General features: G+C 33.1%; 1 protein-coding gene across 1 annotated transcript; it reads right to left on the minus strand.

Moving 5' to 3' along the window:
• Positions 1–9,420: 9,420 nt before the first annotated feature.
• On the minus strand, positions 9,421–46,465 carry LOC128990852 (SAM pointed domain-containing Ets transcription factor-like). The gene is made up of 5 exons (XM_054413469.1): positions 46,367–46,465; positions 20,559–21,321; positions 15,493–15,647; positions 12,823–12,952; positions 9,421–11,031 (listed from the first exon to the last, which is right to left on the minus strand). Exons 1-5 carry the CDS (start codon positions 46,385–46,387, stop codon positions 10,688–10,690), a joined length of 1,413 nt encoding a protein of 470 aa, XP_054269444.1. The 5' UTR covers positions 46,388–46,465; the 3' UTR covers positions 9,421–10,687.
• Positions 46,466–72,089: the final 25,624 nt, after the last annotated feature.

Consider the following 72,089-nt stretch of genomic DNA (forward strand, 5'->3'; position numbering starts at 1 on the left):
GCTTTTCAAGATTATGTTTGCTTAGAATACTTATTATTAAAATAGATCTACGGTTTAAAGAATGATTACACTATATAAACCAGGTTTTGTAGAAAAGTAGCCAATTTAAAATGTATTTTCATAAGCGGTTTAGTCTCTTATTTTAGAATCTGGCTGTGGTTAAACATACCACTGAAAATGTTGAATTACAATTAACATTTAAATCGTTATAAAGAAAGTTGCTCAACATAACTTTATCTTTCAAAATGGACTCTAGAAGTAAATTAAACGAGAGCGAAGCTCTGAAGTAAATACCCTTTTAATTACCATTCGCAGTGCGCTAGATCACGAGCTTTATTTGACACATCAATAGTAAATACCCCCGCCGCAGCAAACCTGACGCCTAAGGGAATTTCCATTTGGCTGAATTGATTTTCAATTGATCTATTTAAATAACATTAGGTTTAACGAGTACCTAGGTTTGCTGCTACAAGGAAACTAATAAAGTGTGTGTTTTAAGTAAAATAATTATTGCTTAGTATAAAATGAATATATTTGCCAAGTTTGATCAAAAGATATCCATAAACAAGCAAACTACAACATTTTACAATATTCTCCATAAGAATAACATGGGAATTTTAAATTTACAATTTTTTTAGTTTTCTCCGTAACCAATAACCGTACAAAAACACTTTGATATACTGAATTGTTTGTTTTTTTAAGCTCTTTAAGAAGGTTTAGAGAAGAATTGGGAAATTTTGTGTTTTGAGGGTCAAAAGTGAGAAAAACCAATTTGTACCCCATAAAACCCCCCATAAAACCCTGAACTCATTCAAATTTATCCCGCCTTACACCTTAAAACCAAATTTCATCAAAATCGGATAAAAATTACTCAAGTTATTGTGTTCACGGACACATATATATATATATATATATATATATATATATATATATGAAAAATAGAAAAATAGGGCTACTATATATAAATAAAGATTAAACATTAATAAACTTAGTACCCAAGTAAAATTTTAATAAATAATTTTACTTGGGTACTAAGTTTATTAATATTTAATCTTTATATATATATATGTATATATATATATATATATATATATATATATATATATATATATATATATATATATATATATATTGTAAGGGTTAATTTTCCCTTACAGTTTATTAATTTTCTGTAAAGAAGTTGTTATTATTTTGTACAGAAGTTGTTATTATTTTAAAGAAGTATTATTATTTTGTGAAAAAATACAGATTTTATTTTGTTTCTTGTCTTAAATTATTCCTACAACCCAATTGTTTAGTTAGAAATAGAGTTATTAAAGTTATTCTGGTACGTAACTATAAACAATGGAAGTGTAGTTAAATATTCTGAATGACAATAGTGTCAGCGTTAGAGAGAGAGAGATATATATATATGTATAGTTGGAAGTAAAACATTGAGGTAGCGGCCGAGCTTATCAGCTGTTAGGACAAAGGTCAAGCAGCAACACAACTGGACTGCCGAGCTTACCTCCCCTACCTCACCCCTACACCCCCTGCCACTGGAAGGTCCTATATAAGCAGGTGCATTTGGGGCAGTGGCAGTTGATGTTGGACGTCGGACAGCTCACAAGGTAAGTTCCGTCGTGGTAGAATATACCGCGACTATAGCCATAAGCGTGACTTAATAGGTCGTGCTTGTAGTAAGCCAGTCTTAGGCCCAAGGTGGATAGTGTCGGTAAGTATAAGCTCGGGGTTGTTAGGCATACTAAGCAACCCCATATTAGTATAGTTAGTTCTACCCAAGCGTTATAACTTGGGCAGAACACTCGACGGGTCGGCTTAGAAGGTAGGTATTGTACCGTGAGGGAATACCTCGCGGCGAAGCTCGGCTGCTTGGAGGGGACATACCCTCCCCAGCAACGAGCAGGTAGGTATTGTACCGTGAGGGAATACCTCGCGGCGGAGTTAGCTGATTGGAGGGGTTATACCCTGCCACAGTGAATTGTGTTCGAGCGGATTTGGACTACGGGACGAGGTAAGTGCCAGCTCGTGACCGAATAAGTCGCGACACACAAGGTAGGGTAACGGATAGTTACCTTAACCTACAATTAGGTCGGTAGAGTGACGGTTGACATTAGTTACCGCGGAATTCGATAGGAAAGACCATTTGGTTAAAGTCCAAATTCGATATCTCGAGGTGGGCGATGATGAGTCCATTGTAGGCGTACTTTGTTGCCGCGGACTGAGCTTAAACCTCGAGATATATAAGGAAATCAAGATTTAGGCTAACTTTAGACCCCTGGATAGTTAGACACCCGTACCCTGAACTATCTGTGGAATTTGGCGAAATCAAAATTTATCGGTAAGGGTAAAAATCCCTCACAATATATATATATATATACATATATAAAAATTTGAACGAGTGGTGTTTTTGGCCTCTGGGGACATCAAAATGAAAAAGTAAATCGGTCCCGGGCCTAAGTCTTACCATGAGATCTACGGTAATAGCTACTTCCCTATAGGGAAATTCGCTAAAATCGGTTGAGTTGGACGGCTGGAAAAGAGATGTCACACAGAAAACCCCAGTTGTATTAAAGTATATTGATGATTATGTATTTTTGAATACATAGAAAAATATTATTAAATATTGAGAGATGAAAGAAAATGTTGTTAAACCAGTTATGTACAAAAGTAAAAGACTTGGGCTATAAACTAAACAGACGGTCATAAGCAGGCCCATAGTTGAATTTTGGTGTATGTACGTATGAAAAAACTAAAGGGACAAACAAACAATCCTTTGTTAAGGAATAGACTATATCAAATCACTTTGTCCACATAAAAAAATACAAAAGTCTTAGAAAACTAAAAAAAAACCTCTTGTAGTTTTTGTAGAGATGATGAGCTTTAAAAATTTATGAATAATTACACTACTGTTTTTACTAATATTTTGCGAAAACTAAGTATTTCCATGAAATCTTAGAATGAGAATACAAGTAAAATACCTTTTGGAAGACTGCTCGGTATAAAATGCAATATTTAGAATTATATAAAATCTTCATACGTGAACACATGAGGATGTGTGTTTGATGAAGTCATAGTTTGTACAGTTCCTAGTGAGATCATGGACTGTAATGCATGTCTGATTGAGAGGGAAACAGCTGTTTATTACAAGTTTAACTGCCATGGTTACATGTCAGACATTAAAGTTAGTGACGGAATCACGTTTCATAAAGTTTTACTTCTGTAGCAAGATCCATTGATAAATACTCCCACAGCAAATGAAATTTACGAAAAAACCTAAAATACCCCCGCCGCAGCAATCCTGCAGACTAAGCGAATTTCCATTTGCCTGATTGGATTTACACTAAAACGCCACCTTGAAATATCACATTTATTCCTTATTTAATTAGAATTAGTTTAACGAGTACTTAGATATGCTGCAACAGGGAGCTTAAAAAATTGTTTTTGTTGTAAAATGTTAAAAGTGTAGTAAGAAATGAATGTATTTTCCAAATTCGATCAAAATATGTTCATAAACAAGCAAACTACAAAAGTTGACTTATTCTCCATAAGAATAACATGGGAATTTTAAATAAAATATTTTGAAAAGTCGTTTAAAAAATATATAACATATGGCTTGAAGAATGGTAAAATAAAAAGGAATAGAGAACGTATTTTTAATTTTTAATTAGCCTAACTTAAGATTTGAAAGTTGCCTTTGTTTTATATTATTTATATTGACGTGAGTTGTTTTGAATAACATATGTTGTAATATGAAAAACGCTCAAGGATAAAGACGATTTTCATTTGATTTCAATGTTCAAGAAAATAATTAGTCTTTGTAGTGTAGCGAAATGTAACGTCCAGAACACGAGTGAAAGTGAGTCTGTACAAATTGTCGACCATTTAAAGTGCTCGATGAATCTCGCAGATGAAACATGGTCTCAAATATGTAATGACCCAGTTTCTAGTCTTGTTATGGAATATCTATATATTAATTGGCAAGCATGTTTCTTTAAAACCTTTCTTCTCAGCTTGTGTGCATCGTAGGGAAAATCTACGCATACTTTTGGAAAGATATTTGCCTGAAGATGTGCAGTATTCCTTTATATATTAAAATAGGCTCAAAAATAAGCACAAAAAACGAATTTGAAATTTTATAAAAATTAACATGGGTCTTATGGGTTGCCATGCTGGTAACGAAATAACGACGAAATATAAACAGAAAATCAAAACAAATGGAAGAAATTCTAATCACATATTTAATTTACAGCGTGGGGTGAAAATAGAGAACTTTGTGTATTACATATTTTTGGTCGAGTTTTCGACCACTGGAAGACCTCTAGTACTATTAAATTTACAGCTGTAATATTCATCCACTGATTGTAAACAAGACAAGAAAAAGTTTATGCAAATAAATTATAAACTGTCTACTTTTATTTATGTTTGCACCCTTGTTGAGGAAGGTAAATTACTCGATCTACAATCAACAAATTTAATTTTCCTACAGTTACCTACCAATGTACATGATCTCTCACTGATTTGAGAAAGCAAAGTTGCCAATTCGCTCATCAGTGAGACAATGTTAACATTGTCTCACTCTAATTACTTTGTCTCACTCCAGATTTGCAACGTGAAGGCACGAAATAGTGAGCGTGTAACATGCAGGCAACGTCGTATGCGCGCGAAGTACGTTGGCAGCACTGGCTGTAAATCAGCTGGTCAGCTGTTGTACTGTTGTATTTGTCACTTCACATTTAATGTTATATTAAAAGTTCACTTCTGTGTAAAAATGGGTTATGTTTCTTTACCAATTTATTTGTTTTATGGTAACTGTAGGAACACGAGTTCAAAGTACAATTGCCTCACTCGAGAAACCATTCCTCACTCGCCTATGGCTCGTGAGTATAGATTTCTCTCGAGTGAGTCAAATGCTCACTTTTCTCACTAGTTGCACAAATAACTATTATTGTAAATTAGTAGTTTTATTCACCGGAAAACTGTGTAAAATAAAAATAATCTTTGAAAAGTAAAATGGTATTGTGTTTCTTGCTTTGTCTTGCAAACAAGCTTGGAACCCTTTTATAATATTAAATTCGCTCACGAGTCCCCACGTTATTGTTTATTTTAGTAAACGTTCACTCTTTAAGGTACATCAAAAAGGTAAAATAAATTATTGTAAAATCAGAACAAGGTACAGTATTCGTACTTTTATATAAATTTTATCAATTCACATGCCCCAGATAGTAACAGTTAGTGTTAGTTATGTTCAATAACTAATGGTTTGATGGATAAGTTAGGAAAACAACACGATATTATAAGCCCTATCGAGCGTTAAGTCTCGACTACTACAGTCAATTCTTTCAAACAAACCATTTTACACGCGTTGTTGTATCTATATACGACTCCATATTAAAAATAAAATATTTATAACCCAGCACACAGGAAAATAAAAAAGTTACATTTTCAAATTTTAACTCCCTAAAAATATTTTAGAAAATACTGATTTTTGTGAAAACGTTTTTTTTTCTTAAAAAATGGTAAGAGTTAGCAAAGATTTTAAGGATTTTTCACAGTCAGAAATTAAATTTTATACAAAACACTCATAGGCGTTTCCAAAAATGTTCACCCTCACCCCAAATACGCCACATATTTCTGACTTTTTTCAAATTGCTTGTACTTGGGAGGTGTTTTTGATCAATTATATTTTTTTTGGACATATAAGTTATCTGTACTTTTAATGACCCAACTCTAAAGAAAAACTCACGAAAGCGTCATTTTAAAATTTTCACCCCCTCAAAATATTAGAAATAGTGTATTTACAAAATATTTCAAATGGCTACTACTTGTGCAATGGTCTACCATCAATCATTAACATCATTGCTATGTACTTTACATCTGACAGGATGGCATACTAAATACCCTAAATATCTAAGAAATTTGCATTATCAAATAATAACCCCCCTTCAACAAATAATTCAACCCCCCCCAAACAGTTCTTGAACCACTTTCGTTGTGCTAAGGACTTTAAACATTTTTTCAGTTATTATTCTTCGGTTATAACGAAGGAATACTTATGAAAGGTATACTAAATTCAACCCCCCCAATTTTTCTGTATAAACTTTCAAAACTCTAAAATCTTTAAATCTTAACTAATAATATCCTTAAATGTTAAGTCCCCCTCACAGATTTATAAAAATCCACCATTATTGTGTTAACTGCTTCAAATTTAACAGAGACTTGAGAAATGCCGAGAGTGTTATCTAGACCACTTCTATGTGTGCTACGGCCTTGAAATTTCCCAGGCTTCTTGGTGATGGTCTTTCATCCCCCTCTTAAATTTCTAAATGACGACTTACAGCTAGGGGAACAGGGGGCTTCGTCCCCCAGCGAGGCAAAGGCGAGTTAGTAAATATACTCTTTGCAAACTCTACATTACGATACTTAAGTAACAATTGCGTCTTTTAAAATACCAATCTAAAATCTGAGTTAAAAACTATAATCTAGATTTTTTGCTCACTTAAGGAGATTTCCCACTTAGTTCCAGCTTAAATCAAATACATAAAAGATAAGAAACTACAAAAACTGATTATTGCTCAAGTATTGTAAAATTAATACAAAGCATAGTTTATTTAATAACAAATTCAATGTAAAAACGGGATCACCTTGTTATCATCTCAATTAGAGGTCAAATTGTTAATATCAAATAGTAAATTAAATAACATTGCACTAACAGATCTTGATAACTTCTTATTGTAGCTTAAACACTATTCATTTTCTTGACGTTTGTTTTTTAAGGTAAATTTGTAGTTTACCTCATTGATACTTTCCCTCATTCAAATGAATAATCTATCAATCAAACATATTAACTGAGGAATGAGGAGTTGCTTTTCTAGTGTTAAAAACAGTTATTTATATACAAGTTTAAATTTAGAATCCTAATTTAAGTTTTTAACAAAAATATTTTAGAAGTAAACCAATATTAAAAACTCATCAATTTTAAATAATTTTCCATTATTACTGGGACGTTTTCCACGTGTCACACGACGGGTTTGACACACACAAAGGCAGTAAATATAGCAAAATTTACTAATTTAATCCTTCATTCAATCTTCGAGTACAATTTTAATTTAACTACATTCAATCCATATAAACTCCGTCACCGAACGTAGCAGCTTGGTGGTAAATCCCTTTCGACGAAAGTAGAATATGTTTAAGGGGCGAATTGAATATGAAAATGCTGCATATGATAACGACAACACGGTTTTATCGGAAGACGTAAACACCCCATATTTGACGCAGCTGCTGTAAGCCCATAACTTTCCCCGCATTCTGGCCTATCATAAAGCTGTATTTTGGCTTATCTTGGCCGTTGGCCAGGTGTCAAAAGTGTAATTCCATATATTCCCGATGTTTAAGAATATTTACAAATTTCTTAAAATTATTACATTTATTTTGTTTTGATCCTCCCATAATATAAATTATTGGTACATTTATTACCTGAAGGGTTTTAAAGGGTAAATTTTAAGCGTAATTGCCCTATTTTAAAACGTTTTTATTAGCTCGCTTTCTTGTCCAGTACAAATTTTGCAATCAATTTTATACTAACTTCCCAATGAGCTAGAGACTTAAAACTTGAAACATATCTCACAGATGGAAGACAATGAAATATTATATAATTTAACTTTCATATTTCCCTTGGGCTACGCGGCTCATGGGCTTGTTTTTATTAACTCGCTTTCTTGCAAATTTTGATACTTCCCAAAGAGCTAGAGACTTCAAACTTGAAACATATCTCACAGATGGAAGACAATGCAATATTATATCATTTAATTTTCATATTTCCCTTGGGCTACGCGGCCCATGGGCTTGTTTTTATTAACTCGCTTTCTTGCAAATTTTGATACTTCCCAAAGAGCTAGAGACTTCAAACTTGAAACATAGCTCACAGATGGAAGACAATGCAATATTATATCATTTAATTTTCATATTTCCCTTGGGCTACGCGGCCCATGGGCTTGTTTTATTAACTCGTTTTCTTGCAAATTTTGATACTTCCCGATGAGCTAGAGACTTTAAACTTGAAACATAACTCACAAATGGATGACAATGCAATATTATATCAGTTATACTCGTGCTTTGCGTTTGCAATGGGAGATCAGACATTTTAAGAAAATTTGGCTTATTATAATTGATGGTATACTTTAGTATGGCACATCTACTATAGCCATAATGTTCTACAGTACCACTGCACCTAAACAATGGAGAAGAGTTGTCTCATTGTATATCACAGCTTTTTGTTGCTGCTTGGATCAAATTAGCTGTTGTCATAAATGAAAAAAATGAATAGGGCTGCACCCTGTTGGTAAACCTTATGACCTTTTAATGCTATTGAATTTCATATAACCAACTTGTGTAGTTGATACAGCTGGAAAAATTATTTAATTCCTTAAATTTAATTCCTTTTACTAGGTTAACATTGGACACTCTAGAGCCACTGGAGTGGAGCACGAAATGATTTTTAAGATAAGAATATGTCTATATGTTAATCAGGAATGAGAGCTATTATCATACCAAATTTCAACCCAATCTGACCAGTAGGTAAAGCGTGATTGAACTTCAAACAAACAAACAAACAAACAAACAAACAAACAAACACGCAAACTTTCACATTTTAAATATGATTACAAATTGTGATGGGGTCCTCGTTAAAGATGAGTATAGAAAGAAGTGTGATGATCTGTGTAGCTTTGTTACTGACTAGGACCAGCTGTTATATTAGCGAATGATTCATTTAAAGTAACTGTCTACAGTTTTGAACCGTGAAAATGCAACTAAATTTTTTGATCACAACAATTTTGATTACAATTCAGTTTTTTATCGTTCTTTAAACTCTCTAAACATAATGGAACCACTTCTATTACGTTGCTGTGAAAATTACAGAGGTTTCCCCATAAAATATATCATAGTTACTCCCACCACCTACCCATGATAAGGGCTGTTGACAAACTTAAAAGAGGAATCATGTGTCAGATTGTTGATATAATTTTCAATGTTGATGCGCTTGCTGTTTATTTTCTTTTTTACAAATTCCTTAGTTTCTATGCCACATACTCCATGTTGCAATTACATAATGGTTTCTACAATCAAAAGCTAACTTCATTTACTAACAGTTACATAAAGTCCAATCAACTTAATTGGTAAGTTATAATAATAATAAATTAAATAAATAATAAATAATAATAATAAATAAATAATAAATAATAATAAATAAATAACAATAATAAATTATAATCCATATAAAACGTAGTTTATTTTGAAGTTGCCATTAGTGAAAAATGTAGATAAAAAAATACTGGTGTTGCATTTTCATGTTTTAACTAGTTAAAGGGCGTGAGATATGAAATAGAATGAGAATAAAGGAGGAAGAAAAACACAGGGATATTCTGAGTATTTTATTTTTGAGAATTCATTGTAACGTAAAACACTTGAGCACAATAAATATTACGAAAAATATCAAATTTTATATACATTGTTAGGAAACTATAAAGCTAACGTTGCATAGACATTTCATCGTTGAATTCAGTGTGTCACTGGTAGGATATCTCTTTTGATACAATTTAAAAATCAGTAAATCAAATAAATGCCATTGAAAATCTAATTCAGAAGCGAGCTCTTTCTTCTGAAGTACAGTTTCAACTAACACTATTTATTTTGGAAATTGTCTGTCTCTTGGTTCTGTTTCCTAATCTAAATATTGTCTCACAGTTTAGTAAATGATTATAAAGAGTTAATAAAAACAGAAATAAATGTTTATTCATAGTAACAACCTTATCACCACTCATGGAGTAAATGTATTTGCTGATATGGCAATATAATCTACCAATTAATAATATTAAGCAATATCGATACAATCTACAACTAAAATTATTATTGTGGTAACAAAATAATCAATACAATAGCTAAAGGTGTGCTGAAAATTCAACACTTGCACAAGACAAACAAAATATTTACAAACACGTTAAAAAGTATATTAAAACACAACAGTTACACATAGAGTATTATATAATTTGTTCATAGAACTTACAATAGGTATATATCATAGATATATGGGACCAAAATCACTGACTTTTCCATCTCATGGTTGTGGCATTGTTGGTGAATAGTTAATGTATGGTTAATTTAAGTTTTAATGCGAAATAAATATTTTAACGTGGTATTAGCTGATTGATAGAGCTGTAATTCAAAATATAAACATTATTTTCGGTGAAAGTAATTGATTTTAATTATTCAACCATACCAAACCTCCGATGTACTAGGTCAGCAAACATAATACAACACAAACAACAAAATACACTGACAATCCGGAAATTACCTTCCGCATTGTTAACAAAAAACAAAAAAATTGCCAAAATGGCATACAATGATTCCCACCCAGGTCGAGATGGTTACGGCGACGCTTAGGTATAAGCGGCCAAAACATCCGAAGTTGGGTGGAAAATACCTAAACTACTATGTACACCCTCTCTGCCCTCATTGCTTACTGCAAATAAGTGAGAGAGGCGAAGAAAACAGAAAAACTTTTATCGATTTCCTAGCTAACTAGTATTCACTAGGGAATCCATGAAATTTTTTCTTAACGAGATTTTAATTCATTGCCAATTAAGTAACTTCGTAAAATTTTGAATTTGGAAGAGTGTTTCTCAGTTTACAAACTGTAAGGGTGGCAGAACTGGTAGACCAGTCTTTGTGATCTTTCTGTTTTCTTCATGATTCCCTTCTTGTAGTACTGCCTGATAGACCTGGACAGTTTGTCGTAGTTCATGGCAGGTCTGTTCTTCCTCTTGCCCCAGAGGCGAGCAACCCTGACGGAGTCTTCTATCTTGAACACTCCGTTGGATCGGTCGAGCCACCTGATGCACGCCCCGTTGGCCTGAGGGTTGGCGAGGAGCTCCTTCAGGAACTGCCAAAGATGTATATGAGATCCTCCGCGACCCTTGGGGGACGAGCTTGAAGGCTGGGGAGAATCAGCGATGTCGTCATCCTCCTCATCTACAAACAAAATCAGGCTATAGTTTTATAGTTACAATTCTTGTTGTGGCATTGAACGTTTAGGTTTTTCCAATATTTCTTCACCACAAAATAGTTGTTTGGGTAAATAAAGATGGGTGGCGTTTGGATTGCCAAATAAATACCACAAACCACTAAGAACAACCATGAACCCGTAAAGAAAGGAACATAAATATTGGGCATCTTAAAAACTCTATTAAAATATTAAATACTTTCCCAGAACTGTGATAACCTATGAGAGCAAAAAACTAAAATGGCACATTCATTCGTAGTACATTCACTGTATAAACAACGAATGAATTCGTCATACGTGTAATGAATTTGACAACAATGGACATATACATCGTCGAATGTACTGAAGGTAGACGAATTAGATGATTTGAGATAACTGCCTTCATTCGGAATACCGTTTGTTATTGGAAAATAACAACCTAACACAAGTGAAGACATACTGTCAAACAGAGTAATTCAACAGATTAGTATGGAATGTATATAGTAATGATGAAAGCCATGACATCTCATTGCTAAGCAGTCGGAAAAGGACTATTAGGATTCCAAGAGACGACGGAGACAGATGGACTTGGACACTCCCCTGGACTGGTTTAGTATTCAATCCTGGACCCAAGTCAAGTCAGGTTCAGACCTGATCCATCGCGCAAATCTGAGAGTAAAATCAACACGGCGAAGGAGGGGGAACTCAAGGTGGTTAGGTCCACCCACTGGCCTTGGTGTAGAAGGGGGCAATGCGGAATCACCTATACTGACAATCCCTACTGCTCTGGCCTTGGGCTAAGAATAGCGCCCATAAATATAATATTGTTAGTTTAGAGTGAACTGGGTGTGGTTAGATAGACCTTGGAGTAACTGGATGTAAATGTACAGTATGTTCCATAACTGTGCTTATTACCAGGCAGGGGACAAAGAAGCAAAGTACTGAATAATGCTTTTCAATAAAAAAAAAAATTGATCGTTGGATTTAAAAGACTTAAAGGTATGTGCAAAACCTTTGAATATTGATACTACTGTAGACATTCCATCCGCTTGTTTAAGTTGACGCCAGTTTTTTTTTACCAAAATTGTCGCAGTTCATGTAAGCCACCGACAGATAGTGCTGATCTAAATTATTAATTTCTGTCGAATCCACAAACCTTTTTGCCAAGTCAAACTGATGAAAGGACTTAGTGTGAGCGATAGCAACTGTTATGACCCCTCAACTATGTCAACCAAAAATAAGGTTTACAATTGGAATTTAGGCACTAGCTAATTCTGTGACTGGCTCACACAACTATCTTCTTTATAAATAAAAATTTCGTCAAGGTACCTGAACGCAAACATTAGACTGCCTTTGGCTCACTGCCTAGAGTTCACAGTGTATTTATCTACCATTTGAGCTGCTGGCGCACTTAATATGTACGATAGTTGCATCGGTTTTGAGGTAACCAAATTGTGTTAACAGGTTTAAAACGAATAACATTGCAAAATAAATTAACAAGTTAGTTTTAAATCTCTGACTTTAAGGAGTAATCCAAAACTAAGCGCATAAAATAGTTGTCAAAAACCATTATTGTGTGGACTGAAACGGTATTAACTAATATTATTTCATTACAGCCAGATTCATCGGTTAAATAAATTACTGTGCATATTGTAGTCCCCCCTAATAAGATTTCCTTCGTTTGCCTGACTTGTTTAGATTCAATTGAAATATTTTATTTTCCAATTACAACCATTTTACCATAGTCATTTTAGCGTTACAAAAGTTCTGTGTTTTTTTACCTTCAGAGGCGTCACCACAAGAACTGCTTGACTGGGTTGAAGTTTCCAATAGTCCCTGAACGTCCACACTGGGTCCCTGGATACAGGCAGCTTTCCATATCTCCAACTGAGCGTGTAAGAGGCTTCCACCCTATAAAAATATTGTGGATTAGTTTAATCAGTAAATTCTTCAACTATAGATACTACAGAGTTGTGGCTTGTCCTAAAATTAAAAATTATGTTAAATTCAGTCAAATATAGAGCTGGACTGATTATTATTGAACACTTTTTGACAAAGCCAAACTGAAAGAAGTCCTTTGTATCCCAAAACCTACCAAGGTAGCAAAACCCAAGCGATAGTGTGGTTTATTTTATTTATAAAAAACAATTGGTCACAACTGGACCAAATTGATGGAATGTCTGCTTTGTCAAGGTAAAACATTTAAACAAAGAGTTTTCCTTATGTGTTTTTATAATATTCATTTGCTAGTCATGCTGTGATTTATAAATGTAATTAGGGAATTTTAACTAAACAAAAAAGTTGTGTATTTCAGTATTTATATGTGGTCTATGCAATAAGAGTGAAAGTCAAATGCGAGTTTAATCCTACCATTAATAAATTGCATTCAATCAAAAGGAAATTTGTAAAACCTTTTCAAAGTTTGAAGTTAATTGATTCTAGTTTATTGTATTTTCCTTGGACATCCCTACAAACAGATTGATAAATTCAAACTAAACTTTTCCAAAAATACAAAACACTGTTTTTAATCGACAAAGTTTGATTTTCAAAATTTGTATTGCTCTTTTTTGCTCCAAAATAACGAGAACTGTATTAAGTTATGTCAAATAAAAGTAAGTGTAAGTGTTTGGAACTTTGAAGACCTTGAAGAGAAAGTTTAGAAAGTGGCGCAGATCTTTGGTGGGGAGAGGACTGGTGTCCCCTTTGGGAGTCTTTGACCTGGTCGCCGCCGCTCTTTCTACCCACCGACCTGCCAAGGAAAACTACCGCGCTGCCACCGGAATATGAACACATTCTCACGAAATGATTCACAACGAGAACCGTAGATTCTTCGGATGACAATTAAATTGTGTAACTAGTGTTCGAAATGGCACTTTGCGCTCGCGTTACACATTATATTATTCCTACAGTTACCATAAATCGTAAAGCATACAAAAAAGTATTCTTCAAACACTATACAACACGTTGTTAGGTTATGTTGAATACAAGCGTTGATCGAAATGGAAAACACTGCATCATTGCTTATATTCAATCATTGCTTATAATCATTGCTTAGTGGGGGCAGCTGATCGTATCTTTAAGTGTTGCCAACTTATTTTCAAGCGTACACGTAGTACGTGCGTAATAAAAGCACACTGTTTTGTGTTGTTTAGTTGAAATGCTGGAGTGTGGCAAAAAATGAGTGCGGCAAAAGTAAGTAAATGCAGCAATTGGCTACTTTGCATGCTGTAATCAATGCCAGGAAGTCAAATTTTTCAGGTGACTGTAGAAAAAATAATTTTTTGATGTAATCTTTTCCAAAATGATATAAAATTTTCTCTTATGTAAAAACAACATGGAACGAGTTCAATTCAAAGTTTAATATATAAGTATGGACATCGCATATTTATTTTTTCCACATACAGACAACAATTACAAACAATGAATATCTATTTAGCACCGACTCTTTACTCTATGATACTGAATCTCAAAAATATCCAATGAATAAATATTTTCTGAATTTTTAATATACCATAGATGATTTTTCAACAACTATAAAAAGCTTTATTTCAACAATCTAATAACGTTGAATGGTTTGTGCAGTTATTTGTCGACGAGCTCAATACAGTACAGAAGGAAAGACCGTATTTACGAGAAAAAACAAGCTTCCAATAATCCATTTAGGAATGCAGACAATTTCCTACTTCAAAGGCTCAGGATAATAATAGATTATCCGAAGGGACTTTTTCAATGCCTCCCTCTTTGTTAAGTCGTTTCTAAACTGATTTTACGACATTATATTTTTAATGAAATCTTATTCCACTAGTGCGTCTTGATCTGTTTTAGTTAACGAAATTTTATTAGTAGTCTACCCATAAAGGTTCTTGAAGAATTTTCATGTTGAACGTAGTGCTTTTAAAAGGCAACTTTCAACTGAAATTAAAATAATTCTTTTCTTCAGTAACCGAACAATAAAGAGTTCCTTGCACTTTTTTGTGGACGCAAAGTAGCTAATTGCTGCATTTATTTACATTTGCCGCCCTCATTTTACTTTGCCGCGCTCCAGTATTCCAACCAAACAACACAAATCAGTGTGCTTTTATGTGGCACGTAATACGTGTACGGTTGAAAAATAAGTTGATAACACTTAAAGATGCAGTACTACTACTACGATTAGCTGGTGCAGTGTTTCACAGCCTTTGAGTATTGGTACTACGACTTAACTGTATTCTCCTTCCTGTAATCCTATTGTTTTGGGTTGACATTCTATTTTTGTTCAAGTCTTGGATTTAACCTAACTTAAAAAGTGTTGTTTAGTGTTTGAAAAACTAATTATTTACATGCTTTATAGTATTTGCAGGGACAATATAATGTGTAACGCGAGCGCAAAGTGCCACTTCGCGCACTAAGTTACATAAATAACTATTAGCATACTTTGTAACTTTTAGTTTACATGGAATGCCTAAACCAACCTGTGGGGCTCTCTGTTGGAACTCCTCCTCTGTCAGCTGGGCCAGTGTGCTTCCAGTCATGTTGAAATAGTCCACCACTGTCATGGGGAGGTTGAACTGCTGAAGATTGTAGACCAACCATGCCTTAACATCCTCCACTGTCCATTGAGCAGGATCTGAAACAATAACACATTCACACTAAGATAAGATATATAGTTGGGATATAAGCACTAGGTAACTAAACTATAGGCGATTTTACTAAATTCTAATTTATTTTCCAACACTGTGATGACTACACAGCGTTAGAGAGGTCACGAGACTCCTTCTGGTTTTTAAGTAACTAACTATTAATTGAAATTCACCTAATTATTTTATTTGCAAGGGAATGCCAAGATATTTCCACGATCACAAGAGTTTATCATAACATAATAATGGTTGTTGTATATAGGAAATGTGAAAAATGTGTGCCATGATGGAGAAAAATTAATCTAATGTAGGTTTGGTAAAGTATATGATTAGGTAAATGTAGATTGATAGTAATTTGAAAACGGGACGAGTCTCTTTACATTGAAATGAAGTGTATTCTCAAAACACTTGGCGATGGAACAGTCCGACGTGACTAGTTATGATTTGCTTTTAATTAACTTTAACACATTATAGACTAATCTATTACACTATATATCCGGTTCGAAGGACCTTAAACTGCTTAAACACACTGAACTGTATGATTTCCGTCAAACTTGTAAAACATAAGCTAAAATAATCATTTTACTAATAAAAATACAATAAATTAAAAATATGATGTTTTGAGCGCGGAACAAACCCCCCCCTGAAGTCCTGTGTTCAAATCCATCAAATAACTATTACATTTTGTTTCTGATAATGTCGCAACCCCTAGGTCTAACCTGAAGTTGTATAAAAATAATTCCGGGATAGCGCCTAATGTAACCCAAACAGTCCCAGGATATAGACTAGCGTCTTAGAACTAAAATGAAGAACATTCGATCAAGTTCAATTTACCGTTCGGTTACTCCGGTACGATGAATCAGTTTTCTGGTTACTCAACCTCCGTAGTACAAACATATACCAGGACTTGGTTCACGGGTCCTCACTCCCCATGACTAATAAGTCTCAAGGACTAGTCTATTCAAAGCTTCTTGCGTCACTGACTAAAGACACACTGTGTCTTTTGATTCCGAAGTGTCGAGACATGACAATCGAAGTAGTTGAATAGCTCGTCTAAAGTCTTCCTGGTGAGGTCATCGCCCATGTTTCCACCCGACTATTGTCTGAAGTGGTTGTAGGTGTTGGCCGCCATTTTGATCATTTTGTCTGTCAACATTCCTTCATAAAAGCCGCAGAGTCATTTACCGCGATTTGATCTGAAAGCTCAGCAGCAAACACGTTGCTAAAATGAAAACAGTTGAAAACGGCATTGTTTCCGAGTGGTAGAGCTGCGATTTAATTTACCATGGAAATCAAAAGGGATTTTGTGGGATTAAAAATATACCTCAAATAGCACATACACGTCACCAATATTTTACAGTAAGATTAAAAGTGTACTTGTAATATTCATTGCGACTCAAGTTTTCGTTAGGACTTATATTTTTAGGGTTAATACTAGGTAAATTTTAAATATTTTTGTATTACATCCCGTTTTACGTTGTCCAGTCATTTCACTAAATAAACTAGAAAATAAATAGGAAGATATAAACTTTATTTTATGATAGTTGAATCTAAGTTCTCACTCTTTGATGGGTTTCATGAAGATAAACTCAAGTGGAGACGTAACTGTCTGATAAGTACGACTATTAACACTTAACACTTTGTCAGTTTAGTAACTCCGAAATTAATTTTCCAGAAGATTTGTCAAACCAGTTAACAATTCATCTAAGTTTCTCGTATTTCCAGATTTACTCTTCAACAATACAGCAGGAAGACGAATAATGAGGAAAGTTCTAAATCATTCTACTTTGCTCGCGTTCTGAGGTGCTTTACTTCCAAACATACGAATGTGAAGCAATCAGAAATATGAGTACCCACTTGAGATGTTTTGATTGATCACATACTGGAGAAATTATTGTTTTACTTAATACTTTCATCGAGAACCATCGATCCCAAGCTATTAATTTAGTTTTTGAATAATCTTTGCAAAGAAAAATCTATAAATCCTATCAAAAAAGTCCTTAAAACTACACATTTCTATACCCAAATCATCACTCCTACTCAGCTTATAGTTGAGTAACCTTCATCGCAATGTTAAGGCTTTATTTAGACATATTTTTTCATTTTTCCGTTAATAAAAAAATCTTGACGATCCTTTCCCGCCAAAAGTGAAGAAAAATAGCATTTGGTCAGAGAGAGAACAGTTGTAGAAGATTTCTGGAGGAGTATTTTTCTACAATCGCTATTTACTGGTCAGACCGCAGTGGACTGACTGGTTTATCTGTCCCACTTTCTTCTCAACTCGTTGACCGTTAGCCACTTCCAGCACAACGTACTAATTGTTTCTCCGTTTGATTGACTCCTCCCGAAGAATATCACGGATAGTAAACATTTGGAAGTGTAGGCTCACATAAAAACATAATAAATTCATGATACATGTAGCATCAATTTGGTAATGCTTTCGGTTATTTCAAAATGTTTACTTTTAGTTTGAAATCCTTACTCGTTGCCGGTTTTTTCAATTTCAAAACCTCATCAATTTTCCATCAAAATATGGTATTATTTAAAATGTGCCCAAGTCGAGGATTTATTACCGAAAGGATTTAAGCCCAAATCACAAAATAATGAGATTTACTGATACTAGCAATGAGATGTCTTTTTCCTACAGTTTTCTAAAAAAAGTGGGCTTCCTTGCACTGATTACAGCACGCCAAGTAAGTAATTGGTACGTTTACTTAATTTGCTGCACTAATTTTTTGCCGTACTCGTATTTGTGCCACACTCCAGTATTTCAACCGAACAACGCTTTAGAACGTAATACGTGTACGCTTAATTATAAGTTGGCAACACTTATGTCTATACTCAATGCTTATAGATACTACAAGATACTACAACTACGACCGTGCAGCGTTTCCCATTTTATTCAACGATTGGATTTAACCTAACCATAAAACGAGTTGTATAGTGTTTGTAAAGACTAATTATTTATATGCTTCATTGTAACTGTAGGAAAATATAATGTGTAACGCGAGTGCAAAGTGCCTTTACTGCACTCGAGAAACATTTCAAACTCACCTGCGACTCGTGCGTAAACGTTTCTCTCATGGATGACAAAGTGCCACTTTGCACACTACAGTAGTTACACGAATAAAAATTATCAACAAACTTGCAACAAGACGTATTTTGTCGATTACATCAATTGCAGAGATGTTTTTTGAATATGCAAACTGCTCTGCCCACCGGTGGAATTCCCATCGCAGGGCGTTTGTACCCGTGCCAACCATGCATCCGCCAACCAAGGTCAGCTATTGGACCAGGACCATGTTTGCAACGCGATTTTGGCCTTATCACCTAATTGGATCAATTTTGACTGGACCGGATTTTAGCGGGCGAAGTACTCTTGGCAGATTTTACGGGCCTGGCAGTCGAGGAGTTCTTTTTGCAGCATCGTAGTTTTGGAAGAAAGTGGAGATGTGATGGTTGTTTGAGTGAATGCATTTGATTTTGGTGTATAATCTTAATAAAAAAGGTAATATAAAAATCACATCTATTTCAAATGGTGTTTCAGAATGTTGTTGAAGCGTTTTATACAACACTTCAATGACGAAACCGTGCTGTATTTGAAAACCCTAATAAAAATTACTTGTTATATTGCATATAAATCTTGTAGAACTGTAGCAGATACTTCTGAATAGGGCAACGTACTTTGTCTAAATATTGTATTTTGGTGAAATAGTATCTGTATTTAAATGGCTGATCATATCCTATCCCGATTCTTTAGTTATTAAATTTATTTAACTTTCCACTATCTTACAAGCAAAACATCTTAAATACACACTTAAGGTTTATTACTTTGATCAAGTGTTAATGTGCATGTTTCATCCTATGTTGAGCATTTTGTATGGTAGACCCTCTGAAACTTAAACTGTCATTACATAATTTGAAACGTCCCAAAAACATAAAATTTCTAATAGGCTTATAATAGATTTTAAATACAAATTTTTAGCCTTCATCCACAATATCAGTTACTCCTTAAGTGTGTGCTATTTATTTTGATAATTTTGAACGCGGAAAATTAGTTCATAGTAAACAATTCCTTGACATATCTTTTTTTTTTGCTCAATTGAGCTTGAAGTATCAAAAAAATTGTTTGATAGGAAGTTTGAATTCAAACCAATCTAACCAATTTATCAATGCTCGAATTGCTTGATTCGCCAAAACAACAGATTCGCGCGGGTCTGGACAATCCAATAACGATCAAAAGATTAAACTGCCAAGGCCTATTGAACTGTGCGAGCATCCGTTATTAAACTGAGAATTAAAGGCAACACTGTATCGATTGTGTAGCTTTAAGACCGAAATTGAACTCTCGGTAATGTTTATTTGACGTTTAAACTATATAATTGTATCACGTAAACCTCCTCTTGATTGCATTGGACAAGAAAACAGACAAATAAAAAAACACAAGCTTTAACTATGACACTTTAAGAAAAAGCTAACTATATTGAGCGTTAAGAATGCGTGCCAAATAGACAGCCATTTTAATATTTTGGGTAGAGTTCCGTAGAACCTACGACATGTCGTCGGATGAAATATTAGTTCGATATAAATATCGATTAAAATATTTTATTCTACATAATTATTGAATGAAGATATTGATTATCGGTATGGCCCTTTTCAAATTAAAGGCCTGCTGGAACTCTTTTACAGCGCGCTGCGGCGTTTATGTTTTGTTAGGTTAATTTTGTTCAGATGACAATGTGCCTTAAAATATTCGTATTTAATAGATAATTTATATCTATATCGAATGAAAGGTGAATACACTATTTATATATCTACGCTATTTAAATATGTTATGTGATAACATATCATAGGTTCTCTGGAGAACTGTAGCTAGTCAATGCATATTTCTGGGTACTCACCCATAGCGATGCCCAGCACAGTGCAAGTCTTGTTGAGGTCCTCCTTGAGCTGCTCTATAGCCAGGGACAACATAGGTTCGATCCTGTCTTGAGCGATATCCACCCCGCACACCGCACCCTCCGGAGCCCCTGACCCCTGAGGCGCTTGCGACCCCTGCGCCTCCTCTCCGTTAGTCTCCATCTTCACGTCTGCCTTGAACGCGGTGCCGAGGCCCCCGATGTCAAAGGGCTTCAGATTGTATTTCCTCTGGAAGCTAGTGTCCTTGAGAACCTCCCGCAGAAGTCTATGATCAGACTCCTTCTTCTCCTGTTTGAAATCGTTGTTCTCAAGAATATTCCTTATGATCGAGTCTTTCTTCTTCTCGGGGAAACAAATCTCCTGGAGGTATTTGGACTCTTGCAGGATCTCCTCGAGGTTTATGGTGATCTCTTGTTTGACCTTGAACAGTGGTTCAGGCTGAGGGGAGGCCGAAGGGCAATACACTGGGGAAGAGTAGGTAGAATGGGTCGGAGAAGACTCCCAGCTCTGGTAGCCTACGTCTACGGACCCGGGGAATTCTTCTTTGATGGATTTCAAGAGGAAGTCGTCTTTTTCTCCTGTGGGGGAGGGGAACATAGGGGGTGGAGACAGGGTGTCGTAATAGAAGCTGAGGAACTGCTGCTGTTGGCTGGGGACTTCGCCGTCACACGGGAGAAGTGAGAGGTCGAAATCTGCAGCGAAGGAAGTGGAATAGTCGTACACTGACGGCACGGTCTGAGGCATCTGTAACAAACCGAAGGAAAATATTAGGAAATGTTTAAGTTATTGGCACCAACCTCTCATGTTTTATCTATAAAAGTTCAATGGAAACTAAATTCATAATTCATTTATACATCCAAATAATTAACTTAAACCCGGATCATGCATAACACCGACACTACAACCTAATCAAACAACACCTCCACCAACGTACAACTGAAGAACCTACAAAATAAAAGTTTTCACTCCACGTCCACAGTCTAAGAATGTAACATAAGCGTATACTCAAGCACCAAATGAAAGTGATAAACATTTTACACCTCTTTATAAAACGTTGCGTCAAGCATTGAATCTTGACTCTGACGGTTCGAAAACAGCTGTTTGGTTTTACTGACGTTCTGGAGTGACGTCACACCTACGTAGGAAACATATGTTCGGTTCTGTTCACATGTGTACAAGTCACGCCCACAACTGCTGAGACACAGTCGTGCGTGCTTTACAAAACAACTAGCGCAAAGTTGACGTTTGTGTTTCGGCTCTGGTAAGCCAGTTTACACCCGGGGTCGGAATTTAAATAATTCGAGAATAAATACTATTAATTTTAAATCAAACTAAATAAATACGGATGTTAGTTGGAAGAAAAATAGATAGTTAAATTATATACTTGCATTTTGACACGTATGGTTTATTTCTTTCATTATACACTATAAGTTTAAAGTAAAGACTTAAATTTATTTTTTAAACTGAAACAATGGCTTTCGTATACTTCATTTCACCCATCCAAAACGGGTTAGCGTAAAAGATATGTATAAACATTCATAAATCTTTGCAGAAACCACTAATGTACGGCTAAACCAAACGACTACTAATGACATTTTCTGTACAAGAGTGAAGAACACTTAAGATGATTCCAACAAGCGAAAAAAACTTGCCAAAAGTAACACTAGGCAACACACATTCAACTCTACTTACAAGCATATCTATCCTACATGAGAAGAAGTGAGTGGTGGTGAGTGGTGAGTGGATGTGAGTGGACCCGAGATGTGAGTGGCTGAATGGACAATCGGACTAATTTGTTTGTGATCGTTACTGTTTTGCTGTTGTGCGTGAGATACGTGCCGCTGGCGATCTTTAATTGCTAGCTTTCACTGACGTCAGCGATTTCTGTTGTTATGAATGACTTTATCATAAGCTACTGAAGACTGACTTACCAGTTATAAAATGCTCCCCCGCGTGATTTTTGCCGAACGTGTATATTTAATGACATATTGTTGGAACCTCGTGTATAATTGAAAAATTTTGAAATTTCCAAAGATGTGTGTGTGGAGTATATTCGAAGTGTTAAGTTTTACGGAATTGTGTATTGTTTGTAAATGTTTGTGAGTGTGAGAGTTATATTCCCTATCAGCAGGCCTCTAAATTGAAATACACTCGCCTTGTGAGGAACTCCCGGCACTGATCACTGTTCACAATAAAGATCTGGCGATTAAATTTTGAACCGACGCTGCCGAAGGTGAATATAAAACTAAGGTTCTTCTTTGTGCCGCAGTTTCGGTCCGCCATTGGCCATTGGATCCTCCAAGGTCAGCCGCCATTCACTCCACTCCATTCGTTGGGTTTTCCGTTCACGTAATCCTCCATTACAAGGATCATTGTTGACCGGGCTTCCCCGCCTCCATTCTCCATACATCACCATACATTGTTGTTCTTCATATGTCTTCGTTAACATTATCTGATCTGTCTCCATGGTCGTACGTTTACTGTCCAGGGCCTCGAGATGGACTTTCCGAACGTGATGTCTCCAAGGACATTGAAACTGTCAATACGTCTATTTGGTGATGTAAAATTCTGTATTTAAAATTTAAGATTGTGGTTTTGTAGTTAAGAACTCTAAACTGCGAATTTGCCCCCAACATCTGGTTGTGTTGGCCGAAAATTAAATCTCTTATTTTGCAAAAGAGATAATTATATAAAATGTAATACTTATCTCTAATTAACGCTTTATATTAAGCCTTCATAAGCAGTTTTTACACTAACACATGGTTTACTGTATTTGAACATTAACACAAGTGCTCGGTAACTAACAGTAATATAATTAATCATGTGTGTCAAAGAAACAGTATAGGGACTTACAAACTCACGTTTAAATTTTTGTATATCAAGTGATAGGTAGATTTATAAGTCGATTTAGATAGAACTAATTTAAAAGTTAAATTATTTACGGCCAAAAATATTGTAAAGATTCAACATTTTTATACTGATAACAACTCAACTTAGCCAAAATAATTTGACTACATGGTATATGAGCACAAATATATAAACAGTGTTTACAAATATAGATGGATGTGTATTCGGAGGGTTCAAACGTATTCCTAGAAATGTAGAAATCTACCAAATAAGAGGAAAGATTGAATATTCCCGGAGGCGTCTGGGGAAGATATTATCCGCCCTCAGAAATGCTTGATATCTCCCCGGGGTAGCCTTTCTTACCTTCATCCGAACCAAAGGCTTCGGACAATTTTTTATACCTCCAGGCATTTAAATGTTGTATATGGGATGTTTTTTTGGATATAAAAAGAAATTATTTGTAGCGACTACAAAGAAAAGCTGTCCTAAGGTAATTAAGAAATATATGTTCTGGTAAGTAAGAAAACCCTAAAATACACACACGTTTGTACTAATTAAGACAATTATTCACATCACATTTTAATTACCACAACGAAACAGTTTAAGAACGTCTACTCCGAATTCCGAATTATTTATATTTTTACCGATAAAGAAATTGTTGTACCACTCAAATTATAAATATTATTGAATTGGTATTTACGTTAACATCATAATTTATAATTTCTTATTAAAATACCACGTTTATAAATCTTTTTGTTCTTTGATCTGTTGGAACAAATTTTACAGGGTGTTTTTCAGTGACTCAAGGTAAATATTCTAAAACACTAAAGTACCACCAATTTTTGTTACTATATTTTAACAACTTAATTGGTTCATGGTCTCTAAAACAAAGCATTATCCAGTGAATTGAAACGGGTAGGATGGAGCTTAACCATCATAAAACAGCCTACAATAAATCAAGGAGGATGTATTGTTATTTTAACATAACAACTTTATAAAACCACGTGTTTATATAGGCAATATTATAATTAACCACAGTATCACACGAATTTATCTTACGAAGCTTTCCATAGACAATCGTTGGAAACCCCAAGACCGCAAAACGTCATAAAATACGTCATATTTGTAAGAACGTCATATTATCGTAAGATTTTGCACGTCACTATCAGGTTTGCTCCACGATTCTGGCTCTGTTGTCATTAGGGAATCCAGTGTAGAAGGGAGAACCAATAGTCATCAACTGCTATAACTTACGTCATTAGTTGACGTCGTCATCAATGACGACCTAAGGTGATTTCCTACGTACGTTGGAGTGTAACGTCACAATGAGTACGTCAACATGTCTGTACACAAGTATGTTTGATCAGCTGCAAGTGCTTGACAACGTCTCTAATTAAAAGTAATCATGTACCATCTGTTAGCAGAAATGAATGTGTCTTGAAATCTTAAAAAGTTCTCCTGAACACAGTTTTTATTTTTACTTTCTCTCCCTGTACATAGTATTTTTTAAGGATTTTTTGTAAAACATTTTCGAGTTTGAGTTCTGAAAAGTAGGATTCACAGCACAAAAGTTATCTAATTGACAAAAACAGCCTCCTGTCGAGGTAGGGGTAACATTAGGGGCTAAAATGTGGATTTTGATTGGAGTTTAGGGTGGAAGAACACAGAAAAGAGGTTTTCAAAGTGATGTTTGTGTATGTATGTGTGTGGATGTGTGCAAAGCTATAGACTACACCAGTTACCGCACCATTTTCATGAAATTTGTATGTGGGTATCCCCGTGGTATCTCCAGGTGGTCCATTCATTTTATTTTTTAAATTTAGATTTATTATGGTGATTTTTATAAACACAAATTTAATAACGGGAAAACTAGATTTTAAAGCGTCTCAAACTATTTTGATCGAATTTTAGCATGTTAAAGCCAATTTAAATATAAAAAAATAGTACAACCCCATTGGTGTAAAAATTACGGTTCAAAAGTTATTGCAATTTATATGATTTTGATTTACTATTAGTATGTAATACGTTATTGTGTAGTTTGTTAGAATATTTTGATACTTCATTCCATATCTTAGCTTATTTATCAACGAATTTGTCTAATATCTTTTATTTTGGAATAGATTTTCACTATAAAATACATACGTTGAATATATTAAGTGTAAAACTCCATAGCGGTCTTTTCCACCGGCTTTCCCTGGACATCATTAACACTAACTAATCTGTCTTTGTATATAATGATACCATCAGGGCATTAGGAGCTGATAACATCGGATAGACACAAATAAGCTGACTTGAATTGATGATTTTTTGGTTTATAAACATCGGTTGTTTGTCAAGGTTTGAATAGCTAACGAATGTCAAGAATAAATATGTATTTACATTTTTATTTTAAATTTAATTTTTGTTTGTATAACCAAAATTTTTAATTATTTTCTTATTTTAAAAAGTAAATGTAGCTTGAGGATTTAATTGCATCGCTCTATCCATGAGCTGATAAACTTAAATAACAATAGATTATTTTTATTGCAGCGGTTACCGTAAACACGAATGATAAATTGCAACAATAAATACATTGTAATGATATATTGTAAATGCAATTTCTTAAATATCTTCGATTATTTCACAATGCAATTGGTTTCGTGATAGGATTATTAAACACAGTTTTAGAAAATAGTATGTTCCTAATAGTGGCAAACCTAAATAATTTAAAATTGTAACTCGTTCAGTATGCAAATCAGTTTGTAAGTTTGTTGCAACAGTTTTAAAACAGTTTGTTTCGTTTGTTGGTGCAAATGAATCCGAAATTTTAATTTCAAAATATATCAAACTTAATTTTAAAAGACAGTGCCTATCATAAAGTAAAAAATATGGAGAAAATGTTGTGAGACTTGTAAATATTCATTTTAACATTGCAGATTTAATATGTGAACTTTATGAGATTTCATGACCAAAGGCATGTCACATATTTGCACCAGAACTATTTGTCGACATAGGCATGGTGAAAATTGCAATTTTACGTGACACTATTGCAAAGGTTGCTACTGTTCCAACAAACAAAGCGATAAATTGAAGTGTCATCATAATTTAATCTTTTTAATCTTTAATATTTTTATTGGAATAATCCTATAGTTTTAAAATTTTCACGACTTTTTGGTGTTGCTAAACTAGCAAACACATTATTATAGTGTTTAACGTGTACGAGATATTGAGTAACGTATTGTCGAGTTTTCTTGCTTGATTAACCGTTGTTTATAAGGTATATAACTATTTATAAATAGTTTATAATATAGTAATAAATAACTTGCAAGTGTATCTGGTATATCACTTTTATATTAGTGACAGTTGCTGAACGTTCATATTTTTCTTCCAAGGCCAATCTTAAAAGTTCAAGGTTTAAGCTATAGTGACCGTAAATATCTATCACTTGATTAAATTCCAACACGTTACTGAAATAAGAGTATTTTAATAACAATTTGAAGGGAATAATTGTATAAGATAACAAGAAAACATGACGAAGGTAGTTTTATGTAAACGTATTAAGTAAAGTCTACCAACTGCGGTGGGTTCTTCTTACCGCTTAGCATAGAAATTGCCACATTTTCTAGAGCATACATTTAAACTTGATGTGCTAGGAGACATTTTCTGCTTTTATCTGTTACAGTTGTACTTTCCTTGTACATTTATTCTGAATCGTATGCATATTATTGGTAATTGTGTTACATATTTGTAGGTTCATCAGATTAAATTAGCTTTCCTACATCCCTCGAAACTTTATTTTTTCTCCTCAGTCTAGAATCGACCGATAAACTAATATTCACTGACATTTTGTTATTACTTAATATACCACGTTTTTAAATAAAGATCAATGTTAATGAAAATAAACTGCAAGTATTGAAATAATCATAAATAACAAGAAGCCTAATTGGTGTCAATGTAAAATTTGTTATCTTAAACTTCTGTGAAATATATGTAGTGTGAACCTTGAAAAGAGAACATCAACGATGGTGTTCTGACACACAACAAATTGATGTACAGATTTCACTGAAAGAAATCTGTATTCACGTAAGTTAATTAATCTTTATAGCAAATCAAGTTACTTAGGTACTGTATTTCAAAAACTGTGTAAGCGAGAGTTAAATATATTTCTCAGTGGTCATTCTTTTATTGTAAAAAACTGCACGGTGTGTTTTTACAACTCGCGAGTTGGTATTAGGGCCTCCTGTCCAAAGAATTTACATTCATAAAATTATATTCAGGTCACATTAAATATGAATCACTCTGAATATGTAAAAATGAAGGTTCTGAAAAAGCTGAACTTCCCTTTTATTTGAAAGGATTATTTTGGTAACGGCAACAAAAAAGAAACTGAAAACGAGAATGAGTGAGTTTTAATTAAAATATAAATCGCAATATTTCGAAAATCCCTTTGACTAGAGACGACTTTGTGAAATGTTACATTGCCATGCGAGCGCACTCGCATTAAGCGAAATCTGATTGCTTATGCAAATGTCGTATTAATATTAGTTAGTAATCGTGCAGTAGTTAACTTTGTTTTCACATTTCAATTAGTTCGTACAAAAACTAAAATACAAATGTAAAATGTTGAGTGCTACTGAGCCAGCGCTCTGTCAAAATGGTTTCTAAGAATCACTTTAGAAATTATGATTTTGATTTCAGCTAATATATCGTTGATAATATTGTCAATATAAACATTTGCGTTATTGAATTGCAAGTCGGGAGCGAGTTAGTCTAGTGGTATAGCGCGGGGCTTCGGTGCCCAAGGTCCGTGGTTCAAATCACGCCAATAACCAATGGATTTTATCCGTGTGATAATGCTGTAACGCTCTAGGACTAGCCTGATTTTCCAACCTACTATAGCATTTTCTTTTTGTATTTAGAAATTTATATAGATTTAAAACGTCAAAAAGCATGATTGAACCTCTTTAAACCTAAGTATTTCATCTGAGTAAACTCAGTAAATATAAACCGCAGGGAAGCGACAGACGAAGATATGTTAATGATACCGGTATTGCATTTGTAGGTTTCTCGTCTTGAGAATGCACCGCAATCAAATAAAGAGCGCCGAACATCAGTCACTCTTCACGTGATCTAAATAATACGAGAGTTTCAAAACATTTCTGCAGATTGATTCAAAACTCAGATACAGTTGTGTTTGTAAAAAAATAATCTACCACACTTCTTTTATCGAATTTATCATTTTGGGAATAAAATATTACTGTAGCTTTCATGGTAAGACCTAAACTCGGGACCACTTTAATTTTTCGTTTTGGTATTTCATTTTTTATTTATCAGACGCTTCAAAAACAACCATGTCCATTAACAGGGAAAAAATCCTCTGACAATCAACCGATTTAGATGACATTTTGTTGAAACGTATAAACCTATGTTTATTTTAATAAGATTCGCGTGTTTATAGATATATTTTTATCAAATTTGGCAAATTTATTCTTTTCAGACTAAATATTAACATAACACATTTAAAAAATCACACCATATTACCTTCGAAGCAAACTTAAGAAATCATAAAATTCAATGCATTTCAATAGTGAATTAATGTGACAATTTTAACGAAATGAAAATCCAACTTGGGAATTATAAATTTGCTTAGTCTGATGGTTTGCTGAGGTGGGGGGTTTTAGATTCAATGAAAGTGGATGGAATTTGTGATTAAAAACCACCCTTAGTTAGCCTAAGGGTAAGACGCAATAAGACTAATATTCTTCGGGGAAGTTTCACATACGGTTGATAGTGCGATTTTCTCAAATGTTGTGAGTGTTTTTATCGTAGATGTGTCTTTTTTAAGGATTGAGAAATAGTACGTACTTAGGTGTTCATCTATCTTTAAATCGTTGATGAAGTTTTCAACTATAGCAATAACAACGCATAGACTTGATCGGTAAGAGCAACCCTATGTAAATAAAACAATTATGAAATGTTTAAACTTTACAGTTCGTAATTTTTGTAGGAGTTTGTGTTGATATTGGAAATGCATTGAATTAATATCAAACTATGAAATACTATTATACGATTACGTTTCTATTTGGCTGATTAAATAGCGAACCTTAAGGCTTACAAGGGTTCTGTTTCAATATTGGTTACATGTTAAGATCACATTCGATATCGAACATGAACCCAATTATAATCCCAGTGAACTTAACATCTGACGAACGCTGGATAGTTCAAACAAAAGACGTATCTATCATGTAAATATGGATTAAACATTCTACATGAAAACTATTAATTCACAGGTAAAATTAACAGTCAAGTTGCGGTTTTTGTTATTAGCGAATTTACCTATAGGGAAGTAGCTATTACCGTAGGTGCCATGGTAAGACCTAGGCCCGCCACCGATTTACTTTTTTCATTTTGATGTCCCCAGAGGCCAAAAACGCCATCTGTTCAAATTTATATATATGTGTCCTTTAGCACAATAACTCAAGCAAAAATGATCTGATTTTAATGAAATTTTTAAACGTGTGAACCTACATTTATTTGAACGATTTCGTATGATCCGACTATGGGAACGGGGGTTTATGGGGCGTTTTATGGGGTAAAAGTTGGTTTTTCCCATTTATTACCTAAAAAAACATATAATTTAGCAATTTCTTTCCTAACCGTTTTTTAGAGCTTAAAAACAAATAATTTAGTATATTGAAGATTTATTATGTGCTTAATAGCTACGGAGAAAAAAATTAATTTAAAATTCTCATGTTATTCTTATTGAGGATAAGTAAACTGTTGTAGTTTGCTTGTTTATGAACATATTTTGATCAAATTTGACAAAAACCACTTTTAACCGTAAGTGCTCGTAAAACTAATTATATTTAAATAGGGAATACACGTGATATTTTTAAGGAAACATTTTAGTGTAAATCCATTCGGGCAAATGGAAATTTGCTTAGTCTGCAGGTTTGATGTAGTCCTGTAGTTTATTTGGAATTATATTTAATATTGTACTGTGATTATCAAATTAACAAATTTGCATATTGGAAAATAGAATAAGCGTAAAGCTGTAACTGTAGGCGGTAAGTGATCCCAGAGGTAAAGTATAAAAACGTGAGTGGACTCAGTATTGGCTTACTGACCCTCTTCTACTTGACTCTTCATTTAGAGGCTTAGCAATGTCAGAGTCTCAGTAACCGTATAATAGTTTTTAGTACTATTTATTTTTTCTGTGAGTATTTTATACTTTTGCACCTACTCCCATAGCAACCCTATTGGCTAGGAGGATTTCCATTTTGTTTACAGCGTTCATTCCATAGGTTCCCAAAGAAAATTTACAATTTAATCCACGTATGGTATAAAATAAAATTAGTTGGATAACTACGAGCGTATTTTTTTTTTTATTTAAAGAAAAATTACATTCGATATAATTACAATTAATTTTAGTGTACAATTAAATAATAAAATGGTAAATGTAAACAGATAATAATAAACACAAGAATACCGTGGTTTTAATCATGCCCCTAGTACTCTTTACTCTCTACTGAATATTAAAGAACTGATAAGTTGCTCTTACTTAGAAAAGCCATATTTGCAGTTATAAATTTAACATCAACGCTAAGTTTGAAACTGAAATACACCCCACGTGGATCTAAGTTTATGATTTAATGCATATGTTAATTAAACAAGATTTGCATTTCCAACTATCACATCATTTACGTAGATCTTTCCTAGTAATTGTTATATAGTATAAACATATTTGTGACCATTTCATTAACATACAATGGAAGTTATTATAAAAATTAATTCATACAATTTTATATGTGGTAAAATAAATTATTTTCCGCATTTATAAGCCCTGAAATTTGTATTAATACTGAAAAAGGTTATAAGTAAGTATTACATACCATAGAATAAGCAACACAAGTACACTTCTCATCCCATTGTAAATTTTGAAGCTCGTTTTTCGTGTCTAGTTCGTGTACGGTGACACAGGGCTCTAGTGTCGACGAAATTTTGTTTCCATTATTTTTGGGTTAGTTCCTTGATTTGTGCTTTATTGTTTGGTTGTATAACTAGGGGAAGAGTTATTGTTTATGATTAATAGTTTTATTTGGTTAAACAAGTTTTTAAATGACTAAAATAAAGAACAAGATTCAAAATTGTAAAACAAAGACGACCATTACAGTGCAGCGTGCGGAACCAAAAAAAAAAAAAAAAAAAAAAAAAACTGGCTTCAGCTATTCCATAGTTCCAAGGATGATACATCTACTACAGGAGTGTGGTATTATTAAGGTGTGAGGGGAGATGTATAGTCGTCCCAGTATACGTGTTTACAGCATTAAGTCCTTAAAAAAACTATAGAAACTAAATCCTTAACATCTTTCAAGAAATTATGAGTATTTTTAGTATTTCAAATCCCTCTTTCAACATCTCTAAATGTGTACCACAGTTCCACTCTCGGAATCTACATTGCAAACAGTTAAGCCCTTAGGCGTTGCCAATAATCAAAATAAATAATGTAGTTTAAGACTGCAAGTAACAAGTCAAATGGAAATACTGTATATAAATCGCTATGGACGAATTAAAATGATATCCAAGAAAGAACCAACGTTGGTAGCAAATTCCAAATTCACCAAGTGAGTCAGTCTCGTTTTCGCAACCCTTGGGTTTTCCTTTCTTTCCAGGTCGGTCAGTGTAAACATCGCCCATTAGACCACGTTAGCAGCCAAGGTGGCGGCCATCTTAGTGACGTCATTGCCACTTTCACCAACTGGGTTTCACAACACCTCTCGTAACGCTAGGAAACTGTTCCTTGTACTTTTTGTGCGAAGGTATGATAGAAAGCAGTGTCCGCTATGGTCAAGCACGTGTTCAAATCATGGTCAATGTGGTTGCTACAGCTTGTTGTTGCGTGTTGAAACCGTAACGTGGCTGTACAAGTGAATGGCACCTTTCTTGATGGTGACAAACTCTTTTGAGATCAGGTTGACGTACCAGGTCCTTATGGCTTGACGTAACCATCGACTTTGGTGCATGCAGACTTTTCACCCGCATACTCGCATTGTTGACAGTTTTGAAGGTCTTAAATGACGTATTTAACCATTATGTCTTTCAGAGCTGGTATCCATAGTCAATACCATAGAACCGATCCGTCTGGCCGTAGAACGATGGTTATTTTATACTGCGATTACACTCGTAATTTTGAAATACATAGGTGTGTTTGGTGTGTCTTTAGCACTTTAAGTTTACAAGTAGAATTATTGGGCGAAACCGGTTTTGATGTTGGTAAAATAACAATAAATATAGCCTATAATAAACATAGTTTTTATTCCTCTAGTTTCTACTCCAGAACTGTTTCAGAACACGTTATTTCAGGCTCACTTTGATAACATCCATTGGAGGCGGTATTCGAACCCGGGACCTAGGGACTGCAGTTCCTTGTCTTACCTCTAGAGCAGCCTCGGCTTGCTCCTCCGAGTGTGATAGTGAACAACACGTTGTCTTATATACCGTATAAAAACATACATTTAAGAATCTCAAGCTTATTTACAAGTATAACGTGTTTACAAAAGATAATGTTTCATATAGACGAGGTGGGAAGAGTCCTGCAAGAGGCCCTGCACTTACAAACCTCCGTGCCAGTCACTTCATGATGAAACACTCACAACAAATACGATTATGGGACTAATGTAAGAATGCATACATAACATTACCCAAACACAAAAACGTCAATAACACTTAACATTACACTAAACGTTACAATTGTCAAAGAAGTAGTTTTGTTTGGCCAAGACTTACAAAATATAATGAACTTTAATTGATTTAGACAGTTTTGAGTTGAAAGTTTGTTAAAAGAAACATTACTTTCTTACTCCCAAGTTAAAATATTGTAAACAGTGCAGCTCTTTAGGTTAAGCAATAATTTGTTTTGAACAAGAATATAGAATTTTCCATGTGAGGAAAACATCGTTATGAATTTTAACTATTCTGTAAGAGTATTTACAGAAATAACACTTCAAAACAACGCTGCAAGGCTGAAAGCAAGAACCATTAAGTTGTATCCTGTGGCTGTTCTCGAAATTTAATTTACATCGTCAATCTTTGAATGATCGCAAGCAGGTATCAAGGTTAATCGCAGTAAAAATATTTAAATTAATGTTTTCTGAATTCACGATGAAACTTATTTTTCTTCTCGTGACAAAAATGTTTTACGTGAAGTAATAACCTATTTCATGTCTATTACATACACAAGTAGAACTCGTGATATTCACACACATAGCTAAGTTTTTTTAAATTTTAATCTTCCAGTTTATTTGTGTTGTATAAAGTGTAAGTATAAGTTTATGCGAAAAATAAATTAATATTTTTGAGTTAAGGGAAAGAACACCCAGAACCATAATTTCTATTTTTCTCCACCATTCACTACGTACACGAGCGGAGATGAGGGCTTTGTTTAAAACTATCGAAGGGAGATTTTCTAATGGCAGTCTCCCATTAGTTTTTGTTCCATTCCACTTGGCCTTGTTTGGGTGATTAAAAGCAATTCTCTTCTATTATCCCTTACAACCAGACCAATTACTCCAAGGTTTTAATTAGAAAATGTGTTTATTGATTCTAAACTTATTGACATTTAACATCCAATACATTGACTGTTCCCTATTTACAAATGCTAGGATATGATCCTTTGTTCGTCTATTATAGTTCTCAAAGTATTTCAGATAAATTCGGGTTTTTAACACTGATTTGTAGTTCCAAAATGGAGCTTTAAATTATGTGTTTCACTTTAACATTGAATAATGGGATTACAATTTTATATATTTTTTAATAAATATGTGATGTTGTAATTTTGTGTAACTGTTATCAAGTTTTATAGTGGATTTAAATTTTACTCTCTTGAATTGTAATAGTAATATCATGTAATAATTATATGGTAGTACTGTAATAGTGATATTAACGAAAACCTGTAATCGGGATTGCTAAATGCATTTTCAATTGGATTATTGGTGCACATCACATCAATTATATGTACTTGTCACAACTAAAATGTATAATTGATGATCCCAAAAAATCATAACTGAATTTTGCACTGGTTTAATGCATTTTTTTTCTTTATATAGCCTAAAACTATCTCCTTCCTTTAACTAGTGTGTTTTTAGATGTTTGCCATTTAAAGTCAAAAGAATTTATTTTACTAAATCATTACTACTGCACGAGTATTAACTGCATAATATATTTTGAAAATTAATACTAAATTTAAGGTAACGGTGGTCGAATATGTAATTCCAAATATTTATGGCAAAGTAGCTTAAATAAACTCTAAAATAATTTCCGAAAAAGATGTTCCGACGTTACAAACAAAAAAAACCCTGTTTTGGTTTATTATTTTATGAATACGGAGCACAAAATGTATATGTGCGTCCGTTAGCCTCTAAGATAACATTTAGGTTACACATCACATTCACAAATGACGTTAGGACTTAGTTAAGTATAAATGCAAGATTCTACGTTAGCTAACACAATAAACACCTCCATTAAACAAAATCAAATAAAATTACCAAATAGACGTCGTTTCTCAGTGCGAACAGTTACATCCACGTGTGTTTTGAAGACGTGCGTCACTTTGTAAAAACGAGCGTAATTTTCACAGGCGTGAGAGCCAAGCACACTTGGAGGCCACATGCTGTAGTCTGTTGCAAGACTACGTTTTTGTTTTGTCACACGATTAGATTCCGAATATAGACGACCAACTGGAAACTTGCAATGTTTTCAATGTTGCTGGAATAATTTTCAGATTTTGAGGCTGGAGTATGAAAGAATGTTAGGAAATGAGCTCAATATTTGCACCAAAGGGACAATTGAAAGAAATAAAGTTCTATGCAAGACTTATGTTTGATAGGGAAAATAAACAAATTTGTATGTGAATTTTGAGTTTTAAAGTTGAGTTTTGATGAGCATCTTAATTTAAAGACACAAATCAAACTTATTAGGAAAACAAATTATACAATTTGAATTCAAAAGATAGACCAATAAGTCAATGATAACTTAAAGAATCAGCATGGTATTATTGTATATTATGGGTGTAAATAAAAATCATCTCTACTAAAATATATTTTTTAAACTATACAGTTCTCAAAAAGATTATGGATGCACACACAAGTTTATGAATAAAATAAAGGTCTATTACAGAAAACTAAATAGAAAATTTAGAGGTGACAATTTAATGTTTCAATCCTAGACGGATCAATTAAATATGTATACGAAAATCCAAATACCACGCACTGATCGCTAAAACTTATAAACTATGAAAAACACGATTGTGAAATTATACACGGAATTGCAGTTGGAAAATAAGACTAAGCTTGGAAATATTTAAAATACAAGTTTGTGAAAGTGGTAGTAATACTAAACATGATAGTTGTATATAATATTTTACAAAGACCAAAATGGTTTTCGTCTTAGTGGGGCATTTAGAAAACTTTTATTAAATAAATATTTTACAATTTTATTTTTGTCTCTGGACCTCTAATTAATGCACTGACTGATTGAGCAGTTGAGGAGTATTTGAGAGTCCGATTCAATTATTTGATGTGTTTAATCAACGCCTGAGCGTAAACGTGTTATGAAGCCTGGCAAGTTCGGCATGGAGGGGGAATGAACCGTTATCCTGTGGTATCCAGGACAGCCGCTCCCGCCGTCGCGCCATGCTTGTGGTTGTGGTTGTGTTCTCACAACCACTTCGCGACTCTAAATATTTGTCCTCTTGAAGTTGGAATATCATGATGAATCTGCAAGAGGATGTCGATATTTTTTATGTTAAACAAAATTAAGCTCCTTTGTCCTTACCTCACGCTAAAAATTATGGAGAAATTTACTCAGTTTTAATACAAAGGCAGTCTATGTACCTAGGAGTTTTGTTGTTATATTGCATTTTTTTTACATAAGAATTTCTAAAAAAAAATACTTCAGAGCTTTTATATGGGACTTCAGAGGTAAAATATTGATTGGTCTCACGAATACTAAAACAGACACAGTATGGATCATAAACATAAACAAATGTTACTGGCCCGAAATTAAACATTGTTTAACATTGATTAAATGGAACTGTCTAAACCATGTTAGTGTTATTAGTATAGGACTCTGGCTAGTTACGTAATTTGTTTATGTTTATGATCCATTCCGTTTCCGTTCTAATATTCGTGATGACACCCATTTATAGTAAATCCTTGAACATAACCAGCTGATGAAGCCAAGGCAATCCTCATGTTGTACATTAACAGCTGAGATAAGGCAATTTCAGCTGATGAGAGCCCAGACTATATACTACAAGCACAGTTATTATGTTACTAATATGCGAAATGTGTCCTTGAGTACAATCCTTATTGAACATAAAGGACATGAGTGCCACACTAGCCACTAAGGTACTAGATTTACGGCTTACCTTAACCACGGACAGGCTGTAAACTAGACGTTTCGACAGTAACTAGCAGCACATTTCCTTTATTTACTTTCAACTAAGCTTTATATTCCTTTTGTCGTGTGTTTTTTAAGCGATAATTTATGCTTGCACGAGAAAACACAGCTACGTTACTATTATGTTTTCTGTTTATAATTTATGTGAGTAGCTTTATCTGTGTTGTGAAATGGAAGAAAAAAGTGCGAAGTTACATTCCTGGTAACTGATAAATATACAGGGTGTCCTAAGAAAGCGTTTCAGGACTTTGAAATATGAATTGTTATGCTGTAAGGAAGAAAAAAATTTTTGCATATTTTCCCAGATACCCGCCATTTTGTTTTTTTATAAAAAATTCTTTTTATATCTGAAGATTTTTAACCGATGATTATGAAACATGGTAAGCATGTCTAAGTACACAAGACCTATTATACAGTAGAAAAATTATAACGTTGGTCTGAAAAGAAATTTAAAAATGGCGGCCATTTGATTTTTTTTTTGAACTTAAATAACTCGAAAACAGATAATTTCATAAAAAGAATGTCAAGAAAACTTTTTTTCGAATTTTTAATTTACTATCAAACGATACCATGATCAAAAAGATGGGACTAAAAATAACGTAAATAGAACGTTTTTTAGTTGTAAGATCAGGAAAAAGAATTGCACCCCGACTAACTTTGCCTTATTTTTACACCAAAAACGTTACATTTAAGTTATTTGTCGTCCGATCTTTTTGGTCTTGGTATTGGTTGATAGGAAATTAAAAATTCGAATAAAAGTATTCCTGACATTTTATGATAAAAATTATCTGTTAATTTTATCGAGTTATTTAAGTTATAAAGATTTAAAATGCCGCCATTTTGAAATTTCTAGTCGGTCGGACTTCTATTATTTTTTCTATAATAGATCTTGTGTACCTTAACATGCTTAAAAAGTTTCATAATCATCGGTTGAAAAACTTCAGATATAAACATATTTCTATACAAAAAACAAAATGGCTAATATCTGGGAAACATATTCATTTTTGTACATACTTTCACATAAAAATTTTTCTTTCTTTTAGTACGAGGATTCATATCACAAAGTCCTGAAACATTTTTATGGACACTCTGTATATGTTAAATTTCTCAACTATTGATTATAGAAACATGATTGAAGTACTGTGTAGAAAAAGATTAAATCGAATCAAAATTAGGTGCGTAACGTATAATCAATAGGTATTTTAATGTACCACGAATACTAGAACAGACATGGTATGGATCATAAATGATGTTACTGGCTCGAAAGTAAACATTGTTTAACATTGCTTGAATAGAACTGTCTAAACCATATGTTAGCGCTATTAGTATAGGATTTGAGTTACGTCATTTGTTAATGTTTATGATCTATACTGCTTTCTATTCTAATAATCGTAAAACGTACATAGCAACTCGGGCAAAAATTAACATTGTAATTGTCGTTGTCCGTTTTGTTTCTTTTGGAGGCCAATAAATATTTATTTGAAAACCTTAAACAGAATTTCTATAACCGAACAAATAAAACTTCTAAAATTTGAAAGCCCTAGGCAGGGGCTTGTATTGTAATGTAATCAGGAATAGGCATAATTTCCAAATCCCAGCTTAGAAGCTAAATTTACTGAAATTTCTGTTTAATTGATTAGGTAGATTTTAAATGTTAAAAAAGGAAGACATACACCTTAATTAACATTTAATACTTAACTGATTGTTATATTGCATATTTTAGAATAAAATTAACCCTTTCCGTATTTACGTTAAATTAACAGCAAAACACTAAACCTACGCATCAGACATATTAAAATAACATAAAAACAAAGCGGGTTTTAGCACTTCGTTAGAAGCTTTAACTATTTTTGAAGTATTTATTTAACGAAACATTATCTCCTAGCAGTGTTTTGCTACCGTGTTTAAAACCAAAGATTTGAATGTACATCTTTACTAATGATCGAACCCACATATCTACCTTATTTATTTATATTACTAACTGTTTGAAAGTAGTCCTACACTGTGGAACTTTGTTTAGAGCGTTTGCTTAGAAACTTTCTACTATCTGAGCTGGTTGAATCCATGCCAAGCCTGAGTCTGGTGCCAATTGTTGAAAGTTGAGTTCCAAATAACACTTTTGGGATTTAATCTTGGATTATTTGTATTTCAGGTTTTGGCAAGTACGTTTCGAGATAAACAAATTTCAAAATTCCACAATGATTAAAATAATTATTTAATAATAGAATCTGTTAGTCTTAAAACTAGTTAATTTGTATATTTTATTGTTGTTCGTTCTATATTATAGATTATTGATTTATTGCACATTTATCTTTAAAAAACAGTGGCTCTACTACTCGTAGAAAGCCTACCGGGCCTAATTGATCCTATCGGGTTAATTGTTCGACATCATAATTAAAGTTTTGAATATTTCGTGTGCGTAAAACAAAATAAACAATTAGGTTTTAGCAACTCCGTAGAATATTTTGTTTATTGCTTCTCAAATTTTACGAAAAAAATCCTGAAGTGATGACTTTTTTGGTACCTGCATTTTACTCTAATATTCTATTGCTATAACGTTATAGAATGTTACAAACGTTGCACCGATCGGGATTATGAGTGAATTCAATTCGTATTTAATGATATATGACATTCGTTTCTTTTTGGTAGGCGTATATCTCTCCCAAGCCTTCTCGTTGCTTGTAAGATTCGAATTGAAATTAAAGCTGAAATCCAGGTTCGCTGTGACTATTGACCACAAATGTATGATTGTTGTCTGCATTGGCATAATAGTCAATGGTATGAGGTGAATCCTTCAAGGCCGATACTGTGCAGGAAAAACTCGTCGAAAAAATATATGAGTAGTTGGACCAACTATGTATGACACTCTTATTCAAATTAGTACATTTATTAATACTCTTAGAAGAGATATTATTTTCATCAAGCTCAAGTCCTGCTTGGATCTGACTATTTCACCCTACATTTTTATACAAAAACTCTATTGAGAGTAGAGCTCTTGGAAATCTATTCAGACACATTCGCAAAGATCAAATCCATGTTTAATGATATTGTTGAACCTTTTAACGGCTCAAAAGAGGTAAATTTACATATAAGATGGTGGAACAACTAAGACATTATCTTCCCAAGATTCTTCGCTTTTTTGGAATTGCCTGCCCTCCAAAAATAATTAAGATGGATTCCAAACAAGTTCAAGTTGATAAAGGTGTGAGCTCCATGGCAACTGTTGACTGAAGCATCACCACAGGATCCAGATCACACAGTTAATTGTAGATGTATGTATTTTCAAAAAAAATGTTTAGAGGCTGCGTTTTCCGGGTTTCTAATATGTTTTAGTAGCAGCCACCATCCACTGCAGGGACTGTACCGCCACTGGGTGCCTACCAGAGTTGTAGTTGTGCCATCAAGGTCGTCCTCAGACTGTACTTGTCGGCCTCGCCTTCACAAAGGTCACCTTCGTCGTTTCTTTGTGCTGTCTTACATCTAGCTCAATCACGATTATTTTAATTGCACCATCAATAACGACATGATGGAGTTTGAAAATTCAACGCAGCCCCAGCACTATGGATCATATCGCAAATTCGTCAATCCCTTCTAACTTTAGCGAATTGGGAGCGAGCTTGTACAGTGGTTAAAGCGCACGACTTCGGTACCGGGTTCAAATCCCACTTGATCACCAATGGATTTTATCCAAGTGATAATGCCGCAACCCCTAGGTCTAGCCTGAAATAATGTGAATTCCGGGGATCGTGCTTAGCGTCCTAGAACAAAAAGACCTTAAGTGAATGGCGATGAATTGCTCCACTCATGTTATTTGCTGATAGACTAGTACTATTAGCGAATATCCCATATAGGGAAAAAGCTATTACCGTAGTACTCATGGTAAGACCTGGACCCGGGACCTGTGTCCGTTAGCACGATAACTCAAGCAAAAATAATCCGATTTTGATGAAATTTGGTATAAACGTGTAAACCTACATTTATTCAGACGAGTTCGCGAACCTGCATGATTGGGCTTTGGAAATGAGGGGGATTTTTAGGGGGGGGGGAGTTAATGGGTAAAAATTGGGTTTTCCTATTTTTGACCCTAAAACATACAGTTTTGCAATTTCTTTCCAAACCATTTTGTAGTGGTTAAAAAACAAATAATTTTGTATATTGAAGATTTATTATGTGCCTAATAGCTATGGAGAATATTATTTATATTGGGAATAAATGTGCTATTTTAAGGAGATATTTTAGAGTAAATCCAATTGGCAAATGGAAATTCGCTTAGTCTGCAGGTTTGCTGTGGTGGGGGTATGTATTTATTTACTCATAAGGACACGCTTCGTTGTGACAAAGGATGTATCACACTTTAAATCGATTTCAATTTATTCCACCTTTTTGTTTACTTCACTAATTAGTTAAAATTGAAGTTAAAAGTAACTATCACAAAAAACTATAACCACGCAATTACAAATAACACACACGTAATAACTTTAATTGATTTAACAGTAATCAGTAAAGTCAATCAAAGGTAATTAGTTGGTTAGTGTTTATATTTCCAAGGGAACATGAATTATTAGTTTGAAATATGTTTACTCCTCTGTTCGCTTATGAAAGCTACTTATTTGTCTAAATGGTCCGTAAACATTGGTGTTAAAATACAACATGTATGAAATTGTTAAACGATTTTTCATCATTTAAACTATTTGTAGTACACTTTGGAGTGTAATTCTTCTGTTCATGATACAAAGCCTTGTATAACGAGTCACGGGTTGCGACCGTTATCCACACAGTAGACTTGTGGTTACTTTCACCCTGGGCTAGGCGCTCCCAGTCTCAGCTTTCTATCTAGGTGTTCTGGCACCTGTGATTGCGTCACACTTGCTCAGGTGAATCTGAGCGGACGAGCGCAATCGGCTACTTTGTCGGAGGACATGCTCGGTTGAGAGCAGTTTAGACCGATTCGTTAATTAAGGCAAAAATGTAGTTCGGTTTCCACTATAACTGTTGGTCCCTTGCTATTGGCTGTATGGACTATTAATTAACATCTGTGTCTAAGGAATATGTCGGCCTTAGTCAGTAAAAAGACTACAAGAAGACACTCATCCTACACTCATCTCCATTCATACTTGGCAATTCGTATGTTTGCTATTTCAATATTATAAGTACTGTATTGAAGTTTTTACACGCTGGAGTAGTTGATTTACAGAAGCTGGAACCGTAGTTTTACGAAGTTTGTTTTAGAGTAGGGTTTTTATTCATCAGTTTTCGAGCTTATTTGGGATAGGGATAGTCTATTGTCGTATGTTGCTTTTGGAAAACGTATATTCTAAACTACAGGTGGTATTTTTATTTGGAGTCTGAAGAAAGGGGTTTGAAAGAACAAATTTTAAAGACTCAGTAAGACTCTGGTGTGTAGTAATACATCTTCGGCAACAAACGTGTTTCAATTTCAATTATATCGGTGATTCGTAGCAATCAAAGTGTAAACATTTTTCGTAATTGCGCTTGACAAGCTTAACATTTATCAAAATCCATTAAATTTTTAAACTGTTTTATTTAAAAGAACTTAGTTCTATATTAAAATCTTAAACACCTACAATAGAAATGCTATCTAGTGACCACTCACTTATTTCCACCCCTGTTCATTCAATGTTTATAGCAATCAGATTAGGAGAGGCTTTGCTGAACTAAATGACGAACGCAACTGTGCGTCAATTAATCCGGCGAAAGCTGTTGATTTGAGAGATGAACTGTTTCAAATGAAGATTTACATGATTTCAATCATTAAAATGTTTCTACAGCTTTTCGGTATCGATAAAACAATGTGATTGATTATTACGGACTAAGCAGACTTCGTACGCTCCCTTATATAGTAGATCTCACATTTAATATCTACCTAGTATATGTTTAATTGTCAGTTGAATAACGAATGCGTGTTCCCAATCCCACTGAACTTGTTTGTCTGCAGGTTCATCTAAGAGTTAATAACATTTAAGCTAAACATGTAAGCTGAGTAGGTAAGTGGTTTTTGGATTTGCCTATTTATCATGTAACTCAGCTGTTTGACCATTGTTACGAGTCATATACCGATAGCCGATGGCTTGATACTAGGCTCAGCTGCCCTTGCAGGCATTATGACAAATTATTTCTTCGAAGAACCAGCTGTTTGGTGAAATATGACATAATTTAAACGATCCCTCCCCCCCCTTAAAATACGATAATGTGTGGCTACCGTTGAATAATAATCATACATAGGAAAAACTTATTATTTTTATTAAACTTATTGTTTTGATTGATTAGTTAAATTAATTTCATTTTAAATACAGGCTAAGTATTTGATAACTTCAGTGTAATTAAATTTAATGCGGTGTTTTGCCAGCTGTGCGGCAAATTAGAAAAGTAATATGGAAACAACATTTTGTTAAAACATTATTCTTAAAAATACAATTGTAATAATAATAGTAGAATTATAAGAAAATAAAACAATTCTTTGCTTTAAATGAGTTAAAAGGAAATTATGAAGCGTATTTTATAGAAAATCACAGACATCCTCTTTTCCCGTCACAATGTACCGTTAAGAGCAGGATTCATTTTTTATACACGTTTATCGTGCCTAAATAGCAGAGGTTTTGCTATTCATTATTCTCGTAAAATACAAAAATACTTTTTTGGGTTAAACCTTTCGGCAACTTCTGTAAAACGTACTGTTCTATGCATACAACGTACACATTCGATTATCAATACAACCGTTCCAAAAAAATCCACGTTTACTAATTACTATATTTAGTTGCATATGCTTGACGGATAAAATGAGGCGACAAAAAGGCGGATACGATCAGTAACCGCGGACGACACGCCGTGTAACGGTAAAAATCCGTGACAGCATCCCGTCACACGATCGACAACTTCCACCAATTACTGAATAGCGGTGATTCAATCACTGTACAAACATGATTAAACACAAAACTGTGTTTCATCATTGGCTATTGGATAAAGTCAAAGGTTTCAACAATCAAAAACATCAACAAATGTGTACAAAATATTCACTCTATAGAACGTGTCAATCAGGATGGACGAAGAAATATTCTTATCAGCAATGAGAATCACACTATTAAACGCAAGTGGCATTTATGAATAATTATTATTTAGTAATTAATTTTTGAGATGACTAAAAGAAATAACAAAATAAACGGTGATAGCGTATGGTTCTTATGTTATCTGTGCATTCAGCTCGCCACTGTAATCGGCACCATAATACACACTCAGTACATTTTGTTGTACCTTTTTGTTATACTGACCACATTACCATAGTCCAGGTTAGGACACAGAAAAGTCTCTGTGGATAGACTGAGTTACTAGAAGGTCACGTATTGTGGATATTTATAGGCATGCACTGTGGATGTGATACTCCCTGGTGTGGATTAACGTCTGCACTAGTAAGTACTACTACTGTCCGCAGTACTATCCTGATAATTAGTCCAAGTCGTTAATACCAATGCAAAAAATGTGGTTCGGATTCCACTATAAATTTTAGGTACCTTAATTGCCATTAGCCGTATAGGCTATTAATCAACAGTTGTGTCTAAGGAATATGTCGGCGTTAGTCACTCAGACTACAAGATCGTTCCACTCATCCTACACTCATCTCCATCCATACGTGGCTTAAAATACCTATTTTTATGGTAGCCATTTCAATAAAAAGTATTAAAGTAATAATCAAACATTTTGAATAAAAGTGTTTATTTTAATGTGCGGATAACCTAATCTAACTTGATGTGGGGAAATGTCCTGGAGAGCATGCTTTTCTAGTGGTTAGAGCGTGGGATTTCGATCCCTGAGGTCCCAGGTTCAAATACCACCAAATTACAAATGGATTTTATCTAAGTGATAATGCCGCAACCACTATTTCTAGCCTGAAGTAATGTGAAAACAACGGGCTCGTGCCTAACGTCATAGGACAAAAAAACTGACTTGATATGGTGGATATAAAAGATAAAACCTAGTGTGATTGGTTTAGCAAAATAGTACCCATTAAACGTAGACTGGTGAGAAATTAAACATAATACTCCTAGGGTAAAACCTACCAATTGGCTAGAAGTTTTAATAAATCACTAGTTATTACATAAGCGATTTTAAAAGTATGTGAAAAGAATAATAGATTTCCAGACTTATAACCGTGCTGACAAATTAGATTAAAGCTTAACGGTAGTGGAAGTAATCTCACGAAGACAGTTTAACTTTTACCTTTCCCTAGAAATAATCCTCGACCACTAGAGGACCAAAGGAATTCAATCGGAAACCCTTTGTAGAGTAGTACTTTATGTAACGTTCCAGAGTGCTAGTCAAAGGAGTGTTTACAACCATATTCTGTTGTATAGAATCATACGATTCATACCCAAACTAGTTCGCTATGTTTTTATGATGATTGCATAACTCGTAGTGTTATATAACAATTTGGAATCTCTTTTCATTTAGAAAAGTTTCTATCTAAAAACAACATGTTCTAACTGTTACGCATAATTTTAGTATGCTAAGTAATCTTTGCTCGAAAACACTGGTAAGATATACGATTAGCTACATGCATTATCACATTATACAATATATATTATAGTAAAAGAATCAAAAATACTATTACGGACAATGTTAAGTCTCTTAAATATAAAGGGGTACATTTTAAAATGTGTAACCTGATAAAATTTCTTCATAACTAACTAACCCTAACTGTATTAATCCAACCCCTAATCAAGTCTCGTAAACGTAAACCTATAGCAGATCTACAAGTGCTTAGAAGGTAATAATGAAGATAAATATAATGAATTGTGGGATATCTTGTAATTCAGCTGGGATTCTAGATTTTTATTAACATTGAATTTTCTAAATTTCATATTAAAACTATGTAATAAAATAACGTTACTTAAATGTCTCAATTTTCATTTGAGAAATGTTCCATGGAACATGTGGCACAGATAAATTAATCCACCTCAAATCTCAGCATAAGTATTTTAAAAATTTATAATTTTATTCATAAAGTAATTGAACTAGTATTTAACAAAATATTAATTTTGGATAACATCTTAGAAAACCCCATACGTACAAACGCATTATAAAAAAAAATTACGGAGTCTCTATTTGTAATAGAATACAAATTGAGTAATACAACTTATGTTTGTTATGTTAGGTGCTATTTTATGTTTGTGTAATACAACTTTTATCTTCTAAACTTATTAAAACACAGGATACTGTTGCTTTTCGATCGTTGGAAATAGGAAAGATTTCAACGCGTGGTCTGACAACATGCGAAGCTTCTGACTTAACAAAATAAACAGTAAAAACGTCAAAATATATAAGTAAACACTATTTGTACCTTTATACCATGTATTTGACCAATATTCATGCTACAAAATATTTGGACTATAACATAATATGTATGATGTAACATGCAAAGAAATGTCAACACACAAATCAAAACATAACAAAAAAATTGAAAAATCAAAAACGCATTAAAAATAAAACTTACCGTCTCCATTGCTTCAGTCATTTCAACGCACGATGCCTTCAATTCACATAAATAAATAAACAACACAAACAACGTATAGCACGTCCTGCTCTGGCCCGCGCTGAGAACTGAATGACGTCTTCGTCCTACAAACTCCGCCTCAGTGGTGCCAACCTAGCCGCTGGAAAACTGTCGGGCGTTGTCTATGATAGGCGTGAACTAACAGTAAACAATTTAGTTTACTACCTTACTCAACAGATAAAACCTTGCTACTTTCTCTAGAGTTTGCGAAAATGTATTTTTTTCACAGGGAAAATATGAATATTTAAAAATTTTAATGTGGTCGTTCTTGGTTTCCTGTTTAGGTACTGTTGTCATACCTGTTTTGGTCTTTATGACTGAGCGAACAGAATACACATATTTACTGAAACTACTGCGAGATTTTTAATTCAGCACCATTTTTTTCAATACAGACTAATTCTATTGGCTGCCATGGCGGACGTCATAGTCAAAGCTGACGAAGTTATTCAAGCTGTCTGCTGCCAATTCTGAAAGCGTTCCTAAATCCTAATCCAGTTACTTTCATAATTATTGGGAAGAGGTTGCACACAAAGAAAAACCAGTATTAGAATCTGTTCTAACCTAACCTAACTGACCTTAGGATGATTAAATTTATCATAGATTTAACCAACTTTGCTGTAACATTACAAAATTCCGTTTGGTAGCAGAAACGTTGAAACTTTAAAACTGAATATGCTCCTCGTTTTCTTTATTTGAAATTAATTCTTTTAACGATTCAAAATCATAAAATTTTAAAGGAACCTCCATCTTTTCCATTGCATGTGAGCAATTAAAACAGTTTGGCTTCTAGATGTAACTACCTGTTCCCTTGTAATACTATAACTGGAACGGGAACGGGCTGAGGTAAACTTGAATGAGAAAAAGAAGGAAATCACGCCATGACAGCTAATAGAATGTAAAATTACGTCTAAACTCTCATTACGTCTGTATCGAAAAACCTGTGCTGAAATAAAAATTTAGCGCCACATCTAGTCGCCAACACATTTTTACTTCGTTATCTAAGAGACTATTGTGAACGTGTCCCGTCATGATTAGTAAAACCAAGAATTGTTACGTTTCAAGATCTGAAATCTGGTTCAGAAATCAGGAGAAAGATTACCTAAAACGTAAACTGGAATAAAACACAAACGGAGTCAAAGCTTGAAAGTCACATAAGGACACAAAGAGAACTTTTTAAATAATAAAAATGGACAAAAAAACATAAGAGGCCCATTTCCAGATTGAGGAACAATGTCACAACCTTTTTACCAAACGTGATGGAAAGTTTTTCTAATTGACCCTTAAATAGTATAAATTCACCAACTCAAAAATAAACTATAAAAGACAGCGTGACTTCTTATTTGAAGGTTTGTTGTACAAATCAGATGTTTTGGTACTCTCCTGATGTACCAACCACACCAGCTAGGGTAACCAAACATTTCGAATTAAAGTAAATTCTTAATGTAGGCTTAACCTAACCTTGTGGATTTAGCAGAAAAAACCTGGTGTGGTCAAGAAGAATACATATTTTTTACAAGGAAAATGTAAATATTTGGAATTATGCGTTTCATGTGCAATGTAAAAGCCACTCCTGATTTCCCTCTTTAGTTAATTACACCGCCTTGATCCCTAGGGGTGGGAAAACTCGTACAACAGACGCGATTAATGTTTGACTCAATAATAACCTGTAGCTTAAGTGAGATAGGTTTGTTTGCCATCCAGTATCATCCTGTTGCTTTGTATGTGTTTTGTCTTTTATTTTATTTTATTGCCTTCGGAAACAATGTTGAATAAAATATATGAAATATACAGGGTGTCCCACGAAGAGGTTTAAACGTTTGAATTTTATCTATTGCCTATTTATGCACCAAACATTTTGAAACCATACACGACTTGTGAAGTAGGTTTCAAAAATATTTTTGGAAAATTTCAGCTCCATAACTCTTGTAGAAACAAAATGTATGTTTGAAAATGATACTTTAAACACAGTAAAATTAGTTTTTGGTTTTGTAAACTATTTTTATTCTTAAAACTTAAAAGTTCAAAATTATTCAAAGTGTGATCCATCCACAGCGACAAACTGAAAATCACAAGCTACAAAGACATTCTACGGCTTCCGGAGAAGTTGAGATGCGCCTACTAGTTCTTCTTTTCCTCTTTAGATCCTCTAGAGTATTTGTTGGCAACACTACCAGGTTTTAACGAAATATTTTTCCACTTGGTTATTGTTGGATTACTAACTGGTTCAACTTCTGGGTAGGTAACCTGAAATTGTCCAATTTCATCTGTGACGTTGCCAAAAATAATAGCACACGCACAACATTTCACTTTTTGTTCAACGTTAAAAACAATTTCTTGACTTTAGTTTCAGTAAAACGTTTAAAACGCAATGTGGCAAACAAATCAGATGATAACTTAACTCAAGAAAGTGATTTTTGTAGGAAGCAAATTTATAAATTTTTACATGCCACCATTTTGTTTCTACAAGGGTTAGGGAGCTGAAATTTTCCCAGAATATTTTTAAACCCTATTTTATAAATTACGTAAAGTTTCAAAATGTTGGGTCTATAAATGGGCTAGGAATATATAATCACACTTTTAGTCTTCGTAGGCCTAAAAGTTATATATATATATCGTCGTTATATATATATATAGTTATATAAGTTATATATATAGTACGTCGTTGTATATATTCTTCGTGTGTCCGTTAGCGCGATAACTCGAGCAAAATGATGCTAATGAAATCTGGTCAAAATGTTTAAACCAAGGTTTATTCGAACGAGTTTGCGAACCAGCATGATTGGACTATGGGAACAGGGTAACTAAACATGGGTACCTAACGTATAGGTAGTGTTATGGTTATGGAAACTTAGTATTTTGCATTTTATTTCCATTTTTAAGCATAAAACAAATAACTTAGTATTTTGAAGCATTGTTGTGTGACTGATGGTCACGGAGTAAATTTAAAAATGATGTAAATTAAAATTCCTATGTTATTCTTATGGAGAAAAACAAAACTGAAGTTTGTTTATTTATAGATATATGTTAATTACATTTTGTAAATTTGTTCATTTTATTCTAAGCTATGAACATAAAAAAATCCTTTTACCTTCCCTGTAGCAGCAGACCTATGTATTCATTAAAATTAATGTTATTTAAATAGGAAATAAATATGAAAATGTATATTAGATTGCACTGCAGGTTTCCTGTTGCAAGGGGTATTATTATTCTAATAATGCGTCTATTTCCTATGCAAAGCCAATCTGTTTTACAAATGAAACAAGAGAGTGGTTGTAGTAGAGAAATACGGTTGAGGTAACGTAGAATTAAATAGAATCGTGCAAAACTATTGATAACATTACCTAAGGGTTTATTTAGACAAGATTCTTGGCAAAAATACGGTTGGAAATTAACCAAACCACAATAGTTAGTGGTTTTGGTAAATAACATGTCATTCACTAAAACTAACATCAATTCGTGTTTATTACAGCTATTGACTTTGTTTTATATCCGTCGGATTTACTTATGAACCAATTAATACTCTATTAACTAATAAAATAATATTTACATATAACTAGATTATTGCATTATTTCGCAATTGTTATTCAAATTCAATAACGAAGGGACATGAGGTTGTCAAAACAATTGTTTAAGCATACAATCACTATCATAATAACACTTTTGGTGATAGTTCAATAGTCGTACTGTTTTAATTCTATTATTGTTATGAGAATACATATTCATCAGTGATACAAGTAAAATAGTCAATTGAAAATTGTATTGTTACGTGTTTATTTAGTCTACTATTAATGTTTGTGGCCATAAATTAAAAAATTAATTATTAAAAATTAAACACAACGTTTTGAAAAAGAAGATATCCGTAAATTTCATTAATTTGGTATATATTTTATATATGTAATTCCTATACATATTTTGTATATGTGTAGTTTATGTAAAACAAATGATACAATAATCATTTCTGGATTTGGCACTGTATTAGATGGTTTTGTTTAGTTTTTTGTTGTTTTGTTTAGTTTTGTTTAGTTTTGTTTGTTTTTTTCATAGAAACTAACTCTACAAATTTAGATTTTTTAACCCTTTGTTATATTTAGCTCTGGTCTCTAGGTTTCTTTTTTTTCACTATGCACATTTGTTTTTCGGAGGTATTAACTGAAAATAATGTAAATATAACATATACAGCTCAAATACAACTTCTGGTCATTAAACGTAAATCTTAAATAAATATTTAAGAACGTGTTTGAAAATCTTTTCCTCGTGAAGTGTTATAATATTTTATTCACACGATTTTGTTCATATAACTAATGGCTTAGTAAAAAATTGAAGATCTCATTGTTAATTGAAAGAAATAGATCGTTGTCAATACAATCTGATGAGCTGTCTGAACGGAACACATTGTAGACTCTACATATCGCATCCCTTATAGTCTTATTATTAAGAAGTAATGTGTTGGAAGTACTAGAGACCAACAAATGTCATGCTACAATTTTGATTATACAACTAAAAGACCTAATTCATATTAATTTCACAATATTAGAAATTTTCATTAAAAAGTAAAATTGTCCAAATATATGCTCCAACATAGATTTATAAAATTTAGAGTAGGCGCTTGTACATATGTTAAAAACCACTATCCTTGATATTTATGTGCCTCTTTCATTAGGTCTCTTTCATTTGTTATGTCTACAAAAGCAAAACGTGCCTTAATGTAGCCTGTAGGAACAGAAATGTATTTATAGACGAAATAAATAACATCTCTCGTAGACTGTAGCTCGTAGACAACTGGTGAACGACATTCAACACGAGGTAAAGCTCCTCTCACTACCGCTGAGGTAGGTATCGACCTTGATTGTTACTGCCGTTGTGACGCAGAGACACCAGCGTCTATTGTTGCCATGTGTGCAAGAACACTGCTCTACTCAAAGTGTTCTAGCTAAACTCCCAAAACAATGTGTACTGATTATTATGGACATCTTCCATGTTGATTTGGGAATTACATGTGTGACGTTTCGGGATCTGGAATCTAGTCCCGTCTTCAGGTGATAAAGTATTCTAAACGACAGGATAAAGTAACCCAGACAAAGCTGGGAGATTACAAACGTTACTACACAGCTTATAAAAAATGTTTCAAACTGAATAGTTGAAACAGAAATCCTAATAGGATCAAAAAAATAGTACAAATAGGATATTGAAACTTTCAGCTTTGGCTGGGTTCTTGTATTGGTGTTAGGTTTGGCTTGTCATCAAGGTACAGGATAAAATTGTAATCCCTAATCGTTGTCAAAACCATCGCGAATTCCAAAATGTCCTATGTCCACATGATTACTCAAATCACACAAATCTACCAGCACCAAAAGTTAACTTAAACCAATGAATGCACCAACAACTTCCCATGTTCAGCAAATGCTATTCAAATGACCTTAAGCAGGTTTAAATTCACGTTTTATGTTCAAGAACGTAATATATGTTCGTAGGACAAGTTCTAGTACGTGTTGTTTTAGGCCTAGTAAAAAAAGATTTTAAACTGCGTTTCGTATGGAAAAAAGAGAAACATAAATATTAGAGTAAATATTTCACCAGAATCAGGGCATTCAAACATAACCACGCAATAAACGCGGGTTCAAAAGTCTTTATATCTTGAAACTGAATGCAAATTTTTGTCCTAGCAGTATCCAATATCAATAATAGAAGAATCGATGAGTCGAAGCTATATCTGTATAAAAACCTTTAGGATTTGTGGCGGCAATATAGCTAATATTATAATTACAAAACAAAGTAAAATTTGTTAACATTAGATGTTTTAAGTTTGTAAGAATATACATAAAAATCTATTATTTTAAAGCATATAATTTTTTTTTATATATCAATGCCTAATCTAACCAAATGTTAAATAGTTTGAATTTTAAACAAAGAGCTATAAAAGTAGGTCAAATTAAGTTAACAAGTATCAATCTATATATGGGTTCACTTTTAGGCTAACTTTAAAAACGTTGGGACAGAGTAGAGGTTACAGGTAGCTTACAGAAACATATCCACAATCACTGTCCACAACCACTGTCCACAATATATGTCCACAATCACTGTTCACAATCTATATTTACAATCACTGTCCACAATCACTGTCCACAATCTATGTCCACAATCACTGTCCACAATCTATGTCCACAATCACTGTCAACAACCAATGTCCATAATTTATGTCCACAAACACTGTCCACAATCACTGTTCACAATCTATGTTCACAATCACTGTCCACAATCACTGTCCACAATCTATGTCCACAGTCTATGTCCACAATCATTGTCCATAATCACTGTCCACAATTGCCGTCAACAATCTATATCAAAAATCACTGTCCACAACAACTGTCCACAATATATGTCCACAATCACTGTTCACAATCTATGTTTACACTCACTGTCTATAATCACTGTCCACAATCTATGTCTAAAATCACTGTCCACAACCACTGGCCATAGCCACTGTCCACGGTCTATGACCACAATCTATGTCCACAACCACTGTCCACAATTACACGGAATCCACGCCTCAGTAAAATTGGGAATTGAAAGAAAAAAAGATAATGTGTTCATCAGATGTAATGCAAGCAATGAGTTCCCCAAGCTATTGAGTTGCACGTTATATATGGTTGTTAGGTTATTATAATTATAATTGTATAGTAAATTAATTTGTATCCTTTTTTTACCAAGTTATTGTCAGATTTTTTTAATGTGTATTAAGTGAAGTGTGAAGAGCTTTTATTTTGATTAAGCAGCCAGTTAAGGACTCTATCACGCACAGGTCACTGTGACCCTGTGATATTTTTTTTGTGTATGTATTGCTGCAAAATAATTTGTTATAAATAAAGAATTTCTCTCTCTCACTGTCCACAATCAATGTAAACAATCACTGTCCACAATCACTTTCCACAATCACTGTCTACAATCACTGTCAACAATCACTGTCCACAATCTATGTCCACAATCACTTTCCACAATCACTGTCAACAATCACTATCCACAATTTATGTCAACAATCTATGTCCACAATCACTGTCCACAATCTATTATATACAAACCCGCCACATCGTTGTACAACTAATTTGTTTGCCATTATAAATCGTATTTGTTATTTGTTTACATTGACATGTCCAACGTATACATTAGGAGTTTACTTGTTTCGATGGAAAGCATGCTATATTTACTTTAAAAAACCTCACATCAGAACTATAAAAGCCGATTTCCCAGTTAGTGTCGTAGAGAGAACAGTCTTAAACAATTTCCTTGGTGTAATGTAAGTATATTTTTGTAAAATTTCAGCCCAGTCGGTTCAATAGTCTTACGTGTTTAAGAAACTCACACAGTACATCATTAGATGTGATATAGTATTGATTTCTTTTGACTTGTAGATTGATTGTAAACGCAATGTTATGACTTGTAGACTCTACAAGTTTAATGTCAACTTGGTTTACCATTTCCAAACTGATTAGAGCAAAGTCAACCCAATCAAATGGTTCATCCGTCAAAATGTCGCTGATTAAGGTATTTACCTGGAACGTGTAATAATTATCCATGTTAAACTATTTGTAATTAGGGAATTCAGTTTGTATTCAGGATTATATTAAAGGTTGTATTCGGTCTGGTTTTTTAAGAATAATAAAGAGGTAAATAGTTCGGTAAAATTCTTTTTGGCGACCCCGCCAATGCAAACCTGCAGACTATGCTATTTCTATTTCCCTAATGTATTTTAACTTCACATATTTCTTTAAATATTTGAGATATATTCGCTATTTAAAGAAAATTAGGTTTAACGTGTACTTTTTGTATGTATGTATGTAGATTGGCAAAATGTTTATCCAAATACATCAATTCAATAATCAATCAAAATAAACTACAGCAGTTTCCTCCATAAGAATAGGAAAATTGAGCGTAGAGTTGATTTTCTCTGTAACCATTAAACGTAATACAACCATAGAATAAATAAACACAATTTGTTATTGCTTCTATTGTTGTTTATTTATTCGATTGCATTCTATTATTGATTGTTTATTTATTCTATGCTCCCACGCTTCAATATAATGTAGTAAATTAATAGTTTTTTTTTTTAGGTTTATAAGATAGACATTTGGAAATTGTTACATTCAAGTTACATTAAGGGTTAATCTGTTATGAAAACAACTTTTAATCAAGCTAAAACCCCATAAAACCCCTCTCCAATATACAGGATGTTTTCTTTCTTGCATCTTTATTTTATGTAAAAACTGCAATAGATAGAAATATGCAGTTTGCTCAAACCATCTATTGACGTAGCATTTTTCTAAAGTATCACTAGCTGGCATGTTTCTTCAATAAAAAAAAAACACATAAAAATCTGAGAAATTTTACAAATTTTAGAAGTAGGGAGTGCCATTTTCGGAGAACGCGTAACAGTTTTTTGTAGAAAATTTAATTTCTGACCATGAAAATTATTTTATCTTACTGTTTTTAAGCTATATAAAAAAACGTGTTTTTCTAAAACAAAGCGGGAGAAAATTTTGAACTGCTATAACTTTTGATAGGATTGACGTATGTTTGCGCCATTTTGTTTTCTTTTTTAATGCTCTCTCATTTGATAAAAGAAGTAACTTACAATTTACAAATGTTCAGTTAAGGGTAGGGGAAGCAAATGGGGAATGGGAACTTCACGTTTAAATCACAACGAATGAGGCCTCTACCTAAACCGCAAACTGCATATTTCTATCTATTGCAGTTTTTACATAACTAAAGAAGCAAAAAAAAAAAAAAAACCAACATAGATCTTGTTGGTTTGCAAACTCATGGAAGTTTATCCTCCCGTATTTTTTTTTTATTGATTCCGAATTTGTTCAAATATGACCTCAACTGTTCGAGTTTTTGTGTTCAAGGACACACCATTGAAAAAGAACACACATGCCTAACATTTTCATTAGTAAGATGTATAAGCATTTAAAGGAATTGTGTTTTTTTTCCTCTGGGGATAGATATGACATTTAAATCAACCCCAGGTCCAGGTTTTACCATACCTGCGGTTAACACGTTTTGAAGAAGTGCGCTAAATCATAAAACAGTCAAAACTAAACATTTTAACAATCCAGCAACAGCTTTTACATGATCCATACTAGGCTAATATAAAATTGAAGTAGTGTCTGTTTGTCTGTTCGGCTGCCACGACTAAAATACTAAACCAATACAGCCAAAATTAAACACACCGATAGTCCACATATCTAGGAGTGTCATGGGCTTGTTCATTTCCGTGAGTACCTCTCGGGATTTGCCCCTTAGATGTCCAAAGTTTTTAGGTGAGGTTTTCAAAAGTAAATATTAATTGGTCTCCATGGAAACATGAGCAAATTTACAACCTTTTGTTTATTGTTGACAATTTCAATTTCTTTGTTTGTTTATTTGACAATTTCAGACAGGTGATCCAAACAAATTAAATAACATATTTTACACAATTATTTAAAAAAACTAGGTCATGGATTATGAAATTAAAGAAAGGTTCTATAACCGTATGTTATACAAATTATGTTATTGATACATTTTAATGTTAAGAGTAAGACGATTCAATGTAGGTCATACTTTTTTGTATAAATTTCGTGGCCTTTTTTTTATAAATTCGAACTACTTAACAAGTGTTTGGATTTGGCGCTATAGTACATCTTCCCGTTGCGAAGCACGGGTACAGACGCTAGTAAATATTAAAATATTGTAAAGTTCAAAGGCATCACAACTGTTGCTAAGTTGACGCCACAAATGTATAGGATGAAATAACTAGGGTGGTCTGCCGTTACACTTTAGACGCATAAATGAGCGAAGCATTATTTAAAGATTGTCAATGGCTAAAGCAGCTAACAACCTACAATATGTTCCCATTCAACAGATTCACTGTTTGCCCGATATTATTTAAGTTCTAAAGAATGACAAATTTATCTGATAGTTCATACTGTACCTTTGTAGTGAAACTGGCCATCCTGACTATTTGCTTGTACTTTGTAAATGGGCGTAGCAGGATGTACTCGTGCAATCAACATTTGTTCTACAATCGTCAGGTCAGTTAATTCGTTCGGGACACTTGACTCATCCATATTATTTAACGCCGTGAATTAAGTTGCATTTGAACGACAACGCGAACAAATCGGTGATTGGTTTAAAGCTGTTAGTTGTTGGCGATGACAGTTAGTGCAAGTATAAAATTGTAGTGCATCTAATACATGTTGGAATTGATTAGCTAACTGCCTATCAATCTGGTTCTTCTTGTTCACGACGCCACTATCATACAATATTTGCATTATTGGTGCGACGACCAATATTACGACGTAGTCTTTGAGCCATGCTCAAAACAAATATAGCAAAACTGTTACTTCCATTGATAAACTAACTTTAACCTAGGATGAAAGTAAACATTGAAATGTAAACAAAACAGTTACAAACAATTAACATATGTTTATCTTATTTAAATAAAACAAGATAAACCCATATGTCATAAACCCAATATAATTTTTCTTTCAACTTACATTAAAATAACAAGCGAAATTGCGTGACCCGTAAAATAAAATCCAGAAGGAAATTTGCAAATATTTTTTACCAAAACATTGTGCTCAGTATTCTTTAGCTGTTGGCCAAATTTCATATCAATTGGTCAAGCCATTACATTCTGATGCTCTTACAAAGAAGTTACAAAGTGAGGGAAAGTGAGCTACGCTCGCTCCGCTTGCTTCGCTCAATAAAATTTGTCAAATTAGAACAAAATATAACTGACCAAACAAGCAATTTAATTTTTCTTCATAGAATAACATGGGGTTTTATGTACGGGTTTTTTCTCCGTAACATTTAATTGTATAACAATGATCTATACAACATAATTATTTATAATATTTACGTGATTGCTGACTTGAAAATATGATCATTTTTATGTTTAATGGGTATAGTTTGCAAAAAACAATTTTTAAAAAATGTAAAACCCACAATTGTTTATTAATCTATCTTCCCGCTTTGCACATTCAATTATTTCTTAGTGTCCATTACAAGATTCATGCCAAATCTATAGTACTATTTACGGTTGCCCAAGTTATAATCAAACCCATATATTAGGTGACAATTTCTAGTGTATTACTTTAGACTTCTAGGAAAAAGATATAACTTACTAAAAAGCCAAAATGTCATGTGAGACTCACATTACGAATAATATGTTTTAAGATAACTAGAATTTTTTCCTAAATGGGATTTTAAAAGATAAGATTTTTTAGTTTTAGAGTTTTATGAACAGAATTTAGTCAGTGCATTTGCTTACAAAAAGATTTATGAAGATGGGTACACCTTCATAAATAAACCTATACTTCAAAGAAAACATGAATGTGCGTTTGACGTCTACTCCCTTCTTGAAGGCGTCAATATCATCAATCAAAGTTAAAAACCTTCCTACAAAGGCCTTACAGTTTTTTCCTTCATCCCACATACATAGTATATGAAGAAAGTTTTGTTTTAGCCAAAACTTAAGAGTTTCAGTTTTGGGTGAAACTATCTGTTTTGGTCCCTCTGGAAAAAAAGAGGTTGGAAGTTATGGCTCTGTGTCTTTCTAGTTTGTGAATGTGTACAGAATGACATATGTGGTCAAATTTTGATGAAATTTGGTATGTTCTCATGGTGTATCCAGGAGTAAAATTTCTTTAAAAATTAGATTTTAATGGGTTTTATCATAAAACCCGTATGAAAACGGATCAATTTTATTTTAACAAAAATGAATAGATTTTGATTGAAATTTAGTATGTTATGGTCCTTTAAACCCTAAACGAAATACAATAGCCTAAAATGTTCTATAAATTACGGTTTAAATGTTATGGTCAATTAATAAACATGCAATTTCCCATAAAATATCATAGTTACTACAACCACTTACACATGATAAGAAGTGTTGACAAGGTAATGAGATAAAGCATGTGTTAAGATAACTGATATCGTTTATTCTAAACTATTATTTTTATGAGTTACATAACAAGTGATTTTGTTTACCATATAGTTTCAATTATGAAGTTTACAGACTTTGATAACAAATTCGACTGTCTTTTTTTTGTATGCCCCTCCCCCCCTCCCCAAAATCAAAATTATTAATGATAAGATGGACCAGGATTGGGTTCCCAATAGTATTTTAAATGGTGAAAAACGTTGTTGTAATATAAATATTTATTTTAAAGAATAATAATGTGGCCAAACATTACTCAAAATAGTTTTATAAACAATTATTAGCTTCAGGTAGCTATAAACTGACTTCGATCCTAGAACAATACTTCTGTATAACTTTTTAACAGGCTGAAACCTTATAAACTCTGGTATAAACGACAATATAAATTTTTGCTAGAGTTGAATGTACACTTACACTTAGGCCTACAGTGAATATACGCTATACATTCTTTACACCCATTAAATACTGCAATGTAAGGTTGGAGAAATCATTGTAGTGACGCAAACATATAATTTGTTTGGATTCATCTGGACAAGTTACAGGTACTAACAAGACTACAAGATCGCGCCACTCATCCTACACTCATCTCCATTCAAACTTGGCTTATACCTAATTTGTATGGTCGCCATTTGTATATTAAAAATATTGTTTAAACACTATTTGTAATTTGACGTTTCCTCCTTCATTCAGTTTCATAATGTAAAATGAGATTTTAAAAGAACAAAAATTGACATTTAAAAATTTTACCCAAATAAAATATCATTTTTTTAGATTTATTATTAGCTTTGCATGTTTTAGAAATAGTGCAATTTCTGAATAATTTATTCTATAGGCGTACACGGAAACGAATTTGACTAAACTATTGGTTCGATTCGTAAGCCTCGACAAAATAAATAGAATCTCAATCAATCCTAAGGGTCGTCCCTTACAAGAGGTTATCGCGAGATCGGCAGAGTTTCTCTGTTGGTTTTACTAAAAAGGTTGAGAGGTTACTTGATATATGTATTTGGAATGGCCTAAGATGCTTGTTTGAATGAAATACGTTTTTGCAATGATATTTAACTATCGCATCAATATTCGAGCTTAAAAACCCTCAGTAAAATTAATCGAGCGTTTATGATACATTAAAACGTAGACACTTTAAGTGTTAAAAGTTGCGGTTCTCCAATGTATGTTTCTAAAGTATTTAAGACATTACCACAGAAGTAATTCATTCTCTCAGCTGATCCTAAATCAGTATTTTGATTATAGATGCGCCTTCATAACATCAGATACTTCCGTACAAACATGGGTGTGTTACGTCTATGTTATGGTTGAAGGCGTCGACATATTAATCACTAACCTTCAGGTAATAGATGTTTTAAAGAAACATAAGCCTATCTTAAACATTATTCATTATGGCCAAACCCTATTTTTGAATCCCTATTTTTTGCTTTCCCACACCCAACAAATTTAATTTGCGTATCCACGAAATCACATAATTGCAAAAAATTTGAAATTATTTAAAAGCAGGATTTATTTGATCTTAAGTTCCGTTAAACATAAAATAATTTTTTTTTTATTGCTTCTCTTAAGATGGTGAGATTTTTAAATGAAATGCAAGAACTATTCTACTATTTATACAAATAAATCTAGATAAATATGTTTATTAACTTTCTGATTTAGTATAGCGTATGAATGCAATTCCAAGGAAAACATGTTCTGCTTAAAATACAGACATTATGTTGTAAAGAAAAAAAGAAATCCCCTTACTCCTGACTTACTGACTTATATATTTACATATATTTTACCGACAAATCGGTACAATGTCTTTAATAGTTTTTTCATAGTTCCTAGCTCATTCATACGCGTCCATCACATGTACTGTTTTCTTATTGTTTTGTCTTGTTACCACAGTATTATTTATCACGCTATATATAATTCATATTTATTGTTATATTTCCTAGGTTAGTCTCACTTGACTCTGTTAAGTACGTGTTTCTTAGACTTAAACTTTTTTACTATTTATTCAATACCGTATGTCTTGTATTATTTATGTCTTGTTACTCCTAGGTATGAGTAGTTTTTTTTCTGTCTTATATTTTGCATGTACCCTATTGTATCGTTCATCAGTTTCGCATTGTTACTTAGTTTTAGTATTTAGTCATGATGAGTATCTCACTATTATTGTAATTCTTATTGTAAATTGGTGAAATCCGTTGGCAATAAATAAATAAATAAATAAATAAATACATTTTCTGGTAAAATCTACTTTTGGCCGGTGTAATGTGACTGAATTTAAATGAGTTTAAATCACAAATAAAAACAAAAAACAAACAAACCAAAACTGTTAACTAAAGTATATCAATTTCTGTACAATTCACATGAATCATGTTTGTTCTGAAAAAAAGAAAAGAAAAAAAACCATGAAAAAGTTTTTTCACCCCAAACTCAAACCGAGACTTTGATGGACAGTTTGGCTGATAAACCCACGTCAAATATTGAGGTTGACATAATTTATGAGCCTTTTAAATAATGACTTGTCCAATAGTTGAACACATCGTGTCTCCTATTTTACGCATGTTTGGGTAGATTGGCACCTTTCCTTCAATTTGACACTGTGTAGTTGGCTGGATACTTAACTATGTCATGGCAATATCAATATTTTGCAAAACTTATATAATATGTATTATATAATGGAGTTTTGAGGTTGATACGACAATGTCTAGTGGATATAGTAGCATAGCGGGAGCAATTACAATATTTAAGGGTGACGAGCACCAAATCAGTAAAATATACTACATTAGTAAGTGAAACTTCTGTAGTTAAAACACAAGAAGTATTCAACTACAGAAGTATTTTACTACTGGAGATTTGTTTGGAGAGCTCAAGTACAGGATGCTTCTTTAGTTGAAACTTCTGTAGTTTCTGTGAATACTCTGTTAGTTGTGCAGTCCCGCGCAGTACATAACCTCAAAATATAGAAAAAACTGCAATATTTATTTGTGTTTTGTGCAAATTAGTATTAAGCTTCAAGAGTTTTGTGTTGAAAATTGGTTTTTATTGTTAAAACCTCCGTGTTCAAATAGTTATTTTTTTAATTATTTCATTTTAATTTAATTTTATCTTTTTTATATTTATTTTTATAATTTTGATTATAAAATTAATATTTAAATATTAGTTTATAAATATGCGGAGAGAATAAATCCTTGTTAGGTCTAAAACGAAAAACTTAGGGAACATGCAATATCTAATTTACGATTATCTTCACAGATTGAATTATTAGCTATTTTTAACCTCAATTAGGAAATATAGATGTAAATCACACGATGTACTGTGTTAATTTATTTGTTTCAAATCGACAGGTACCCCTCTTTATTATTATCTATTGTATGCGCCCCACGTTTTTCGTTTTTAATCTTACAAGTATTATTTATTCTCTCCATATATTTAAAATTATTTTCTACTTTTTAGGGCGTTTAAAAACGTGGTATTTTAAAAAAGTATTTCATGTATAAATTAGTTTCTACTTTTTTGTTTATTTTTGTTTTACTAATTAAACAATAATAGGTAATTAATATTTCAATAGGGTCTCTCTTATCACGAACCGTACTGCATTTGGTGCATTCAATAAATAGTCTATGTAGGCCTATTCAGCATAATCCATGGTTAACATAAAAATATAATCTACTGAAAACAATATACATGGTAAACCCTATTTAAAACGAAATACTCCATAACTTACACCTACTAGGGGGTAGGAGTATATTTTAGCACAAATTTATCATTAACTTACTAGTTTAGTACACAACTATACACTGGTGCACACCAACCTTAAATTTTCTCTGAAGAGTAATCTACAATACTCCTGGAGTAAAACACTCCTGAAGTTAGAATACTAAAATAGTGTATGTAGCAAATGAAGTCACTATTTTCCTACTACTTTAGTTATATACTATATTAGTTTGACTTTCTCCTGTTTGGTGCTCGTCACCCTTAGGAACGTATTAGTTGTTTTCTGTTTTGTTGGTTAAATAGGAACTTAATCAATTAATATCCACCAGTCTTACTTATCTGATGTTATTACAGCTCTTACCGAACAGACTGTAAACTATGAAGGATTTTAAAACCCCATTAAATTTAACTTTAAGCAAATAATTTTTTTTTTGTAGTCTTTATTTTGAATAACGAGTACTGTAATTCGGATTAGTGAAATACATCCGAAATATCCTAACCCTATTATGAGCTATGAATATTGCAGCTTTGAAGTGATGTAAAATAAGCAGAGGCAAACTTTGTAATCAAAGGTAGGCAAAGAGAAGTTAGTCATCTAGATATCTCTAATTCACTTTGTTGTGATAATTGACTTTTCGTATAACCATAGCTGCAAAAATTACATTTGGAGCAAATTCCAGTTCTCTTTTTATAATCAGAATCTTTTTTGAAGATAAGTATCGATCTTACACCGTCCTGTTACATGACATTTGTGGAGTTTTAAACTAAAATAAATAATGTATAGTTGACATTTCCTGTCAGCAGAGCTCCACCGGATGGAAATCGTCTAAAATATTGACAATTATAAAAAATAAAAAATAAATTTACAACTCAAAAGAGTATTTTATATTTATTATTTATATTATAAAGAGTAATTTTCTGTAGAACTCTCGTCTACTAATAAAACTCATTTACAATACAATAATACAAATACAATTAGTAAATATAAAGCTTATGATAATGTTAGGTGTATTGATTGAAGAGCATTGTCTCTGTATTTTTAAGCTTAAAGCTTTTAAAGTGCTTCTTAAAATATTTATAACTGTTATGTTTAAAAATGTTGCGTCATTTCAAATTATATTACTTTCAAACCAAAAAACTAAACTCTTCTTTTAACTTGAACCTGAAAAATAAATACTCTTAACAAAGATTTTTTACGTAAGATCGATCTTTTGAAAGCATTTGGTTGTTTAGTAAAACGAAACGAACCAAAGAGAATATCTGATCAAACCTCGCAATTGAATTTTCACAGTCACCTCAAAGAATTAAATTCTTCTAATACCAATGTATACGCTTGTCATGAACCCTTGGTAATACTATTATCATAGCCACCTCTAATGCACAAGAGAAGGCTATACTATTATTCCCTTTTTTAAATGATTAATTTGAAAGATTTTACAAACCGTTATGTTTTTCATTAACTAGATTGCATTAATGGCTGCAATTCATTGTGAGTTTTGACATTTAAATAAACTAAAAAAGTTGTGTTCTTAGGTATTTAATCAGACCCTATTAGACCATGAAGACGTGGAAATATTATTAAAGCAGTTTTATCCCTGGAGAAATAGAAAGATTAGCCTATAACTCTTGCCATTGCCCCATAAATAGGCAATCTGCCCGGCTCATAAAATCGTAATATCTTATGGATGGTTAAGGAATACTGATAGGTATTATACTACTTTAAAGACCTATATTTTTACATCTAATTTTAATTTCCCAAGGTACTAGGGTATATTTATAAAATGTTTGGATAGTTCAAAACATTTTGCATCATTACAATGCAAATTTACTAACCAATAAAGCTAATTAAACCTACAAATACCGATGCCAATATTCCCTTTGGTAAGAAATACAATGAATCCACATGCTAAAATATATTTGCTTAGAAATTTTTAACATCACCCAAAATCTAACAGTGGTTTTTACTAACACTTTTACTAGCATTCAAGTTAGTTTACCAACACCAATTTAGTAAAGAGAGTGGGAAGAAAATTTATAAATGATTTAATTTATTGAAACAGCATTTTCCATACACAAGACATTGACCTCAATATACAAAAAACATAATTCATTTATAATTGTTTAATATAAAAAGTGTAGTGAACTTTTAGTATTGACTTTCAATACCTAGCCATTTCCAGATAAACGACTTTAGAGATGTAACAAACGAAGTCTTTAAGTTAAGTATTAAGTTTCAGTGAACAGAGTTGACGCCTAATTGATATTCTTCAGATTTTATCAACGCTTAAAGTATTTCGCTGACGTGAATTAAAATGAGGAAAGTTCAATCTTAAAGCTTAACTTGGCTATTTCTGTGATCAAAACATTTTAAAGTTGTATTTGGCCAAGTCAGATCCTAAAACAAAAAAGAACAATGAGCTCACACCTAAGTCCTAATTAGTAGACTAATAAACCTTTCTTGATAAAAATATTTTCTAAAATAATTTGAATTGGAATTGGATAACAGCACTAGTTTATGCATCATCTTGCACAAGCAGAAATTATAGAAAGCTTTATTATATATGTTCTGCTTTTTTCCAGTCTCATAATACAAAACTTTGTAAAATATTTACCAGTTCTAAACTGTTACCAGCTGGTATTTTTTTTTGATCAACGTGTGAGCATAGTAATCGGATTAACAGTTACACCTTTTAACCAATATTGATAGCATGTTTTACTGAACACGCCAGTAATTGATGTCTCGGTTTAAAATCAAGAGTAAGTATAGCGTTCTAATTATCATTTTATAAATTGACCAACTTGTTTGGTGAAATACCAAGCTCATTTGATACTAAAAATATTTGGTTTTATGGTAAAGTCCAGAGCAAATTTGTATTTTAAGAGCGTATTAAGCCTTTTTTGCAAGTTTTACGATTCTAACTTACTTACCCACACACCCAATTACGTATATACGCGTCAACGTATTAACGTATGAGGTTATTTATTATAAGCTACTCTATCAAAAATTAGGGAATTTAAAACTATAATAACTATAGTCACATATTTAGATACTACATTGTTACAACGTAAAATTACATACATACAACATGTTTATGTGTTCACTGACGGCCTCAACTTGAGTATAAAATTTGATTGTCTGTTGACAACAGTAGGACCGGATGGACAGGCAAATAAAACAATTTAATTAGTAAAATTTACTTGAAAGGATTACTTGGGGTAATAACTACCATATAGGTTTACAGTGGCTACAGTAAGTCACCACAGTCAATAGTTTGTCTAGTGACATGTATACTTAGTGGGGGATTTGTTGTTCTTGGTTATTGTGGTTAGCTTCTGTAGTTGTGTACAACAGCCACAATGTGCTTAGCCGTTGTTAGGATTACATCGCACGGTTACATGGTTAAGTCAGAACCGATTACTATTCTATTCATCAAAAATAGTTTGCAGTACAAACCACCAGCAGATACCCCAGGTCTTCTAACGATGACCACAACGCCCTAGAGACTATCTGTGGTACCTCGTCCCTGGATGTTGGTCTGTGGTCGTGGTAAACCGCACTAAGCCACATGGTCACTTTTTCATGAAGCCTCATAGAAGAAATACAGTCGTAGAAAGTAAGGTTGGTCCAAAATCCACTATTCAAGACAAACAAGTAACGTACAATTTATTAATGTTTAATAATAAAAATACTAACATTGTAAATTTCGTTTTGTTTCTAAACCATTTGGATGGAACGTATGGGTATTATTTATTGCATGTTAAAAGCTTGAACGCATAAAATGAATTACATAAAAATTCTAACCTTACGTCATTTTAATGATGCTTTTATTTTCAAACAATCAATATACAGTTTTTCATTGTGGAGACTAGATGCCACCGCAACCATTTGGATTACCAACATTACAGGTGTTTAAAACCACTTAAAGTGTTGGTAATGCTTAGGCTTTCCCCATCGATAAATAAGAGCTTTGTAGTAATTGAGATCGGAAACTGATTTATACTAACTTAATTATTATAACAATAAAAGTGGTTTTCCTGCACTGTGTAGATAAGTAAACCGGTTTGTGATTTCAGGCTATTGTGAAGAGGTTTGTTTATCCGAGTGTAGATTTATATTGTGGATTTATAAATGATGATAGATTTAAATGTAGATTTATAAATGGTGATACAAAACAAAATCCCTTAATTTTAAGATAAACGAAGTCACCTAAATAGCTCAAACACGTTTAGAGTTTTTCCACAATATAAATCGTGTACTAGGCAAAACATTTTTCTAGCCAGTATTACCTTTTTTCAATTTTTTTATTTCTGGGTAGCCGAGTGATTATAGTGCTCACCTTCATATCTGAAGGTCGCTGGTTCGATTCCCAACGAGATCGTTTCCAGACCCAGATGCCATTTGTCATTGGGCTATGAATTAATGATGCTATTTAACAAAAATGTCAACGTTAGATAGTAACAAGACCAGGGTTTGGACCGTTCCCTTTTAACACGTAAAAAAATTCCATTGGCGTAGAAAACACAGAAACAAAAATAATAATCACTTTCATTTAAACTGTTTCAAGTTCTTGTTTTGGTCAAAAGTGCATTATAGACTAATCGACTAAGATATCTGTACCTCATATAAATTGAATTCGACTTAAGTTGCTAGAAAACAAACATTCATTTTATAGCGACTGGGTGCTACTGAAACACGCTGAGAAATCATATGTAAAAGGAAAAAACTTCGATGTTTTCGCCACTTATTCCCTGGTTATGGTAATAACAAAATTTATTTTACCTACGACCGTTTTTTAAAGTAGCCATTTCAGTACAGTTCTTAGAATTGAAAAGTTTCACTTAACACAGCTGTTTACTTTCATAACAGCATAGTTTTTCTCATAACAACACGGGTAACGGACCAATGAGGTTCAAGGATTGAGAGAAAAGAAGTACAATTGTAATACTTCGAACGTCAACTAATCAGCTGATCAGTGATCAGCTGATCAGTTGACGATTTTAATTGTTGATCCGGCTTGTTCCTGTTGATACTCGCGTATTCCTAACCTAAGTTTGTGGAAGTTAAATGAAGGTTGATTTTTAAATATCAGTTAGTGAAAGTGATGTTGACGAGATGGAAATAGCAGAACCTATTGACTGAAAAAGTAACGTAATATTTAACAAAGTTTTACAAACACGTAATTACATGGAATCAGCTGATAATACAATAAGTCGTTGCATCACTCTCAGTGACAATGACTATAAACGAAAACATAACCTCTCTAGGAAGATACATTGGATACAAAATCTGCTGTTATTAATGACTGGTGTAATGCAAACAAGTTATGTCTTAATGCTGATAAGACTCAAGACCTGACTATTAGTCTTAGCAGTAATGGTAATTATGTAAACACTCTGAAGTTTTTGGGTTTTCACTTGCAGTCAAACTTGAAGTGGTTTTCACATGTAGTTTTTGTAGCATCTAAAATTGTAAAAGGCATATTTATGATAAGAACACTTAGGTCCACTGTTTCAGTTGATGTCCTTGTTTGTATATATTATGGCCACATTCATAGCTATTTGTCCTATGGTACCTCACTGTGGGCCAACAGTTCTTATGCTAACAGGTTGCTTTTTACTTTACAAAAGAAGGCGGTGAGGTTAATTTGTAGTGTGAATAGAAGAACACATTGTAAGCCCCTTTTCGTGGGTCTTAACATTCTCACATTTCCATCCTTGTATGTTTTGGCAAGTTTGTTGTTTGTAAAAGAAAACATTTCTCACTTTGAAAAGATATCTGATGTTCACAACTATTGTACTAGATCTAAAGACAATCTGTCTACACTAAGGTATAAGTATACAGCCACTCAAAATAGTTTTGAGTACCAAGGTGTTAAAATGTACAACTTTTTGCCTGCATCCATCAAAAACCTGTGTGTTTTAAAATTCAAACATGTTTTAAAAACTACTCTAACCCAGGCTTGCCTGTATAAACATGAAGAGTATTTTGGTTTACAGTTTTAGATATTTTAGTTGCCAGAGCCATCTTGATTGTTTCGTTTTTCTTTTGACGATTGTCATGAACTTTGTACATAGTTTTAACGACAATAAATCATTTCATTTCATTTCATTTCAGTTATGAGTAGTGATTGTTAGTAATAAAAAAAACTGATTTTTAGTAATTAAAAAACGGTCGTAGGTAAAGTCGTGTACGCAACTCGCGTTAATAGTTTTTACCTAACCCGCCGTGTTAAACTTCCCTATCCCAAGCGTGATGTATACAACTTCCTTACTTCTCGAGTGATGTTAAGTATCAACAACTCACTCGGTGATGTAAAGAAACCCATTTAAATAACATTGAGTGCTTAACTTAAAAAATATAACTCTATGGAGCCAACGACGTTCAACGACGTTGTTATTTCATAACACCGCGCCGAAAGTAACTATTTTCGATAACAGCTGACATCAATGAAAGTAGTTGTTTCCCAAACTCTAATTTAGAGCAAGGGAAAACAATCCGCTGATTTTCCCTCCCTCTAAATTTTCTTTCTTTTGCTCCATAGACAAAAAGAATTAAATATAGACTGTCAGTCGTGCGGTGGTTACCATGTTTACCATAGGTTCCGGCGCACACCGCTGTAGTTTACGTAGCGCGTACGCCGTATCTACATGGCGTTCCAAGCGGTGTGCGCCAGAAGCTATGGTAACCGCAGCACAGCTGACGGTCTATATTTTTATTTTTGTCTATGCTTGCTCTCAATCAGTTCTTCATTTACCTACTACGCGCGCTAGTGTTTCGTTATGTTTCATTTCAATGACTTAAATCAGCTGTTATCATTTTTACATAATCTAAATGCATGCAGAAAGAGGCTGTTTTGCTGAGTAATAAAAAGTTTGTTTTATTTAATGCGTGTATGAAATTGGTAAAAATATGTTTAACATTCCTAATTATTTGATGACAAATTTTCAGATAAAACTAAACACTTTTGAACACAGAAATTACGAGAAATGTATGAAGAGGAATACAGAAAGTTGACGAACTGGTACAACTGATAAAATGTTAAGCCAAATAAAGTTAGTTCAGAGTATTTTTCATATATTCATCTTAAAAATGTATAGCCTAATCATAATATCATACGTTGTGAAGTCGATTTTCACTGATAAAGAGTGGTCTAAGACTATTTTAACATTAAGGATTTTAATATTCTGTATTTGTATACACATTTACATCGTGAAGAAAAGTATAGTTCATAACTCGTACCGTAAGTTTTTTTCCATCACTTGCTCCATTATTCCCGCCCTCGACTTCGCCTCGTACGTGAAAATAACTCTCTCATTCTTGGCTTTGCCTCGACCATGAAACTTGAGCGCGCTTCGGAAAATGTCACTTTCAGTCCTAGTAATGAATTATACCATTCATTTATCTTATCTTGGATGCTGTACCACTCAGGTAATAGCGTATTTGCTGTAAGGGCAGTTCGTCAAAACTTATAAAAATAACATGTAAGAAAAACTGAAAATGAGACACAAAACAAATCAGCTGATATGGCAAGTACGACTTCTAATGTATTTATGAATAGTTAGAAACGTAGATAACTCATTAAAAATGAGTTAACACATGTTTGACTCATGTTTTTTAACGGGTTAATTTTATTTTAGATTATAGTATAATACTTGGATGTAGAAATGGATGTATCAACAGAAAGCGAAATTCCACTAAAACCATATAAACCATATATGTTTATGTAACGAAGCTATACAAAATTTTAGTTGAATTATTTAAAAACTGACTGATAAATATGAATAATTCTATTCCTATCTGAGAGTAAACGTACAAATTTGCTACTCAAACATTTCCACGAAAAGTATTTTAATGTAGAGTATTTACACAAGCATTTTACATTGGCTATACAAAGAACTTGAATGTAATCTAAAGTAGAGGTTTATTTAACATTAGACTTAATTGTTGTTTTTTCATTGAGAATCTAAATTACCAATTTATCCTAGCTCCGTAAATTTTCCATGTTGAAATTAAATGAAATTATAAAAATACTTAAGAACGGAGCCCTTCAAAAGCCACCGTTCTGTTAAGTGCTTTATTGCTTGGATATTAGATTAAAGGGCTGCACTTTTACAGGTCCTTGTCAAGGCTCAATTTTCGCATGAGAACCTCTTTATACATTCTAATTACATCTTATCAAAAGGTAATATAACCTATAAAACTAGCAATTTCATAAAACACTTTGTTGCAAGTCAAAAACGGAGAACATTTCAATAAACATGGATATAATTGCGACTTGAAATATGTTATAGCCACGCATCTACCCATGCAGCTTCTTGTCTTGTACTGTCCAGTTTTGCATATTCTACGTTTTCCGATATTGTTTGTTTTGTTGAGTTTGCCAACGACTTCAATTTTAGTTTATGGCTATTATAAGCCTGATGATGTGATTTTAATCTGGAAACCATTCAGCAGTTATTGAAAAAACTTTTTTTATTATTACAACGTAATAATTATCTATATCATATATACAGGGTGTTTGCAAATAGTCTAAACGTATTTTATAGAATGGTTCCTTGGGCTAAGACAAACATAAAATGCCATATAAGTATGGATCTAAACAGCCTAGATTTATGTTTGTCGATCTGTTTGTGATTTTTAAGAATTATTTTATATCTTGGACATTTTTCAAGATAGAAATTTTAAAATTGGTTTAAAAGTGTATTTTAGTAGGTAAAAAAAGCTTACAAAATTTATTTCAATATCTCAAGCTGTTTCGATATGGTGGTCATTTAAAATCTTTAGTGCCTAATTTCATGAAAACCGTAAATATTAAGAAAATCGTTCTTCGAATAAAAAAGATTGAGAATGTAAATCCAAATCAAATAAGACCTTGATTCGACCTATATTTTCTGCCATATTGAAACGGCTTGAGATATTGGACCTAAACTTTGTAAGCTCTTTTGACCTTCTAAAATACACATTTATACCAACTTTGAAATTTCTACCTCGACAAATTTCCAAGATATAGAATAAATCTTAAAAATCACAAACGGACCGACAAACAGAAATCTACACATTTTAGACCCATACTTACTTATATGGCATTTTATGTTTTTATGCCTTTGCCCAAGGAACAAGTCCAGAAAATATGTGCAGACAATTTAGAATCACCCTGTATGTCTTAGTTATCATATAGTTATGTTTTATCACAGAGATCGTTCTGAATATGGCGTAAAATTTGTGTGTGCGTGAAAATATTGAAATTTCTGTACACATTCCAAAGATTTCCAGCGTGATATAGGACACGTTCTAGGAAGTTTTGTGTGTAGGATATTCTAGCTTGTTTTATAACTTTTAAATTGAAATATAAAATGCAAGTTGGTCTATAATGTTCTATCATAGAGAAAGAATATTTCACATGTTTATAGATTAAATAGTACCTAGCTTTAATCATTATTGTTTATTAAATTTTGTACCTGGGCAAAGCCGGGCCTTGCTGCTAATTCCTTCGTAAGTATAGACTATTCAATCAACATTATACACTTTGTATTAAATTTAGTTAGTTCAATAGGCTGGTGCAAACCAATATGCTATAATGTTTGTCATTTAAATATAATTTTATTACTTTAGATACTAAAAAAATAATGAAAAAAAAAATACAAATGATAAGTCCTGCTGTGAAATTGTAGCGCGCGTTTATAGTTTCGAGTTATAATGAGTTTTCTTAACTGATTTCTCTGGTCTAACTTTTCAACGGGGGTCACAACGAGACTGATCAAAATATGTGACAAGACATTTTAATTTGTAGATTTATCTTAATTTAACAATATTTGAAGTGAAAACATGTTATAAACAACACTATGAATGATTCTTCGCAAAATATATTTTAGTGTTACACATCAGGAAGTTTTTATTTGCATCACGAAGATAGCAAACTTAAATCATATTGTATTAGTAACGAACTAATAGGCAAAAATGAATTTAAAAGAATG

This window comes from Macrosteles quadrilineatus, unplaced genomic scaffold (assembly GCF_028750875.1).
Source record: "Macrosteles quadrilineatus isolate MER2022 unplaced genomic scaffold, UCM_ALF_1.0 Scaffold_3__2_contigs__length_128488019, whole genome shotgun sequence".
Classification (NCBI taxonomy): Eukaryota; Metazoa; Arthropoda; class Insecta; order Hemiptera; family Cicadellidae; genus Macrosteles; species Macrosteles quadrilineatus.

Bases quoted from the DNA above. Each gene is read 5' to 3' on its own strand.
- LOC128990852 (XM_054413469.1), bottom strand. From the start codon at position 46,387: ATGACTGAAGCAATGGAGACG. The intron at 21,322-46,366 runs GTAAGTTTTATT...GGTTTGTTACAG, and splicing joins TGACTGAAGCAATGGAGACG to ATGCCTCAGACCGTGCCGTC. The intron at 12,953-15,492 runs GTTGGTTTAGGC...ATATTTTTATAG, and splicing joins TCCAACAGAGAGCCCCACAG to GGTGGAAGCCTCTTACACGC.